At 49.0% G+C, this 70488-nt stretch overlaps 4 protein-coding genes across 4 annotated transcripts in view; 2 read left to right on the top strand and 2 right to left on the bottom strand.

The window, feature by feature from the left end:
- LOC124524488 (cytochrome P450 4F3-like) overlaps window positions 1–12314 on the bottom strand; it is a 19394-nt gene extending 7080 nt beyond the window's left edge. Inside the window, 8 exon segments of the mRNA XM_047096784.1 lie at window positions 1–42; window positions 374–644; window positions 1352–1473; window positions 5557–5684; window positions 5779–5832; window positions 7445–7589; window positions 11800–11992; window positions 12259–12314. The exon segment at window positions 1–42 is cut by the window's left edge and continues 25 nt beyond it. Coding sequence (XP_046952740.1) covers window positions 1–42; window positions 374–644; window positions 1352–1473; window positions 5557–5684; window positions 5779–5832; window positions 7445–7589; window positions 11800–11992; window positions 12259–12314 — 1011 coding nt within the window.
- A 13371-nt stretch (window positions 12315–25685) lies between these two features.
- On the bottom strand, window positions 25686–41993 carry LOC124524487 (cytochrome P450 4F11-like). The gene is made up of 14 exons (XM_047096783.1): window positions 41962–41993; window positions 41403–41595; window positions 39405–39469; window positions 37545–37624; window positions 35881–35934; window positions 35659–35786; window positions 34088–34209; window positions 33110–33380; window positions 32713–32779; window positions 32394–32523; window positions 26759–26892; window positions 26598–26662; window positions 26330–26412; window positions 25686–25939 (listed from the first exon to the last, which is right to left on the bottom strand). The coding sequence occupies exons 2-14, from the start codon at window positions 41592–41594 to the stop codon at window positions 25762–25764; spliced, it is 1569 nt and encodes a 522-aa protein (XP_046952739.1). The 5' UTR covers window position 41595; window positions 41962–41993; the 3' UTR covers window positions 25686–25761.
- Window positions 41994–46537: 4544 nt separating this feature from the next.
- Window positions 46538–55095, top strand: LOC124523898 (cytochrome P450 4F3-like). The gene is given in 7 exon segments (XM_047095832.1): window positions 46538–46653; window positions 47370–47640; window positions 47972–48038; window positions 48228–48357; window positions 53862–54156; window positions 54342–54424; window positions 54820–55095. Coding segments are annotated over 7 exon segments (1101 nt in total). The 5' UTR covers window positions 46538–46576; the 3' UTR covers window positions 54998–55095.
- Window positions 55096–69091: 13996 nt separating this feature from the next.
- LOC124524715 (cytochrome P450 4F3-like) overlaps window positions 69092–70488 on the top strand; it is a 10084-nt gene continuing 8687 nt past the window's right edge. Inside the window, exons 1-2 of the mRNA XM_047097104.1 lie at window positions 69092–69222; window positions 69317–69444. Of these exons, the coding sequence (XP_046953060.1) occupies window positions 69138–69222; window positions 69317–69444 (213 nt within the window). The 5' untranslated portion in view covers window positions 69092–69137. The remainder of the gene's footprint in view (window positions 69223–69316; window positions 69445–70488) is intronic.

Here is a 70488-nt window from a genome sequence, read left to right as displayed (position 1 = left end):
AGCTCGGATATCCTCATGGGACAGTTCCTTCCCATCTTCATCCTGCAGAAAGGGCACGACATCCTGAATCACACCGGCTCGGAGGGCACATGAGTCTTGCCTGAAACAGTCCCTCAGGCTCCATCACCAAAGCAGGATTCGTCCCTCATCATCTCTAGAGCCCTATCCCACAGGTCTCCCTGTCTGCAGCTTTCTTCTCCCAAGCAGCCTTCTACAAAGTCACGTCTAAAACATATCCCTGACCTGTCTCTCCCTTCCTCAAGCACCTTCTGTGGCTCCTCAGTACCAGCTGGGTCAAGTCCAAGTTCTCTCATCTGACTTTTGGAGTCAAGGTCCATTGTAACTCTTGAATTCTGATCCCAGGGAAGCCCACCTTGGCCAACAGGAGCACATCAATGAAGTCCAAAGTCTTGGCCTTAGCTTTGGCCTTGAGGAAGTCATGGGAGCCCTCAGTAAGGAGGGAGCAGCGCCGCTCCTGGATGATGGCATCTGTGAAGTTGTGCACCAGGTCACAAGCCCTGCGGAAGCGCCGCCCATCAGGGGTGAGGTAGTACAGCAAGTCCGGGTGCAGCAAGATCTGCCTCTGCCGTTTCACCACAAGGGCGCTGAGCTCCAAGATGGCAGCAATATATTCACTGGGGCTCCTGAAGGGTCAGTCCATAGAGAACAGCTCCTTAACCCACATGAGGCCCTAGGAGTGCCTTCCAACCAGAACCTCAGAAGCATGTCCCTGCAAAACAGAGTGTCCTCCAGGCATGCTTCTCTCTCCACCTGCCATGTCTGTAAATGGAATCATGGCCCAGACCCTGGGCAGACCTTGGGTATCACACTCATCTCTCTTCTGTCCTACAAAGTATCTGCCCCTGCCCATTCCTCCTTAAATTCCCCCAAATCTGCCCCATTTTTGCCACCACATTCAAGCTGCCTCCTCCTCAAGTTCTGTGTCTATGTGACAGTTTGTCTCTAGAGTCCAATGTTGAAGAACAGCTTTGACCATGGCCTTCAAACACCTTCCACCTTCCATCCCTGGAAACCTCAGGATAAAGCTCAGACCCCTTTTCGTCATTTTCAATATCCTTAAGATTAGCCCCCCTGCCAACTCTCCAATCTCATTACCAAAGTGCCACATGCTTTATTCATCCTAGTCCTGTTGGCCTTTACCAAGCATTTTTGCTTACCTGAAACCTTACCTTTCTCTTTACCTTCCTTGTCCTTCTTTGTCTCACTCTGATCCATCTGATCAGATCAATCTATCAGGAAGTCCCATCGGATCGCCCTGGCCAGCCCTCCCTTCTCCATCTACTCCCATGGGTCTACGGTTCATGTTCCCAGGTCCTGAGCAAGCACTCACTCCTGGCAATTGCTGTCAAAACTGAAGACACATTTCTGCAGACTGTCCAGGGTCATGAGGCTGATGTGCTCAAACATGTCCAATCGGGTGCTGCCCTCTGACACTAGGCGCTTCCACTTGGCCTGGACAGACAAAGGGGCAAATCTGGGGCTGGGACCTACCTCCCCTGAGCTCCCCCTCAGTCCCAATCTCCAGGATGGACTCCCCAAAACCCACACTCCTGGTCCTAGGCCCCAGGCACCCATCTCCAGGGAGGACCAGGCTTGGGTGGGAATAGAAACTCTTACTATTAAGACCCAATGGCTGGGGGTCAGGAGACCTGAGTTCAAATCCTGGCTCTGCTTCCTACACCCCTGTGTGCCCTTGGTCAACTCACTGCTGCCCTCTGGACTCCACCTGTCAAAGCTTCAGTGACAATTAAGATGACTTGCTCTGTTGTCAGACAAACCAGGTTGGAAACCCTACTCCATTTATTAGCTCACATGCTAGCTGTGAAAGGGAGCAGGCTCCCTAAACTCTCTGAGCTTCAGTTTCATTACCTGTAATGAGACAATAATCATCATCTCTACCTTATATCGTTGTGGAAATTAGATAAGACAACGTGTGCAATAGAACTGGTGCATGAGGGGCAGTGGGGAGGCTCAGTCGGTAACGTGTCCAGCTTGGGCTCAGGTCATGATCTCATGGTTCCTGATATACACCAAGAGCTAAGTAATCATTAGCTCTCACCCTCATCTTCGTCATTACCATGGAGGTAGGCCACTGCTGCAAAAATGTCTCCATTTCTTCTACCAGACATTTAAAGCAGAGATAATACCTATCCTTCTCAGGCTATTCCAAGAAACAGAAAGGGAAGGAAAACTTCCAGACTCATTCTATGAAGCCAGTATTACTTTGATTCCTAAACCAGACAGAGACCCAGTAAAAAAAGAGAACTACAGGCCCATATCCCTGATGAATATGGATGCAAAAATTCTCAATAAGATACTAGCAAATCGAATTCAACAGCATACAAAAAGAATTATTCACCATGATCAAGTGGGATTCATTCCTGGGATGCAGGGCTGGTTCAACATTCGCAAATCAATCAACGTGATACATCACATTAGCAAAAAAAAAGAGAAGAACCATATGATCCTGTCAATCGATGCAGAAAAGGCCTTTGACAAAATCCAGCACCCTTTCTTAATAAAAACCCTCGAGAAAGTCGGGATAGAAGGAACATACTTAAAGATCATAAAAGCCATTTATGAAAAGCCCACAGCTAACATCATCCTCAACGGGGAAAAACTGAGAGCTTTTTCCCTGAGATCAGGAACACGACAGGGATGCCCACTCTCACCGCTGTTGTTTAACATAGTGCTGGAAGTTCTAGCATCAGCAATCAGACAACAAAAGGAAATCAAAGGCATCAAAATTGGCAAAGATGAAGTCAAGCTTTCGCTTTTTGCAGATGACATGATATTATACATGGAAAATCCGATAGACTCTACCAAAAGTCTGCTAGAACTGATACATGAATTCAGCAAAGTTGCAGGATACAAAATCAATGTACAGAAATCAGTTGCATTCTTATACACTAACATTGAAGCAACAGAAAGACAAATAAAGAAACTGATCCCATTCACAATTGCACCAAGAAGCATAAAATACCTAGGAATAAATCTAACCAAAGATGTAAAGGATCTGTATGCTGAAAACTATAGAAAGCTTATGAAGGTAATTGAAGAAGATTTAAAGAAATGGAAAGACATTCCCTGCTCATGGATTGGAAAAATAAATATTGTCAAAATGTCAATACTACCCAAAGCTATCTACACATTCAATGCAATCCCAATCAAAATTGCACCAGCATTCTTCTCGAAATTAGAACAAGCAATCCTAAAATTCATATGGAACCACAAAAGGCCCCGAATAGCCAAAGGAATTTTGAAGAAGAAGACCAAAGCAGGAGGCATCACAATCCCAGACTTTAGCCTCTACTACAAAGCTGTCATCATCAAGACAGCATGGTATTGGCACAAAAACAGACACACAGACCAATGGAATAGAATAGAAACCCCAGAACTAGACCCACAAACGTATGGCCAACTCATCTTTGACAAAGCAGGAAAGAACATCCAATGGAAAAAAGACAGCCTCTTTAACAAATGGTGCTGGGAGAACTGGACAGCAACATGCAGAAGGTTGAAACTAGACCACTTTCTCACACCATTTACAAAAATAAACTCAAAATGGATAAAGGACCTAAATGTGAGACAGGAAACCATCAGAACCTTAGAGGAGAAAGCAGGAAAAGACCTCTCTGACCTCAGCAGTAGCAATCTCTTACTCGACACATCCCCAAAGGCAAGGGAATTAAAAGCAAAAGTGAATTACTGGGACCTTATGAAGATAAAAAGCTTCTGCACAGCAAAGGAAACAACCAACAAAACTAAAAGGCAACGAACGGAATGGGAAAAGATATTTGCAAACGACATATCGGACAAAGGGCTAGTATCTAAAATCTATAAAGAGCTCACCAAACTCCACACCCGAAAAACAAATAACCCAGTGAAGAAATGGGCAGAAAACATGAATAGACACTTCTCTAAAGAAGACATCCAGATGGCCAACAGGCACATGAAAAGATGTTCAGCGTCGCTCCTTATCAGGGAAATACAAATCAAAACCACACTCAGGTATCACCTCACGCCAGTCAGAGTGGCCAAAATGAACAAATCAGGAGACTATAGATGCTGGAGAGGATGTGGAGAAACGGGAACCCTCTTGCACTGTTGGTGGGAATGCAAATTGGTGCAGCCGCTCTGGAAAGCAGTGTGGAGGTTCCTCAGAAAATTAAAAATAGACCTACCCTGTGACCCAGCAATAGCACTGCTAGGAATTTATCCAAGGGATACAGGAGTACTGATGCATAGGGGCACTTGTACCCCAATGTTCATAGCAGCACTCTCAACAATAGCCAAATTATGGAAAGAGCCTAAATGTCCATCAACTGATGAATGGATAAAGAAATTGTGGTATATATACACAATGGAATACTATGTGGCAATGAGAAAAAATGAAATATGGCCTTTTGTAGCAACGTGGATGGAACTGGAGAGTGTGATGCTAAGTGAAATAAGCCATACAGAGAAAGACAGATAGCATATGGTTTCACTCTTATGTGGATCCTGAGAAACTTAACAGGAACCCATGGGGGAGGGGAAGGGAAAAAAAAAAAGAGGTTAGAGTGGGAGAGAGCCAAAGCATAAGAGACTGTTAAAAACTGAGAACAAACTGAGGGTTGATGGGGGGTGGGAGGGAGGGGAGGGTGGGTGATGGGTATTGAGGAGGGCACCTTTTGGGATGAGCACTGGGTGTTGTATGGAAACCAATTTGTCAATAAATTTCATATATATAAAAAAAATGTCTCCATTTCTTCCTCCCTCCCTGTACCTTCACCCTTTGCAATGAGGTTTGGCAGATCTTCCATTAGGAGGTAAAACCTCTTTCTCCAGCTCTTGAATTGGAGCTGGATGTGGGACTTGCTTCCGCCAACAGAAGAAGGTGGAGGTCCCGGTTGCCTGTTCTGAAACTAGGCTTCAAGAGGTACTGCATGTTTCTGCTTGTTCTCTTGGAGCCCAGGGTCTACCATGCGATCAAGCATAGGCTAGCCTACTGGAAGATGAGGGACACATGCAGGAGTCTGGTTGTCCCACCAAGGCCATCCTAGACTAACCAACCATTAGCCAAGCCCCAAATGTGTGGCAGAGCTGAGCCTGGGAAAGTAGAGCTGTCTCCCAAACCCAGCCATGGCCACAGACATGTGAGTGATTCCAGGCAAAATAAGAACCATTCTCTGGACTCATCATCTTGCGAGCAATAAAACACAAATCCTTTCAACCTCATGAGTTTCAAGGTGCAGTTCAGTGAACAAAGAGCTACCATATAATCTTCATCATTAGTGTCTCAAGTTTCACAGAGTTTCAGTGAGGCAGATTAGAAGCTAACACCTTCCGAGCACCTACAATGTGCCAGGACCATGATTCCATTACATCATCTTGACCACTATCTAAGAAGGGCTTATAATCCTCATTTGACAGATGGGGAAACTGATGCTTGGAGAAGGAGTAGAATGGCCCGAAAGTCATCTAGCAAGGATAGGACTCCAGGCCACACCCCTTTTCCCAAGGCTCCAGCCGGGTCCCTGGGTTTCAACTCACATGCATGATGTCTGCACTTTTGTTGAAAATCTTCACATAGGATTTCAAGATTTCAAAGTGGAAGGCAGGTGTCAGCAAACGACGGTGGTGGCTCCACTTGTCACCAGCAGTCAGCAGGAGCCCATCCCCTAGTAGAGGCAGCCACGAGGAGTAGGCAAGGGCAGTGCTTTCCCCTGAGACCCCAAGGTTGTCCCCAACCTCCTTCACTTAACAGTTACTCACCCAGCCAGGGCCTCAGGAATCTGTAGAAAAACGTATCCCTGGGCACGATGGTGGATGGCATGAGAGACAGATCATCAGGGGCCATAGAGAAGACGCAGGGATGGGCTTTGTGGTGGGGGGTGGAAGATCGAGCCGGGGATTGCATACCCCCTCCAACCATCATTGTGGGAATTCTATAGAGCACAGTAGGGAGGTGAGGGGGGACAAGACCAGGCTGCAGCACAGAGCAGAGCAAAGGCACAGCCCATGGACCTAGCCCTAGGTACTTAGATGCTCCCGAAAATAGGGCACAACACTCCCAACATGCCTTGACATGGCTCCTTGCCAGTCCAACATGTTCGAAACACCCAAGCACCAATCAGCACTCCACAAAATGCCTTTACAGGGACCTAGGACATCACACCTGTCCCAGAACCGTCTGACATCTCCTGGGACTTCTGACATGGCCCCAACACATGGTAACATGCCCTGACACGAAACAACATGCCTAACACACACTGGCCTCATGCAGCATCCTCTGAATGGACCCAAAGACAATCTGACACGACCTCAGTGTGTCTCATAGACGGACCCTGGCAGGACTTAAATATGGTCCCACTAATGTCCCAGACATGGCCCAGGTGTGACCTAGCCTTTCTCAGGATTCTCCTACATCCCATAGTTATCATTAAGTGCTTAGGCTCAGGGGCTCCTCTGTCCTTAAGAGACCAAACAGTGTTGCCACCCTCAGATGCTGAGCTCCCCCCACCACAAAGAGCTGCCACTGCTCCCTCGTGCCTCTAGACCAGCTCCCCACAACACTCTGTGGATCTTCCCCCACAACACTCTGGCCATCTCCCTACCCCAAATCCCCTTCCAACTAAAGGTCCCTCCTACCAGAGGCAGTTAGGGCAGCCAAGAACACACAGAAGAAGTAAGAGAAAGCCTTCGGCATGCTATGTGACCTTGAGAAGTTTTTAAGCCTCCTGGAGCCTCCGTTTCCTCACCCAGGAAATGCCCCCCTAGCAGAGATGCCAGTGAATGGACATCTGTGGTATCTGCCTGTCCATCCCCTTCTGGAACCAACACCGCGCTCCTCTTTCTCCCTCAGTCCAAGTAGCTAGGGAGGGTGGCCATGCCAGTCCATCCTCCGTTCCAGAGCTGAACATATGACACTAACCCTTAACAATCAAGTTGCCGTGACTAGAGGAAGAATTGGTCCCTGTGACCCAAGCCAGGCCAATTTAAGAGAATCCTGCAACTATTTCTGGGTCTGCAGAGAATGAGCTCACATTTCCATGGGGGTTGAGCTTCTTAGACTCATGTTTGTCAGCATGAGAGTGAAGCTGTCACCGAGGAACACAGAACTACAAGAGAGAGACAGATTCTCAAGGGCACTGTTTGAAGACTGGATCCAACCATGCCTGAAGACAACATTCCGTCAGCTTTTCAGTCAATAGATTCCCTTTCTTCTCTTAGACCAACATTGCTGAATTTCCACCACTCAAAATTGAAAACGACTGGGAACCAGAGAGAGCCAGGACCTGCCCAGAGTCGCCCAGCAGGTTAATGGCAGGACTCCATCAATACTACCTACTTCCCTGCTCAACCTGGTCTGTCCAGAGGTGCGGAGAACTGGGAACAGGGACAAGGGAATGGCTGGGTCGTGTGCTCCTGGGAGAGATACCTGGGGCCTGGAGCAGGGGGGCAACAAACTTGGGGTGGACGAACCGCAGAAGTGGGTAGATGGGCTCCATCCACCAGAGGTGAACATCACGGAAGCTGTGACTCAGACTCTCCATGAACCTCAAGCCTTCTTCATTGCTCTTTACCTGGGGATGGCAGGGTGGAGGAGGAAGGCCAGGTCAGGCAGCAGCCCCAGAAGCTTCCAACTGCCCACTGCATCCCCCCTTCTGCCTGCATTATTAGTCTACACCTCTACATCTCACCAAGTCAGCTTCCCTTTGTTGGTCTGTTTGTCTCTTTTTCTGTGTCTATCTATGTGCCTCTCCCTCTCCCTTCACTCTCACAATCTTCATCTGTTTCTTTAGGTAGGTGATAGACAGCCAGATGATAATAGCTAGATGATGGAGAGCTACATGATGATGATAGATAGATAGATGATAGATAGATAGATAGATAGATAGGGATAGAGAGATATATATAGATAGATAGATGATAGAGAGATAGATGCATAGAGAGAGAGTGAGGGGAAGAGAGAGAAGAGGGATGAAAGATAAATGGGAAGATGGTTGGATTGATGCATGGACAGACAGACAGATAGATGGATGCATGGATGGATGGATGGATGGATGGACAGACGTATGGATGCATGCATGCATGCATGTTTGGGTGGATGGATGAAGAGAGAAAGGAAAGAGATGAGAGATGGATGGGTAGATGATAGATGATATGTGTTTGTGTATGTTTCTTTTACATTCTCTGTATGTCCTCTCTGATTCCCTCACTTTTTCTCTGTACCTCTCTTTCTTCACCTCTATTTCTCTCTCTATCTCTCCCACTCCCCATATCTGTGTCTCCTAACATGCACACCCTCCATGGCTCCCAGAACGCTCAGAATAAACCCCCTGCCCCCACACAGTCCTGCAGCCCCGCTGTCTCTGCTGTCCCCTCCACCTTCTCCCTGCCTCTCACCAGCATTGCTCTTTATGCACTCAACTCATGGTTGCTCAAATCCCTGGTGCTCGCAAGGCAGTGGGGTGGCTCAGTTGGTTAAGCATCTGACTCTTGATTTTGGCATGGGTCATGATCTCACGGTTCATGAGTTCAAGAGCTACACCGACAGTGTGGAGCCTGCTTGGGATTCTCTCTCCCACTCTCTCTCTCTCTGCCCCTCTCCCACTCATGCATATTCTCTCTCTCTCTCTCTCTCTCAAAATAAATAAATAAACTTAAAAAAAACAGGTGTTTGCTCTGTCCCCTCCAGGCCTTTGAGTGGGCTATTCCTCTCCACAGTATATACTTTCTCTTCTTTTCCTAAAAAATTCCTACCCATCAGACCAGACCCCCTTCCAACAACTCCTTCTCTAAGAAGGCTCCCAGCCTACCCAAACAGCAGATGCCTTGCTTCCCCTCTGAGTTCCCCTTACCCCTGTCTCTCCGTCAGACCCACTCTGACCACACAGGATTGAGGGTGTCTCTAGTTTTACATGCCCAAGATTGGGGTTCCCCCAAGACATTACCTGGGACTGAGCCTCCCCAAGGACACTCCTGAAGCAGTGTCCAGAAGAAAGTAATGACCAAGGTCACCCAAGAGCAGAAAGGACCTGGGAATCCACAGGGACCTCACAGAAGCCTCGCAGGGAGGGGTACGTGGCCCTCAGATGCTGTCACAGTGCCCATGGCCACATATTCCAGATGGGTACCTGTGGCATGATGACAGAGCAGGCAATGCCACGGTGGCAAGAAATGATGGGAGCCCAAGCAGATCATAAACCCTGCGAGTAGGCAGCCACCAGCTGAATTAAGACCCTCAAGCCCTGCTCTGTGGGGTGGACCTACAAGCAAGACAGGGGCCATCACCTCCACAGAACGAGCCACGGCAAGTTCCCCTGCAACCTCTGCAGTGGTCAGTGTGTCCAGACTCTGCATAGATGGAGCGGATCTCTGTTTCCTCCTGCTCCTTCCCTTGGGGGCAGAGGGATCCCGGAAGACTCTCCATGTCCCAAGGGTCCCTCCCAGGACACAGGGAGAAGACATGCTCCCTGCCCCCTGAGAGGCCGACCTTGGCGTGAGAAGTCAGATCTTTCTTCTCCTGCGAGTCGTTCCAATCTCAGGGAGGTGCCCACGGGAACAGCAGGGTGGCCTCACGTTTTGTACTGGGGCTCGTTCCCATGTCCTCTAATGTCCTGGCCAGTCCACACAGCCCCCCCCACCGCTCCCCAGAGGGTGAAGGTATGCAGACCTTCCAGCTCTGACAGACCCCAGGACACGGGTGTGAGCTCTGCCCATCAGTCAGGAGGGCAGCTCCCACCTACGACCTCTTCTGCCCACCAGCTTGCATGGTTCATCCCATCTGTCTGTCTGTCTGTCTATCTGTCTATCCACCTCTACCTATGAACTTATGGACTATCTATGAACCTATCCCCTGAACCTATGGACTCCCCCATCAGCCGTGCCTTTTACAAATGAAGAAACCCAGGCTGCATCCTTCAAAAGGAGAAGGAGGGGGGCTTGCCTCCCAGTGAGGCATCCTCTCCAGTCCCACGGGAAGCCCCATCCCAGACTGACAAATACTTCCAGGTGCTCCAGACAGATGAATACAAGTCATTTTCACTCTGTGACTGTTTCCTGCTCCCTAAGAACCCTGAGGCATTTGAGGAGATTGGCCCAGAGAGGGAGAGTGACTCAGCTGAGGTCACACAGTAAATGGGACTGGAGGAGGGAAGAGTGACCAAGACCAGCCTCCATGGCCAAGCCCTCATAGGAGGTGTAGGAACTGTAATTTTATAACATTCCTGCTACCTCCAAACTTGCTGAGAAATTGCCAACACCCAGAATATCAGGTAACATTCAGGACAAGCTTAGGGCATCCTGTTGTGTAATGAGCTGGTTTGTGGGGTGGCCGGGGTGCAGCTGGCCCCTGTCCCTGTGGCATTGGATGACCAAGGGAGGTGATGGTAAGTTCATTGAAACCTAGAACAAGGCCTCCACCATGACATTATCACACAGTTATGAAGTGCCAACTGTATGTCAGCTCCTGAGCCGGGCATTATACATATCAATCTATCCCCAGTGCCACTGTCTAGTGAGAGAGAGAATAAGAGAGATAATAAACAAATAACTGGACAATTAACTGTTTGAGTGTGAGCAGGACCATGTCAGAGGTCTAGGTCTAGGGGGGGGAAGTCAAGGGAGGCTCGTAGAATTTACACCTGAGCTGAAAATGCAACCAGAAAAGGAGGGATCGACCCAGTGGCTGCAGGAAGGGAAGCCCTTCCAGGCAAAGGAGCAGCACAACCAAAGAGCCTGAGGTAGGAAGGGTTTGGCTCGTGGAGGAGAGAAAGCAGGAGCTTGGAGGGTCCAGGGTGTGCACGGGGCCAGGAGGGCAGCAGAGCCTGGCCAGGCAACACGTGGTCTGTCTCTAGAATGATGATCAGTCTTACAGAATGGTTTTCAGCTGAGTAGTGGTGTTAAGAGAAGTGAAATTTCAGGAAAACCTCTCCTGGGATAAAGACAGAAAGGACCACAGGGGAGACTGGGGCTGGAGAGCTGGAAGCTTATAATTCCTTTGTGGTGGGAGTTGATGGCCCCTTGGGAGTCAGAGCCCCCCCAGGTGAGGCAATGGCCTGGGGAGCCAGAGAAGAGGACGAGTGGGTTAGGACCCTGAAGGCTCCCCGCATGGAAAGGTGGGGTGAGGAAGAGCCAAGTGGAGACCAGGGCCGGGTGGTGTGCGAGAACCCAGAAGACAAGGAATTTCTGGGCAGCTGCCATGGTCAGCAGGGCCAGATTGCTTCCGGGGGGTGATGAGGTCATGGTCATGTCTGGAAACATGACAGGGGTGGGAACCAGGCAGGAGTGGGTGAAGACGGGCAGACGAGATGCCGGCACTGAATGAAATAGGTTTGGTCACAAAGGTCAAGGCCAGGGTGATTCCTTCTGAAAGGGGAAGTGGTCAACTTTTATGCCAGTTGGGCAATGGGGCCCGTTGATGTATCTTGGGAGTGAAAGGCAAGATCACAAAAAGGAGGCAGAAGAAAAGGGCGCACAGCCCACCCCTCTTCTCCAGCCCAGCAGCACCCCATGGCAGGAGAGGGGAGCAGAGATCAGAACTGATTCCTGTGGGGAAGCCAAAACCCAGAGAGGAGATGTGTTTGCCTGAGGCCAGCAAACATGGGCCAGGCAGGGAGCGGACCCTGCACGGTGGCCCCTGGCAAGATTGTGGGGACACCGGGGAACTTGGCCCTTTGCAGCCCTTCGCTGCTGTCCCAGACCCCAGCCCCACCCCAGGTCCCCGTTCCCCACCCTTGGGAAAGTGGATCCACCCCGATGCCCCAGGCCCCTGCTGCCACCCACACTCACCGTTCCCATGTGACACCAAAACCAGTGCTCCTTCGGAGGCTGCGGGAAACACCTGAGGCGGCAACAGGTGTCATAGAAGCTGTAGCTCCAGGCCAGGACGCGGGCCAAGAGCCAGGAGACCCCCACCAGCAGCAGGAGCAGCCATGGGGAGGCTGCCACCTTCCCGAGTCCCAGCCAGGACAGGCTCAGCATCCTGGAGGCAGAGGGGACAGATTTTCCTGAGGCCGAGGAAATGGGCCCAAGGGTGAGCTCTCTGGACTCTTCAGGAACAGAGGGAGAGCCCCTCCCCCACACCGGAATGGGAGGGGCAGGGAGAGAGAAGGGTAGGCATGGTGAGTGCTCAGCACTGGGCAAATGGTGATTCAGAGAGGGGAGGAGGACCTAGACAATTCTACAGGGAGAGGCAGAGTGAGTGAGAGGGAGAAAAAGACAGAGAGTGAGAGATAGCTAACCACCCACCAGTAGCCACTCTGCTCCCAGCTGCTATCTGGAGCCACCCCACCCTTGGGCAGCATCCTTCACTTCCCAGGATCAAGACCCCCCAGCCAGGTACCTTCAGACCACAGCAGCTTATCCACACAGCCTCCTCTCCCCTCCTCTTCGAAAGTCTTTGTCCCTGGCGCCTGACCTAGGGGACACTGGCAGTGGCCAGGCTAAACCAGCCAATCCCTGCCTGCCTGCTTACCTCCTCCCCATCTGGCAGTGGCCCAACTAGTAGGTGGGGGAGGGGGACTTCCATGTTATAAAGAGAGTATGGGATTGGATCGTCAGAACTCAGCATCCCCCACATGGGGGTGGGGGATACGATGACAGATGGGCAAAGGTGACTCCTGGCCCCCAAATAACAGCCACCCCTGCCCTTTCAAGGCCAGCAGGACACAGCAGGGAAAAGCTTGAATGTGAGAGTTCAGGTACCATGGGGGCAGGGTCCAGCCAATCCTAGTCCCAAAACATCTCTGGGGCTCCTCTCCACGTACGAGGCAGGTCAGAGGCATGCACCATTTCCCAGCACAGAATCAGGAAGCCTCGGGCCTCCAGGCCCACAGCCTGGCAGGATTTCAAGCCCTGCCTCCAAGCAGCCTAGAGCCTGGGCTGACACAAGACCACTGGGGGCAGGAACAAAAAGCCCTTCTGGCTGGGGGTTACTTGCATCAGACTCAGGGGGTAAAGGGCCCAGTGGGAAGAAGGCACCTGGATGTGAGGGGGTAAGGCTGCAGGACGCCAGGAGAGGGAGGGGGGCCCAGACAGAGCTGGGAGACCCTGCACGCAGTTCAGCCCCCTCCTGGCTGTGACCTTGGGCTGTGCCGGCCCTCTCTAGGCTCAGTCTTGCCATCTGGGAAATGGGATATCAGATGAGGTCCTGAGAGGGGGACAGAAGACGGTTCCACAGGAAAGTAGGAAAGATCAGGGACCCCCAAAAAAGATAAGTTGCCAAGAAAGAGCTCGTGACTAGTGTGTGTGCTGCTCTGTGCCAGCGTTCCATGTAAAGTAAACCTACTGTTTGCAGAAGACTGTCTGTAAAGTGCGCCTACTATGTGCTGGGTACCGCAAAAAGTGTCCCTACCGTGTGTTGGGAACGCTACATGAAGTGTGCCCACCACGAGCCAGGAACGTCAGATAAAGTACACCCACTGTGGGCCCCTTCTGTTTGCCACACATCCTGTCAACCGTATGCCAGGTGTTGACCTAAAGCATGCCTACATGTGCTGGGGACCCTCTACAAGGCATGCCTACTAAGTGCTAGGTGCTCTCCATAAAGCACACCTACTGCGTGTTGGGTGTTCCATGAAAAGTATACCTACTGTGTGCCCGGTGCACTCTTAGAGCTCTCCGACTGTGTGGCAGGTGCCTTACGTAAAATAAGCATACTCTGTGCAAAGTACTTTACATAAAACATGCCTACTGTGTGACATGTACTCTTTGCTGTGAACTCTACATAAGTCTTGACTACTGTGTGGCAGGTGCTCGACATTAAGCATGCCCACTGAGTGCCAGGTACTGTGCATAAAATGCTCCTTCTGTGTGCCAGGTACTCTATGTAAAGTAAACCTATTGTGCACCAGATGTTCTGCCAATGAGATAATGCAACATCTCTGCCCCCTCTCCCCCTGAGCCCTGCCAACTCTCTGGGCCAGTGGCCTGGAATCAGAGAGAGAGAGAGATCCAGGCGATGACATCCATAGGAGGCAAGATGCCTATTGAACAGCAGAGCAAACTGAGGCTCAGAGAAAGCAAGCCTCTGGCTCAAGTTGCAGAGCTGGGAGGATCCCAAGTCAGCCACACTCCCAAGCCCGGGCCACGCTTGGCAAAGATATTCAGCAGGGGACAGGCAAAGAGTCGTCCTGACACGGGCAGAGTGCTGTGAAGACCCCAAACCTCCCTCTCCCTCCAGCCAGGGGGTCCAGGTGGCTGGTCCTGAAGCCCTCCGTGGGGTGGCTTGCACCCTCTTCCCACCCCACCCCCAGATTTTTGCCCCCTCCATGGAGGCAGCCCTCCCCTGCTGGCAGGCCCATCCATATCAGGGCCAGGAGGGAAGGTCAGAGTACAATGATCCAGGCAGAATCCTGGACACACAAGAGAAAGAGCACCCAGTGCCTAGAGTGGCTCAGCTCACTGTGCACCTACTGTGTGCCAGGAATGGGCAGGCAGCTACAGCAGGAATGGCATTTGTCCACATGAGCCACGATCCCGTTTTAAGACCTGTAGATACATTAACCACGTTTTTCTCCCTATTGTACAGCTGTCCCAAGTCACACAGCCGGTGGAGCCAGCCTGGGCACCGGGGCAGCCCCCACTTCCCACTAGGCGCCCTGACCCACTTAGCCATGCTCCTTCCCCTCTGCAGATGGGCATTTCGTTAGCGCCACCTCCTAAGATAGCAGGAATAATTTTAAAAGCCGATGCAAGTAAAACACATAGGACAGAAGAAGGGCGGCCTTAATAAATGCCACTCACTGTTCTCGCTGCTGTTGTTGTGGTGCAATTTTCCAATAGCCCCACAATTCACGAGCCCGTTTTGACAGAGGAGGAAGCAGAGATTGAGACAGGTGAGGGAACTTGCTACAGCCCCACAGCTAATGAGGTGAATATGACAGCACAGACGGCAGCAGAGCCTAGAACATAGTACGTGCTCATTACATATCTGGGGATGAAAGAAAGGTTTGCAGCCATGAGTTCTAAGGATCGGTGACTCAGTGTGGTCCTCAGACCTCCACCGTAGGCATCACGTGAGAGCTTGCGGGACATTCAGAATCTCACACCCGGCCCAGAAATATTGACTCCCAACTGCATCTAAGTAGATCCTCAGGAAAGGTGTACATGCCTTCAAGCTTTAAGAAATGTTGCTTTAAGACCTCTGAGTCCTGAGGCCCCTGGGTGGCTCAGTCGGTTGAGCGTCCGACTTCGCTCAGATCACGATCTCACGGTCCGTGAGTTCGAGCCCCACATCAGGCTCTGTGCTGACAGCTCAGAGCCTGGAGCCTGCTTCAGATTCTGTGTCTCCCTCTCTCTCTGGCCCTTCCCCCGTTCATGCTCTGTCTCTCTTTGTCTCAAAAATAAATAAATGTTAAAAAAACATTAAAAAAAAAGACCTCTGAGTCCAGGTTCTGCAGAGAAAGTGGGGAGGGGAAAGGCTTCACTTCTCTGATTCCCAGTTTTATCTTGTTTTGTTTCAGTCATAACGTAAGCAGAAAAAAATCTAAATCTCCAGGGGTTGTTCACACAACCACGTGTCTACTGACCATCTGTTGTGTGGGGGGCACACAATTTTAGGCATCGGGGATGCAGCAGTGGACACAGACCCCACTGTCAAGGGCCTCGCATCTGGTGGGGAAATGGGCGGTGATCCAGTAAATGATCAAGAATATAACAGACCTTGATAAGGGACATGCCAGGGGGAGGGTCGCACCTTCAGCCTGGCATCAGGGCGAGCAGAGACCTGGAGGAAGAGGGAGAGTCACCAGGGGCAAGCCTGGGGCGGGATACCCATGCTGCACAAAAAGGCAGGTGGCTTATTGTTCTTTTGACACGGGGGCTAAGAGCACACACATGCAAGATCACACAAGTGACCAAGGCCAAGGCAGCTGGCAAAATCCGGCCCCATACAGAAGCTATAAGTAGGTGGTGAACTTTGATGAGCCATACCAAGGACAAAAGCCCACAGGGCCTCTGGGCAATGGCCCCCAGCCAGACACAGAAAGGCAGAGGTTGACTGCCACAGAGGTCAACCCCCATCCCCCAACCCACAACCCCCAGGGATCAAGAAGGCAGAGTCTACTGGCCCGGGGCTCCCCCTGACTCTTGAGGCAGGAAGCCTCAGGTGTGGACATTCTGCTCTGAGCCAGAGAAGGATCAGAGCGTCCCCAGTGGTTTCTCATCCAACAAGGAATGTGTCAGCTGCCAAATGACACAAGCCTGGCTTATGCAATGGCCCCCAGCCACACACAGAAAGGCAAAGGTTGACCGCCCCCCCCAGACGTCAACCCCCATCCACACCCAGAGCCGGGAAGTGGACAAGTGTGTGTCAGACCAGAGGTGGCAGTCACTCTGTGAGTCACCAGCTTTGGGCACAGCCTATCACCCCTCTGAGCCTCAGTCTTCATGTCTGTAAAGTGGGCTTGGTGAAACCTCACAGGGCAATGCAAGCATTCTATCAGACCCCATCAGGGAGAGTAGGGGAAAGGACCTTTCACAATGACATGCGAAGGAAATGTTTCCATTTGTGACAACATGGGAGGACAGATGGACCTTGAGGGCATTATGCTAAGTGAAATAAACCAAACTGAGAAAAACAAGTACCATACGATCTCACTTATATGTATTCTTTAAAAAATGAACACATAGAAATAGAGAACACCCTGCTGGTGGCCAGAAGGGTGTAGGGAATGGGTGCAATGGGTGAAGGAGGTCAAAAGGTACAAATTTCTAGTTATAAAATAAATCAGTCCTAGGGATGCAATGCAAAGCGTGGTGACCATAGTTAATAACACTGTATTGTATATTTGAAAGTTGCAAAGAGAGTAGATCTTAAAAGCTCTCATCACGAGACAAAGAACAGTCTATAGCTACATGTGGAGATGGGTGTTCACTTGACTTATCGCGGTGATCATTTTGCAATATATACACATGTGGAATCATGCTGTGCACCTGAAACTACTATAATGTTATATGCTGATCATACCTCAGTGAAAAATTGGCATATGAGGAATGAGCTCGTCTATGGCTAGAGCTTCTGAATATGTGTGTGGATCTGTGTGTGTGCATGTTTGCGTATGCACTGAGAAAATTCCAGAGGAATCCACACATGACAGTGGAAGTGGGCAAAGTACAAGTGGAGTCTGGATCCTTCTCACGTGCTACTTGTCTCCCGCTTTCTCTCTCCCACACTGTGCTGCTATAATTTTTATCACGAAAACACAAATTTCAGAAGAAACAAGGATTGTCCCAGTGGGGGAAGGGGCCCATGGTTGGTGCACAGAACAGGTGAGCAGGTTTTCTTTTGTGACCCCATGAAGACACCTCTCCCAGGAGTCAGCCTGGGGTCCCTCTACACCAAGCAGGGAGGCTGCTTGGTGGCTGGAGTCTCTCTTTTCCTTTCTCGGCCTTTGGGAAGGAACAGGCTCTGGATTCAGCCCAACAGAGTTCGGATCCCAGCCCTGCACCTCGCTGGCTGTGTGACCTTGCACAAGTCACTTGTCCTCTCCGCGCTTCATGCCCTCCTCACTAAGATGGAAAGGGGGACTTACACCTCCCAGGTAGTTTGTTCTTCAACAACAACAACAGCAACAACAACAAAAACTGTACCAGAGACTCTACGCCAGACATGGTGCTTCAACCCGAGACCCAGGATGAACAAAACAGATAAGGTCTCTGGATGGTGGTGCTCATGTCTGATGGGAGAAGCCGATGGGAAACAAGACCAAGTCAGATGGTGGGGTGGTAGTGAAGGAAATTAACAGAATGGGAACCAGCAAGTGACCAAGGAGGCGATCGGGGAGGGCTGCCCTGTGGAGTTGACCTCTGAGCAGAAACCTGAGTGACATGGAAGAGTGAACAGTGAATAACGATCGCTCTTTGCCCCTAAAGCCACAGCAGGACTGTAAACACCCGGCACAGAGTGAGGTAATCCAATGGCTTGAAAACTCTGTCATTCCTCCTTCCTTCCTCAGACATGCTGAGGTAAACAAAGACAACAGAGGCAATTTCACTCAGTATCTATCAGTGAGGGAAGCAGGAACGAGCCCTGTAGGGAGATCCACGGTGGTGAAATGTGGCCCAACACTCAAGCTGGAAACGGTTGTTCCATTTCAGTCGCCGTAATAAAGATCAGGAAACCCAGCCAGCCCCCAAAGCATGTCAAGGGCCAGACCCATAAGCTGGAGTTTCCAGCTTTTTGGCATAAGGACCAGGAGAGCAAACAAGCTGGCTTTGGAAAAAGAAGTCTGGAGGGAAACTTCAGGAACGTCACGGGGCCCCAAAACAGCTGCATCAACTTCCCCTGCACAGGACTTTTGGGGTGGTGCCAGCTCTGGAAAGTAGTCAGACCACCCCCACCACTCCAGCAGTGGGGGTCGCCATCAACAGAGATCATCCCTGGAGGGTAAAAGGCTATTTCTCATGCAAAAGCCAAGGAGGGGGGCCCCAAGGACGTCACAGAAAAACAAAAACAAAACCAGAAGGGCGTGCAAGGGAACAGGCAGGATTTTGCCCCCCTCCCATTCTGATGTCTGCTTAGCCAACAGACAAGGGAGCAACCCTGGTGCAGAGGAACTGTTGAACCCCCCTCTGCGGAGACATGTGGAGTGGACACCAACCCAGCTCAAGACACTGGGCTACCACAGGAGTCTCTGGCCACCTCCCTACAGCCTCTTGGGGTCAAATGAGAATATGGCGTTGGGTCAGTGGTGGGCACCTGCAGGCAATCCAAGGAGATTAGAGAAATGGCGTCCATTCTCTGCCGAAGGCTACCTCCACTCTCCGTGACAGTGAAGCTCTCTGGATTCCAGAAATAGCTACTCTTTGGCCCCATCAACCTGGCAGTGGTGACGGCTCTCAGCTGATGCTAGCCCCAGGATGCTGCACTAGCCTCCACGGTTTCCCTTGGCCCTGCCCAGAGCTTTGTAAAGGGCTGCGTCTTCCAGTCACCCTTATTTGACCACTTAAGGTCCCTGCCCATTACAGGGTTTAGTGACTTCAAGATACACACTGTCACACCCTTACACACACACACACACACCAATGCATCCACGCGTGCACACACTTGCACGCTTACACACGCACACTCACCGTGCACACACAAACACACATGCACACAGATTTACACACATGCTCCCATCCATGCACCCAATTACGTGGATACACTCACATACACACACCCTCGCACATGCATACACACAGTAGCACGAACGTACACACAGTCACACATACACTTAGACACACACATGCTCACACACATGTTGAATTAATGGGGACCAGAGGCCAGGCCAGAGCCTGTTGTCCCAAAAATTTCCAGCAGAGGGCGCCGCCCACACACCCAAGAAAGGAAAGAGACCCATAGCGGTGAGTGACAGCAGGCTCCTGTCCTTAGGATCAATACACGCAGGTGCAGCAGAGTCCTGGGGATCGAAGGGCTTCATGCCTCTCCTCCTCCCTCTCTCATGAATTCACCATCACAGTCCTTAGCAGAAACTCAAAGCCTGTTTGTAGTGCAAGAGGAGACACTGAACACAAGTAGAGCTCACTCTTTGGACGAGTTAGCTGCATGGTGGAGGGAAGAAATGGTTCGTTAGTGGGAAAGTGGGTCAAGGGAAGGGACTTTTTAAGACTGAGGAAACAACAACATTTTCTGTGTTCCAATGGGAATTACCTGATAGAGTTCAGGATACATGATCAATAGACAAAAATGTATACAGAAGATATTCTACCTAAAATATAGAACATAGAAATTCTATTTCTATATTCCAGGGATTAGAAAACTATGGCCCATGGACCAATCTGGCCTGTGGCCTGTTTTCATATGGTCTATAAGCTAAGAGGTGTTTTTATATTTTAAGAGGACTGTAGAGGGCACCTGGGTTGCTCAGTCGGTTCAACGTCCGACTTTGCTCAGGTCATGATCTCATGGTCTGTGAGTTCAAGCCCTGCATCAGGCTCTGTGCTGACAGCTCAGAGCCTGGAACCTGCTTCAGATTGGGTGTCTCCCTCTCCCTCTCTGCCCCTCCCCCAATCACACTCTGCCTCTGTCTCTGTCTCTGTCTCTCCCTCTCTCAAAAATAAGACGATTGTAAATGGAGAAGAGGGGCAAGAGGAAGAGGAGATCCTGAATGGGATGTGCAAAGCCTAAAATGTTTCCCATATGGTCCTTTGCAGAAAAAGAATGCCAAATCTACTGGATAGAAACAATAAACAAAGGAACAATATTTTCATATACCCATTTTAAAGTATTATGCACCAGAAAAAGTGAAATCCTGAGGTATAAATCTAACAAAATGTGTTCCAGATTTCTATGAAGAAAATTTGAAAACACTTGTGGAAGAAACCCAAGAAGGCCCAAATTCATGGAGAGAGAAGCAATATTCATGGATTGAAACACTCCACCTTGTGAAGATAGTAAGGCTCTGCAAATTGATTTATAGATTTGAAGAAATCACAACCCTAATCCCAGCAGGACTTTTTGTAGAAATAGATAAGCTGATTATAAAATGTACATGAAATTGCAAAAGACTTAGAATAGCCAAAAATTTCTTGACAAGGACAATTTTAATGGAAGCTTTGCATTGGTTTGCATTTCCCTAAGGTCTAATGATGTTGTCCATCTTGTCATGTACTTATTAGACAATGAAAGAGCATTTTTTAAACAGAAGATGACGTGTAAATGTAAATGCACATTTTAGATGTAAATATACTTTTTACTTGCATAACATTACATACAAATACAAGCTGGAAGTATACGTGAGAAAATATGAAGGGATTATGTTGACTTGTTTGAATTATGGATATAAAAGTGATTTTTATTTCTTACTTTTTCTTCTTGGTGTTTTCTTCTAGGAAGATGTATTGTTTTGGGGCACCTGGGTGGCTCAGTCAATTGAGCCTTTGACTCTTTCTTTTTAGAACTAATTATTTTATTTACTTATTTATTTTGAGAGAGACAGAGAGAGAGTGCAAGCAGGGGAAGGGCGGGCGTGGGGAACAAAGGATCTGAGGTGTGGGCTCTGTGCTATTAACACAGAGCCCAATGTGGGGCTTGAACTCATGAACCGTGAGAAGGTGGCCTGAGCTGAAGTCAGATGCTTAACCGACTGAACCACCAGGCGCCCCAGGAGCATCTGACTCTTGATTTCACCTCAGGTCATGGTCCCAGGGTAGTGACATCAAGCTACGTGGGTTCGCTCTCCCCATCCCTCTCCCTCTCACTCCACTGGCGCTTTCTTTAAAAAAAAAACAGATGTATCATTTGGTCATATGAAAAAAAAATTTTGGTTTATTTATTTATTGGGTGTGCAGGGAGGGGGGGCGGGGAGAGGAAGAAGGAGAGAGAATCCCAAGCAGGCTCGGCGCTGTCAGTGCAGAGCTCAACATGGGGCTCGAACCCACGAACCTTGAGATCATCACCTAAGCAGAAACCAAGAGTTGGACGCTTAACCCACTGAGCCACTCAGGCACCCCAATGGGAAAAGTAATTTTAGTTAAGAACTCGGCAAGAAAAACATGTTATTTTCAGCTTAGAATATACTAAATATTTATTCATTTAAGGTTGCAATGTTCCTTTCTTATTTTGCAGTCACCAGGCCTCCTGGGGGGAGGAGGCCCCTGGGGGGCCTCTGGACCCCCATCTGTGGGTCCAGAAAGGTTTTGAGTCCCTGGTCTCAATAGCCCAGGGCAGGTACTCCTGCAGCCTGAGAGGAGGGAGTCCAGGAGCGGCCTCTGTCCCAGATGCTGAAGGAGTCCCTTCCACTCCCACCCCCTTCCCCCCACCTTCTTTTCTCTCTTGGGACCCTCGTGACCTCCACCTCTTGAAACACCTAAGCAAAAATGAAGTCCGGATCATGTCTCTTTAGACGGATTTTTTTTTTTTTTTTTTTTTTTTTTTTTTTTTTTTTTTTTAGTTCCTAGATTCAAGGCCAGCTTGGCATCAAAGTCCCTTGACGTGACTCAGAGGTAACTACAGATATTCAAAACAAAATGGATCTTCTTTTTTTCTTTTTCTTTTGATTTAAACATTCGTTATTTTAATCTTTTATAATTTACGTCCAAATTGGTTCGCATATCGTGCGACAATGATTTGAGGAGTAGATTCCTTAGTGCCTCTTACCCATTTAGCCCATCCCCCCTCCCACAACCCCTCCAGTAACCCTCAGTTTGTTCTCCCTATTTAAGAGTCTCTTCTGTTTTGTCCCCCTCCCTGTTTTTATATTATTTTTGTTTCCCCTCCCTCATGTTCACCTGTTTTGTCTCTTAAAGTCCTCATATGAGTGAAGTCATATGATATTTGTCTTTCTCCGACTGATTAATTTCACTTAGCATAATACCCCCCAGTTCCACCCACGTAGTTGCAAATGGCAAGATTTCATTCTTTTTGATTGCTGAGTAATACTCCATTGTGTATATATATATACCACATCTTCTCTATCCATTCATCCATCAATGGACATGTGGGCTCTTTCCATACTTTGGCTATTGTTGAAAGCGCTGCTCTAAACATTGGGGTGCATGTGCCCCTTTCACACAGCACACCTGCATCCCTTAGATAAATACCCGGTAGTGCAATTGCTGGGTTGTACGGTAGTTCTATTTTTGGTTTTTTGAGGAACCTCCATAATGTTTTCCAGCGTGGCTGCACCAGCTTGCGATCCCAACTAACCAGATCTTCTAATGATAATTTTCTTCACAGAAGATTGTCACATTTCACAATACTTAAATTTAACTTTTGTGACTACAGCCTTTTAAATGTTAGAATGCAATGCAAAAAGAAAAGAGGACTTACCACCTACTGATTGAGTGATGTTGCACATGTTTGCTTATTCAGTCTCTCCATCAGTGTAACAAGGTGGCTATAACTGTATGGTAACAGAACTCAGCCTCAGAGAGACCAACAATTTCCCCCCACCCAAACAGCTAGTGAATAGCAGACTGTGATTGTGACCTTGGCAGTAAAACTCCAAGGTGCCGTGGATCCAGGGTCATCTGAACCTAATTGCATCTAGTTATCTGCCCCACCTTCCTTGAAGAGTAGTCTTACCTCCTTGATCCAAGATGAAGCTGCAGGTCCCCACATCACCCCAAGACGCAGCAAAGAAGAAAGGGGAAACTGGACAGAGGGAGTGTCTACCTCTGCATAAGGAGAGCTTCTAGAATTACCAGGTACTCTTTGATTTTTCCTATGGGACAGGGTATAGTCATTGAGCCGATCTAGTTTCAAGAAAAGCTTTCAAATGCAATCTGTATTTTGGCCTGCCACGCACCTAAACTAAAAACTAAGGGTTATAGGAAGGCAAAAATGAATATGAGGAGACACAGTTAGCAGTCTCCAGCACAGTCCATCCTGTTGACAAAACATCCAATGTGTACCCCGCTCTCTAAACCAGGAACATCCCTGGGGGAGTCAATCTCAAAGGCCACCTGTTACCTCCATGTAGCCCAAATTCCAGGATCTCTGGGGGATGTGCTGTCACCTCCCTTAAACCCTGATGTGAGCTTTTGTGGTCCAGAAATCTATACACTTAAAGGCAATCATCGTCCTGATTACGTTCAACAGTAGAGTGATAACTGGATCATCACCATTTAAAATTCCAACTGAGGGGTGCCTGGGTGGCTCAGTTGGTTAAAGGTCCTACCCTTGATTTTGACTCAAGGCATGATCTCACAGTCGTGAGACTGAGCCCCATGGTGAGCCCTGACCTGGATGTGAAGCCTGCTTAAGATTCTCTCTTTCCCTGGTCCTCTGCCCCTCCCACACTTGCACGGGTTCTCTCTCTCTCTCTCTCTCTCTCTCTCTCTCTCTCTCACACACACACACACACACACACACAAACTAAAATGAAATGGATAAAATTCCAACTTAGACTTCGTGTTCCATTAATGGCAAGCTAGGTTATTGGGATTAACCTTTCAATTTAAAAAAACACAACTCTTGTAGGTGGATACTTTTCCAATTACTTTTTTTTATCATTACTGATTTATTTGAGAGAGACAGAGACAGTGCAAGTGGGGGACTGGCAGAGAGAGAGAGAGAGAGAGAGAGAGAGAGAGAGAGAGAGAGAGAGAATCCCGAGCAGGCTCCACGGTGCCAGCACAGAACCCATGCAGCCCTCAAACCCACGAAACTGTGAGACCACGACCTGAGTAAAACCAAGAGTCGGACGCCTAGCCAACTGAGCCACCCAGGTGCCCCCTTTTCCAATTTCTTAAATGCATAAATGACCTGAAAAGACAGTAAAGAATTACAAAGATGCCAGTCAAAGGGCACCTCGGTGGCTCAGTCAGTTGGGCGTCCGACTTCGGCTCAGGTCATGATCTCCCAGCTCGTGAGTTCAAGCCCTGCATCGGGCGCTGCTGACAGCTCAGAGCCTGGAGCCTGCTTCCGATTCTGTCTCCCTCTTTCTCTGCCCGTCCCCCGCTTGTGCTCTTTCTCTCTCTGTCTCTCAACAATGAATAAATGTGGGGAAAATAGTGTAACAAAGATGTCCCTCAAATGAAAAAAGGAGCCTGGGGGCTCCTGGGTGGCTCAGTCAGTTGAGCATCTGACTTCGGCTCAGGTCATGATCTCCCGGTCCGTGAGTTCGAGCCCCACATCAGGCTCCGTGCTGACAGCTCAGAGCCTGGAGCCTGTTTCAGATTCTGTGTCTCCCCCTCTGACTGACCCTCCCCGGCTCATGCTCTCCTCTCTCTCTCTCTCTGTCTCTCTGTCTCTCTCTCTCTGTCAAAAGTAAATAAATATTTTAAAAAAGAAAAGAAAAAAGAAACCTGGAGTTAAGGAGCATGAATTATACTTTTGCGCTGGAGCGAGTCAGGGAAGTGTGAAACTGTTTTGACGGCCTCGAGGCCAGGGGAGAAAAATCAAAGCCTAGAGTGACATGGGAAAGATAAGTTGTAAGAAGATCCTCCTTACATAGGCGGAAGCCTCCAGGAGCTACACTGCTCAGGGGGAGAAGACACCGGCAGAGGGGACTGCAAGTGTGACCTCTGCTGGAATTTAAACTGTCTTGGTGATCTTGGCACCACAAGCCTTGAACTCCATTGAACATCATCCTTGACCAGCAAGGCTCGAAGAATGCCTCCTAGAGAAAGCTACCTTCTCCAAGTTCTACACATGTTATTTCAAATATGATAACGGATACTCAAGCAAAGATAAACAGGCACACGAGACCACTAACCCTACCAGTGAAAACTAGCAAAACAACAGACCACATAACGGATACAATGATTGCAATGATCAGACACACAGGAGAAAGCATCGATGTTTGTTTCAGTGAACATAATGACCATGGAAACATAGTGAAGGATTCTGGGGTAAGAAAAGTTTGGGTATATTAGATAGGAACGGAGGTCACAGTGGCCAGAGAGTAGTGCCACTATGGGTTCTCCACTGTGACCCAGAACTTCAAACATGCCCCTCAGTCAGTGTTTAACGGTGGTCCCTCTCCTACTCAAACACCTCCCATGGCACCCTATTGCCTACAGGATAAAAGCCCTTATTGGGCTCTAGGAGAACCCGCAATCAGCATGGCGGGGGGGGGCGTGGTCAGCTGGAAAGGCTGCCAGGGTCCTGGGCTCACACACCAGCCTCCCCTCCACCCCACCCCTCGCCCTCGCCCTCCCACTGCGTTCCCGCAGGCCCCGAGCGCCCCCTGCTGGCTGTCAGTGGCGCTCCAGCAGAGGAGACAACACAGGTCTAGTGCTGGGAATCCGGCAGGGGGCGTGTGTAGGGTCGGGGTGGATCCCAAGCCAGGGGGAGCTGGCGGGTCACTGGGGGCCCGCGCTCAGCGGCTCCACCCGCAGCCAAAGTCCGCCCTCGGCGCGCAGGATGATCTCAGGCTTCCTGCGTGGCTCCTCCTTGTCGGGCAGGACCCGAAAGCGCAGCAGCGTGAGAGCCAGGACCACCTTTATCTCGGTCAGGGCGAACGTCTGCCCGATGCAGTTCCTGAGGGCGGCAGTGGGCACTCACTCGCCAGGGATCCCAGCAGGTCCCATCGCGTCCCGAACCAGACCCGGGACCGCCAGCCCCGCCCGCAGGGATACCGGAGGGGACTAACCGTGCCCGGGCCCCCATACGGAGGTCCCAGAGCTTGGCTCAGATCTCAGCCCTGAGCTCCCAGACAGAGGGAAGGGGCTCTGAGCACACCCAGGAGCCCTCCTTGGACCCAGCCACCCCCCACTGCCCAGGCCTTTACCCCCAACCTCTGGAGGAGAGGAGAGAAGGAGAACCATCCTCACCACGCCCTTTCCCGCCCCCACAGCCACGTCTGGGATCTCAGGCCCAGACCCCTGCCCTCACCACCTCATCCCCACCTCAGATGCCCGCTGCGCTCACCTGGGTCCCGCGGAGAAGGGAATAAAAGCCAGGGAAGACCTTTCCTTGATGTTTTGTGGGTCAAAGCGGAAAGGATTGTATACCTGGGGGCGGAGAGAGGCGGGACTGTTGGATGGGGTTTCCCAGGACAGCCGGCTTTGGAGACACAGGTGTGCCTTTCATGGAGGGAGCGATTTGCCAGGTCAGAACGCTAAGCCCTCCCTGAGGCCTCGCTAGGGAAGTGGCCAAGCATGAGGGTGGGTGGAGGGGAGGGAGGGGGAGGCAGCACCTCAGGGTCTGGCCACACGGATGGATTGTGGTGGATCTTGAAAATATTAAGGAGGCAGACAACACCTGTGGGAGGGGAGGGGCCAGTCAGGAAGGGTTTCACCCTGCCTGATGGGCCCCTCTTCCTGCCCGCGAGGCTCCTCCCCCTGGTGTTGTGGGCACCTTTGGGGATGACCCGGCCATCTGGGAGCACGACGTCCTGGGTACAGCAGCGGGAGATGGCTGTGACCGGGGGGTGCAACCGCAGACTCTCCTTGATGCACATGGTCAGGAAAGGCAACAGGGCCAGGTCGTCCCTAAGGAAGCCCCCCAACGATTAGCCAGGGATCGAATCAGACTCCCGCAGACCTCCAGCTGCTCCCCGGATTCTGTGTCTCCCTCTCTCTCTCTGCCCCTCCCTGTTCTCTCTCTCAAAAATAAATATTAAAAAAAATACATTTTTAAGTATTTCTGAACAAAGCCCAACATTCACACGGTACCTTTAAAAGTTAGAAAGTCTAGGGGCGCCTGGGTGGCGCAGTCGGTTAAGTGTCCGACTACAGCCAGGTCACGATCTCGCGGTCCGTGAGTTTGAGCCCCGCGTCGGGCTCTGGGATGATGGCTCAGAGCCTGGAACCTGTTTCTGATTCTGTGTCTCCCTCTCTCTCTGCCCCTCCCCCATTCATGCTCTGTCTCTCTCTGTCCCAAAAATAAATAAACGTTGAAAAAAAAATTAAAAAAAAATAAGAGTAGAAATTCTAAAGGTATACAATTTATTTAAAAAGGAAAAAAAAATCTCTTTGCTGGACTTACCAGGTTATTTAAACAAATAAAAAGCACCCTCCTAGGTGGAATACCAAATATAACGGTGTGGATTCTTTCTAAGTTAATTAATGTATCCAATGCACCCAATTAAAATCTAGTTGGTGTTTTTGGAGCTTAGCAATCTTATTCAGTTTGAAAAACTTAAAGTTCAAAATCGATGTCGATTTAAAAGACCAAAGTAAGAGAATCCATTCACCTGATATTAAGACCCATTACAAACGTATGGTGATAATTAAAATTTAAATTAAATTAAATTAAATTAAATTAAATTAAATTAAAAGGCAGCAAAGCACTGTTGCAAGAACAGGAAAACAGACCCACAGAACAAGATAGAGAGCTCAGAGACAAGTACGTGAATATTTGAAAACATATCATCCGGTAAAGGAGGCCCCGCCACCCCCAGAAAAGGGATGGTTCAGACACAGACACAGACACCCCCACAGTCTCACCAACACACACTCGAAAAGAACTGAAGCATCATGCACTCCACATAAAAGATGGGGTCTTCTCTTACACATGAAAGGTAAAGAAATAAGGGTAAAAGAAGATGTAATATAGAAGACACCTCTGTTACCTATGAGTAGGAAAGAATTCTTAAAGCCCCAAAACATAAACCAGAAGACAAAAAAAAGAAAAGGAAAAGAAAGGAAAGAAAGAAAGAAAGAAAAGAAAGAAAAGAAAAAAACAAAAGAGAAAAGAAAACAGAAAAGAAAAAACATGCACAGAATTAAGAATTTCTGTTTAACAAAGCACTCCATTCTATGGAACAATTAACATTCAGATGAGAGATTCACAAAAGATAGTTTCAATAAATATATTGATCTAGAAGAATATCTGGAATAGACAAGGAATTCCTACCAATCAACAAGAGAGATGGCAGGCGACTCAAAAGAGTAGACAAAGGACATGGTCTAGAAATTCATGGGAGCTCAAACTCAGAGATTTAAAACATGAAGAGGTGGAGCGCCTGGGTGGCTTGAGCATATGACTTCGGTTTCAGCATATGACTTCGGTTTACATCATGATCTCGAGGTCCATGAGTTCGAGCCCCGTGTCGGGCCCTGTACTGAGAGCTCGGAGCCTGGAGCCTGCTTTGGATTCTGTGTCTCCCTCTCTCTCTGCCCCTCCCCCACTTGTGCTCTCTCTCAAAACTAAATAAATTACCATTGAAAAGAAATAACTAAATAAAACGTGAAGAGATGCTCCAAGTCGCCGATTACCAGAGAAATGGAAATTATATAGCAATGGGATGTTACCTCATATGTATTGGAGGTGAGAATTAACAAGGTGGGTGATGGTAAAGCCCGGCTAGGCACCGGGGTGGGGGGACTCCACTCACTGACAGTAAAGGTATGGACAGGAGCCACCACTCTGCAAGGCATTGGCATGGTCAAGGAAAGGCGATGTGTGTTTCATGACCCAGCAAGTTGGCTCTCAGCCTAGGACCTGGAGAGATTCTCAGACAGGTAGATAAAGACATGAACACCAAGAGGTTCATTGCAGTCATGAGATGGAAACCTCCTGGATATTTAGGTCCAAGGGACTAGAGAGGAACTTTCCATTTGACAGTCCAAAGCAACAATCTAAATGTACATAGAACCACAGATGTCTGACAAAGTCATAGTGCTATGTTTCTGAGAAAGATAAGAACCAGCAGCAGATCTGTGATAAAACACATATCTGTGAATTTTTAAATTTGTTTGAATGTTTATTTATTTTTTAAGCGAGAGAGACAGCATGAGAAGGGAAGGGGCAGAGAGGGAGAGGGAGACAGAGAATCCGAAGCAGGCTCTAGGCTCTGAGCTGTCAGCACAGAGTCCAAGGTGGGGCTCAAATTCATGAATCACGAGATCATGACCTGAGCCAAAATCAAGAGTCAGACGTCCAACCAACTGAGCCACCCAGGTGTCCCATAAACAAAATATTTTTAATAAATAAATCCATTACAAGAAAACAGACAAGTGTTACAGTTTAGCATTAGAATGGGAAGGGCCTTTCTAAGCATTAAAAAAACAACAGAAGCTATAAAAAAAAAGTTAATAAACGTGACTCCAAATAAATGAACAAAAACTAAAATAAAGTCAAAAGTCAATCCAGGAAAGAATTTTTGCATACAGAAAACGAACTAAGTTTCTTTACATGTAAAGAGTCCTCACAAATCCATTTTAAAATGAAAAACAGAAAAAACTCAAAGTAAAAAGGGCAAATTATGGAAATTGAAGCTTCACAGAAAAAGAAATATGCATGGTTCATAAACATGTGAAAATCGTGCTCAGTTTTACCCATTCTTAAAGTGATATTCATTAGGACAATGAAGTATTATATTCACCTACCAGATTGGCAAGAGTTTCAGAATTTCATTATGCACACTGTCAGCAAAGATGCGAGAAAATTGTCACTCTCAAAATCTGTCTAGAGGAGTGGATTTGTCAAGAGCGATTACATTGTGAAAACTCAAATGGTCTTTGATTCAGCAATTCCACACCCAGAAATTTGTTCTGGAGAGACATCCTCACATGGGAGCAAAAATCTGTGTACATGGATGTCTGGTACATCATGTTTATTACAGCATAAGGCTCCAAACTATACAAATGCCCTCGGCAGGGGAATGTTTACATAATTATGGTATATCCATCTGATGGAATACTACACAGTTATCAAAAGGAGGAAATACAGATCACTGGTCCTATCAAACACTGCGGGGTAAATCGGTACAGAGGTGCTGAAAGGCAATTCAGCAATATCTGTCATCACTGCAAATCATCACATAAACGTCCCCAACAGAGGGGTGAGCTGAATAAAGTATGCGATTTATAATTAGAGAGGAGTCGAAAACAACTGTTGAGAGAAAAGAGAAAAGAACAAGTAACCAAATGTGTGTGTGTGTTTCTATTAAAACCATTATAACTATAGAAATACATAGCTACAAGACCTTCTGAAAAGTCTGAAAGGACATATGACAAATTGATGTCCCTGGAGACCGCTCAGGAGACAGGGGATTGATTAGGCTTGGGGGGACAGCAACAAAGGAGGACCTAACCTTCTCCGTAGTGTTGCATTTTGTGCAAGGAAAAGAAAAGAAAGGACTTCTTCCCATTATGGATTTTGTAATTCTAAATTAATTTCCCAAAACGTACATCTGGAGGGGAAAGGAAAAGATCTTGAAGTTATATTGTCAGTGTGCATGCCTGAATGCTCTGTGTTTTCTCTCAGCTGTGGAGAGAAAAGACTATGCGCAAAATGAGAGAGACTGTGGGCACATAGGTGTGGGCAGAGATGATCATTGGAAGCACACCAGAGATCATCAAAGGTGGGGATGGGATTGGGGTGCTGGATAAGGCAGAGGCTTGTGTGAGGTAAGGAAAGTATTTACCCCTGTGCTCATTTTGCAATATATACGTATATCAAACCCTCGTGGTGTATACCTTGTGTTGTATGCACAGTATTTTATGTCAACTATATCTCAATAGAAGCGAGATTGAAAAAAGACAAAGACTTATTATATCCATTGAAGAGCATTTCGCACGATTTGAATTGTTACCAAATGCACTAAGTGTTTGAAGTTGAGAGACACGCACAAACACTTCTCCACTTCACACAACTGCTGTACTGAGCCCAGCCTTGAAGTTGAAGGCACTACCTCCAAAGTGTTCAGTCCAACATCTCCTCCCCATTCTTCAGCCCTTGGCCCCAAATCTCCCTGGACCCCCAGGGTCCACCTCATCCCCTCCAGTTTGCAGATATGTCGAATATCTGACTTGTCTCTCCCCTGCTCAAACATCTCCCATGGCTCCCCACTGCCTTCCTATATTAGTCACGAATCTCCCTTCAAGAAAGAACTTGATGTCCAGCTCCAAGGAGTGCAGTCGGCTGACAGCCTCCAGTTAGAGGGTCTCTGGGCTCTACAGCAGCATAAAAGCCAAGGCCACACTCTCTTGGGCAGGTCCCAGCCTCTGAGAGAGCATGGTGGGCCCCTACTTTCTGATCACTTCTGCCCAATGTGAGACTCCCTCCCTGAGAGCAGTATCCCTGCACACTTTTATCTTTTATCCAATATTGGCTTCCCAGAGGACTTGAACCGACACCTTTGGAAAATGTTCACGTGGTTTCCAAAGCAGACCAAGAAGGGCTTCCATTACAAACTACCAGCTCCAGCCTCACTGGGAGCCTCTCAGATGCTTCACACTGTAAATTTCACAAGGATCCAGCCACGTTTACTTCCTCCCAAACACGCCAGGCCCACCGCTGCATAATTCCATCAGGGCCTTTGCACAAGCTGTCCGCAATGCCTGGAGCACTACCCACTACCCAGTCCCAGAGGGCTGAATTCATATTTGCTTCTTTGCTACCCAGCCTCACCCCCTTCTTTCCTCCACGATCCAGCCTTGACCAAGTAGGACTTGAATGGCAATGGACATGGAGTTGAGAAGGGCCGGCAGTGCAGACGTGTTTACTGAACCAAGCAATGAGTAACGTTTTTACACTCAAGGACCACTTGTGAATCCCTGGAATAGATAGTAGGTGGGAATTAGATATAAGAGCAAAAATTAAGAGCAGGGGTCTTTAGGGGAAATGTGCAACTTCAGGCAGAAAAGCAAGGGAGAGAAGTTCATTTACTCAACACACGCTGGATGGCATCTGTTCTACACACATTGTCACGGTTCTCCAAGCAGCCCTTGGAGGAGACATTCCCTGACGTGTCCCGCCCCCATTTCCAGAGGAGAAAAGTGGTACTCAGAAAAGGGAATTGGTTTTATTCAAGTCACATAGCAAGCAAGCAGGACAATAAATGTGGACACTCCAACCTTCCTGTTGCATAAGCCTGCTTTCCCCTGCTCTCAAGAATGGGTACCATACCCTTGCCTCTGGGTGCTGCTCCTAGTCTCTCTAAGCAACAATGACACAATCAACAAAAAGTTCTTTCCCCTTCCCCAGCAGGGGAGCAGAGCCAATGAGAAAGGTTCCAGAACAGGACATGAGGATCTGCACTCACCATTCAATCTCTTTAGGCTCACGGTCCCTCAGGAGCTCTTGCACCTCCTGCCGACAGCGCTCCTGATACTCTGGGTGCTTCGCGAGGTTGTACAGGACCCAGGAGAGACCACTGGCCGTGGTGTCATGGCCTGAGAGGCAGCCAGACAGGCTTGGGTCTCTGGGCTTGTTCAGCACCAGAGGGCGGACAGCGCCCTTCGTTAGGGCCCTCAGGGAGGATGGGGAAGATGGGGTGGGATGGGGTGGTCCAGGGCCCACCTGCCAAGTCCCTGCGATTGGACAGACTCCTACCCCCTGCACTCCCACACTGGGATGCTTACCCCCAAACATGAAGGTGTCAGCTTCAGCTCGGATATCCTCATGGGACAGTTCCTTCCCATCTTCATCCTGCAGAAAGGGCACGACCTCCTGAATCACACCGGCTCGGAGGGCACCTGAGTCTTGCCTGAAACAGTCCCTCAGGCTCCATCACCAAAGCAGGATTCGTCCCTCATCATCTCTAGAGCCCTATCCCACAGGTCTCCCTGTCTCAAGCTTTCTTCTCCCAAGCAGCCTTCTACAAAGTCATGTCTAAAACATATCCCTGACCTGTCTCTCCCTTCCTCAAGCACCTTCTGTGGCTCCTCAGTACACGCTGGGTCAAGTCCAAGTTCTCCCATCTGACTTTTGAAGTCAAGGTCAATTGTAACTCTTAATTCTGATCCCAGGGAAGCCCACCTTGGCCAACAGGAGCACATCAATGAAGTCCAAAGTCTTGGCCTTAGCTTTGGCCTTGAGGAAGTCATGGGAGCCCTCAGTAAGGAGGGAGCAGCGCCGCTCCTGGATGATGGCATCTGTGAAGTTGTGCACCAGGTCACAAGCCCTGCGGAAGCGCCGCCCATCAGGGGTGAGGTAGTACAGCAAGTCCGGGTGCAGCAAGATCTGCCTCTGCCGTTTCACCACAAGGGCACTGAGCTCCAAGATGGCAGCAATATATTCACTGGGGCTCCTGAAGGGTCAGGCCATAGAGAACAGCTCCTTAACCCACATGAGGCCCTAGGAGTGCCTTCCAATCAGAACCTCAGAAGCATGTCCCTGTAAGTCAGAGTGTCCTCCAGACATGCTTCTCTCTCCACCTGCCATGTCTGTAAATGGAATCATGGCCCAGACCCTGGGCAGACCTTGGGTATCACACTCATCTCTCTTCTGTCCTACAAAGTATCTGCCCCTGCCCATTCCTCCTTACTTTCCTCCAAATCTGCCCCATTTTCGCCACCACATTCAAGCTGCCTCCTCCTCACATTCTGTGTCTATGTGACAGTTGGTCCTCTCTAGAGTCCAAAGTCGAAGAATAGCTTTGACCATTGCCTTCATCTGCTCAAACACCTTCCACCTTCCATCCCTGGAAACCTCAGGATAAAGCTCAGACCCCTTTGCTTCACTTTTCAATATCCTTAAGATTAGCCCCCCTGCCAACCCTTCAATATCATTCCCAAGGTGGCACATGCTTTATTCATCCTCGTCCTGTTGGCCTTTATCAAGCATTTTTGCTTACCTGAAACCTTACCTTTCTCTTTCCCTTCCTTGTCCTTCTTTGTCTCACTCTGATCCATCTCCTCCAGGAAGTCCCATCTGATCGCCCTGGGCAGCCCTCCCTTCTCCATCTACTCCCTTGGGTTTACAGTGCATGTTCCCAGGTCCTGAGCAAGCACTCACTCCTGGCAATTGCTGTCAAAACTGAAGACACATTTCTGCAGACTGTCCAGGGTCATGAGGCTGATGTGCTCAAACATGTCCAATCGGGTGTTGCCCTCTGAGACTAGGCGCTTCCATTTGGCCTGGACAGAGAAAGGGGCAAATCTGGGGCAGGGACCTACCTCCCCTGAGCTCCCCCTCAGTCCCAATCACCAGGATGGACTCCCCAAAACCCAGGCTCCTGGTCCTCCACCCCAGGCACCCATCTCCAGGTAGGATCAGGCTTGGGTGGGAATAGAAACCCTTACTATTAAGACCCAATGGCTGGGGGTCAGGAGACCTGAGTTCAAATCCTGGCTCTGCTTCCTACACCCCTGTGTGCCCTTGGTCCACTCACTGCTGCCCTCTGGACTCCACCTGTCAAAGCTTCAGTAACAGTTAAGATGACTTGCTCTGTGGTCAGACAAACCATGTTGGAAACCCAACTCCATTTATTAGCTCACTTGCTAGGTGTGTGAACGGGAGCATGCTCCCTAACCTCTCTGAGCCTCAGTTTCATCACCTGTAATGAGACAATAATCATCATCTCTACCTTATATGGTTGTGGAAATTAAATAAGACAACGTGTGCAATAGAACTGGTGCATGAGGGGCAGTGGGGAGGCTCAGTCGGTTACGTGTCCAACTTGGGCTCAGGTCATGATCTCATGGTTCCTACTATACACCAAGAGCTACGTAACCATTAGCTATCACCCTCATCTTCATCATTATCATAGAGGTAGGCGACTGCTGCAAAAATGTCTCCATTTCTTCATCCCTCCCTGTACCTTCACCCTTTGCAATGAGGTTTGGCAGATCTTCCATTAGGAGGTAACACCTCCTTCTCCAGCTCTTGAATTGGAGCTGGATGTGGGACTTGCTTCCGCCAACAGAAGAAGGTGGAGGTCCTGGTTCCCTGTTCTGAAACTAGGCTTCAAGAGGTACTGCATGTTTCTGCTTGTTCTCTTGGAGCCCAGGGTCTACCATATGATCAAGCGTAGGCTAGCTTACTGGAAGATGAGGGACAAATGCAGGAGTCTGGTTGTCCCACCATGGCCATCCTAGACTAGCCAACCATTAGCCAAGCCCCAAATGTGTGACACAGCTGAGCCTGGGAAAGCAGAGCTGTCTCCCAAACCCAGCCACGGCCACAGACACGTGAGTGATTCCAGCCAAAATAAGAACTATTCTCCAGACTCATCATCTTGTGAGCCATAAAACACAAATTCTTTCAACCTCCTGAGTTTGAAGGTGCAGTTCAGTGAACAAAGAGCTACCATACAATCTTCATCATTAGTGTCTCAAGTTTCACAGAGTTTCAGTGAGGCAGATTAGAAGCTAACACCTTCTGAGCACCTACAATGTGCCAGGACCATGATTCCATTACATCATCTGGACCACCCTTTAAGAAGGGCTTATAATCCTCATTTGACAGATGGGGAAACTGATGCTTGGAGAAGAAATAGAATGGCCCAAAAGTCATCTAGCAAGGCGAGGACTCTAGGCCACTCCCCTTTTCCCAAGGCTCCAGCCGGGTCCCTGGGTTCAACTCACATGCATGATGTCTGCACTTTTGTTGAAAATCTTCACATAGGATTTCAAGATTTCAAAGTGGAAGGCAGGTGTCAGCAAACGACGGTGGTGGCTCCACTTGTCACCAGCAGTCAGCAGGAGCCCATCCCCTAGTAGAGGCAACCACAAGGCGTAGGCAAGGGCAGTGCTTTCCCCTGAGACCCCAAAGTTGTCCCCAACCTCCTTCACTTAACAGTTACTCACCCAGCCAGGGCCTCAGGAATCTGTAGAAAAACTCATCCTTGGGCACGATGGTGGCTGGCATGAGAGACAGATCATCAGGGGCCATAGAGAAGACGCAGGGATGGGCTTTGGGTTGGGGGGTGGAGGATCCAAGACAGGGGAATGCATACCCCCTCCAACCTCCATACTGGGAATTGTATAGGGCAGAGTGTGGAGGTGAGGGGGGACAAGACCAGGCTGCAGCACAGAACAGAAAAAGGCAGAGCCCATGGACCTACCCCTAGGTACTTAGATGCTCCCGAAAATAGGGCACAACACACCCAACATGCCTCATATGGCTCCTTGCCGGTCCAACATGTTTGAAACACCCAAGCACCAATCAGCACTCCACAAAATGCCTTTACAGGGACCTAGGACATCGCACCTGTCCCAGAACCCTCTGACATCTCCTGGGACTTCTGACATGGCCCCAACACATGGTAACGTGCCCTGACACGAAACAACATGCTAACACACACTGGCCTCAAGCAGCATCCTCTGAATGGACCTAAAGACAATCTGACACGACCTCAGTGTGTCTCATGGACGGTCCCTGGCAGGACTTAAATATGGTCCCATTAATGTCCCAGACATGGCCCAGGTGTGACCTAGCCTTTCTCAGGATTCTCTTCCATCCCATAGTTATCATTAAGTGCTTAGGCTCAGGGGCTCCTCTGTCCTTAAGAGACCAAACAGTGTTGCCACCTCAGATGCTGAGCTCCCCCCACCACAAAGAGCTGCCACTGCTCCCTCGTGCCTCTAGACCAGCTCCCCACAACACTCTGTGGATCTTCCCCCACAACACTCTGGCCATCTCCCTACCCAAATCCCTTTCCAACTAAAGATCCCTCCTACCAGAGGCAGTTAGGACAGCCAAGAACACACAGAAGTAACAGAAAGGCTTCGGCATGCTATGTGACCTTGAGAAGTTAGTTATTAAGCCTCCTTGAGCCTCCGTTTCCTCACCCAGGAAATGCCCCCCTAGCAGAGATGCCAGGGAATGGACATCTGTGGTATCTGCCTGTCCATCCCCTTCTGGAACCAACACCTCGCTCCTCTTCCTCCCTCAGTCCAAGTAGCTAGGGAGGGTGGCCATGCCACTCCATCCTCCATTCCAGAGCTGAACATATGACGCTAACCCTTAACAATCAAGTTGCCGTGACTAGAGGAAGAATTGGTCCCTGTGACCCAAGCCAGGCCAATTTAAGAGAATCCTGCAACTCTTTCTGGGTCTGCAGAGAATGAGCTCACATTTCCATGGGGGTTGAGCTTCTTAGACTCATGTTTGTCAGCAGGAGAGTGAAGCTGTCACCGAGGAACACAGAACTACAAGAGAAAGACAGATTCCCAATGGCACTGTTTGAAGACTGGATAAAACCATGCCTGAAGACAACATTCCTTCAGCTTTTCAGTCAATAGATTCCCTTTCTTCTCTTAGACCAACATTGCTGAATTTCCACCACTCAAAATTGAAAACGACTGGGAACCAGAGAGAGCCAGGACCTGCCCAGAGTCGCCCAGCAGGTTAATGGCAGGTCTCCATCAATACTACCTACTTCCCTGCTCAACCTGGTCTGTCCAGAGGTGCGAAGAACTGGGAACAGGGACAAGGGAATGGCTGGGTCAGGTGCTCCTGGGAGAGATACCTGGGGCCTGGAGCAGTGGGGCAACGAACTTAGGGTGGAAGAACTGCAGAAGTGGGTAGATGGGCCCCATCCACCAGAGGTGAACATCACGGAAGCTGTGACTCAGACTCTCCAGGAACCTCAAGCCTTCTTCATTGTTCTTTAGCTAGGGATGGCAGGGTGGTGGAGGAAGGCCAGGTCAGGCAGCAGCCCCAGAAGCTTCCACCTTCCCACTGCATCCCCCCTTCTGCCTGCATTATTAGTCTACACCTCTACATCTCACCAAGTCAGCTTCCCTTTGTTGGTCTGTTTGTCTCTTTTTCTGTGTCTATCTATGTGCCTCTCCCTCTCCCTTCACTTTCACAATCTTCATCTGTTTTCTTAGGTAAGTGATAGACAGCCAGATGATAATAGCTAGATGATGGAGAGCGACATGATGATGAGAGATAGATAAATAGATAGATAGATGGATGATAGATAGATAGAGATTGAGAGATAGAAATAGATAGATAAATGATAGAGAGATAGATAGATAGAGAGAGAGAGAGTGAGGGGGAGAGAGATAGAAGATAGATGACAGATAATTGGAAGATGGTTGGATGCATGGACAGACGGATGCATGGATGGATGGATAGATGGATGCATGCATGCATGGATGGACAGATGGTTGGATGGATGAATACTTGGATGCATAGATGCATGGATGGAAGGATGCTCGGATGGACGGGTGGATGGATGGACAGACGTATGGATGCATGCATGCATGCATGTTTGGATGGATGGATGAAGAGGGAAGGAAAGAGATGAGAGATGGATGGGTAGATGATAGATGATATGTGTTTGTGTATGTTCCTTTTACATTCTCTGTATGTCCTCTCTGACTCCCTCACTTTTCTCTGTATCTCTCTCTTTCTTCACCTCTTTTTCTCTCTTCATCTCTCCCACTCCCCTTGTCTGTGTCTCCAAACCTGCACACCCTCCATGGCTCCCCAGATCCCTCAGAATAAACCCCCTGCCCCCACACAGTCCTGAAGCCCCGCTGGCTCTGCTGTCCCCTTCACCTTCTCCCTGCCTCTCACCAGCATTGCTCTTTATGCACTCAACTCATGGTTGCTCAAAACCACGGTGCTCACAGGGCAGTGGGGTGGCTCATTTGGTTAAGCATCTGACTCTACATCTTGGCACAGGTCATAATCTCACGGATCGTGATTTCAAGAGCTTTACTGACAGTGTGGAGTCAGCTTGGGATTCTCTCTCCCACTCTCTCCCTCTGCCCCTCCCCCACTCATGCATGTTTTCTCTCTCTCTCTCTCTCTGTCTCTCAAAATACAAAATAAACTTTAAAAAAAAACAGGTGTTTGCTCTGTCGCCTCCAGGCCTTTGAGTGGGCTATTCCTCTCCACAGTATGTACTTTCTCTTCTTTTCTTAAAAAATTCCTACCCATCAGTCCAGACCCCCTTCCAACAACTCCTTCTCTAAGAAGCCTCCCAGCCTACCCAAACAGCAGATGCCTTGCTTCCCCTCTGAGTTCCCCTTACCCCTGTCTCTCCGTCAGACCCACTCTGACCACACAGGATTGAGGGTGTCTCTAGTTCTACATGCCCAAGATTTGGGTTTCTCCAAGACAATTCCTGGGACTCTGCCTCCCCAAGGACACTCCTGAAGCAGTGTCTAGAAGAAAGCAATGACCAAGGTCGCCCAAGAGCAGAAAGGACCTTGGAATCCACAGGGACCTCACAGAAGCCTGGCAGGGAGGGGTACGTGGCCCTCAGATGCTGCCACAGTCCCTATGGCCACATATTCCAGATGGGTACCTGTGGCATGATGACAGAGCAGGCAATGCCACGGTGGCAAGAAATGATGGGGCCCAAGCAGATCATAAACCCTGCGAATAGGCAGCCACCAGCTGAATTAAGACCCTCAAGCCCTGCTCTGTGGGGTGGACCTACAAGCAAGACAGGGGCCATCACCTCCGCACAAGGAGCCACGGCAAGTTCCCCTGCAACCTCTGCAGTGGTCAGTGTGTCCAGATTCTGCATAGATGGAGGGGATCTCTGTTTCTTCCTGCTCCTTCCCTTGGGGGCAGAGGGATCCCGGAAGACTCTCCATATCCCAAGGGTCCCTCCCAGGACACAGGGAGACCCCATGCTCCCTGCCCCCAGAGAGGCCGACCTTGGCTTGAGAAGTCAGATCTTTCTTCTCCTGGGAGTCGTTCCAATCTCAGGGAGGTGCCCACAGGAACAGCAGGGTGGCCTCACGTTTTATACTGGGGCTCGTTCCCCTGTCCTGTCATGTCCTGGCTAGTCCACACACCCCCCCCCCCGCTCCCCAGAGGGTGAAGGTATGCAGACCTTCCAGCTCTGACAGACCCCAGGACACAGGTGTGAGCTCTGTCATCAGTCAGGAAGGCAGCTCCCACCTACGTCCTCTTCTGCCCGCCAGCTTTCATGGTGTATCCTGTCTGTCTGTCTGTCTACCTGTCTATCTACCTCTACCTATGAACTTATGGACTATCTATGAACCTATCCCCTGAACCTATGGACTCCCCCATCAGCCATGCCTTTTACAAAGGAAGAAATCCAGGCCACATCCCCCAAAAGGAGAAGGAGGGGGCCTTGCCTCCCAGTGAGGCATCCTCTCCAATCCCACGGGAAGCCCCATCCTGGCCTGACAAATACTTCCAGGTGCTCCAGACAGGTGAATACAAGTCATTTTCACTTTTGTGACTGTTCTCTGCTCCCTAAGAACCCTGAGGCATTTGAAGAGATTGGCCCAAGGAGGGAGAGTGACTCAGCTGAGGTCACACAGCAAGAGGGACTGGAGGAGAGAAGAGTGAACAAGACCAGCCTGCATGGCCAAGCCCAGGAACAGGGAGTGGAAACGGTAACTTTATAACATTCCTGCTGCCCCCAGGGTTTGTCAAGAACATTCCCAGACCTAGCATCTAAGGAAAACTTCACAATGAGCTTGGAATGCCCTCGTTCCAAATTTGGCCATAATGATCAGTAAGATAGCATGAAGTGCCTCCCCCAGCTGTGATCCTCATGCTGGGCAGTTAAGGAGAGCTGTGCTCCTCCCTCAGCCTGTCTGGGGATGGGAAGGGCTAGCCGCTCACGATTTGACCTTGAACATGGCAGGTAATGGCAAGCTCACCACCTATGTGTCAAAACTTACCTGAGTGCCTACTGTATGCCAGCTCCTGGGCTGGACAATGTAGTATCTGATCCCCAGAGCAACTATCCAGAGAAAGAGGTGGAAAATAAGTAACTGGACAATTAATTCTTTACATATGAGTAGACCCAAGTCAAAGGTCCGTGCAGGTGGGGAGTCAAAGAAAGCTTCTGTAAGGGAAAGTGAGTGGTTAAACTTTATTCAGGTTGGGCAATGGGTCCATTGGGACATCTCAGCAGGGAAGTGTCCACTGAGAGGAAGCTTTCTTGGGGAGGGGTGTGGGTGCAGAGCCAGACACCTGTGAGTCGAGGTGGGGAGGTCATAGGTAATTCCTGTAGGTAAGTGAGCAGACACAAAGGAATGGGCCAGGTAGGGAACAGACCCTGGACAGTGCCCCTGAGAAGATCTCTGGGGTAGCCATGGACACTGGGAATGCCAGGGGACCCTGCTCTGTGCAGACCGCCCTGGGAGCCCTTCAGAGGGACATTAATGTGGGGAAGGGAGGCAGGAAATGGATCCCAAACAGGGTAGGGGTGCGAAGATGAAGATGTGGAAATGGCCTGGGATGAATGAGTGATTCCAGAACGGCTCCCTAGCCTTCCTCATTCTCTGCTGTCCCAGATCCCAGCCCCACCCAAGTCCCCATTACCCACCCCTGGGACTGCCTCCACCTGATGCCCCAGGCCCACCCTGACACCCACACTCACCAGTCCCATGTGACACCAAAACCAGTGCTCCTTCGGAGGCTGCGGGAAACACCTGAGGCGGCAACAGGTGTCATAGAAGCTGTAGCTCCCGGCCAGGACGCGGGCCAAGAGCCAGGAGACCCCCACCAGCAGCAGGAGCAGCCATGGGGAGGCTGCCACCTGCCCGAGTCCCAGCCAGGACAGGCTCAGCATCCTGGAGGCAGAGGGGACAGATTTTCCTGAGGCCGAGGAAATGGGCCCAAGGGTGAGCTCTCTGGACTCTTCAGGAACAGAGGGAGAGCCCCTTCCCCACACCGGAATGGGAGGGGCAGGGAGAGAGAAGGGTAGGCATGGTGAGTGCTCAGCACTGGGCAAATGGTGATTCAGAGAGGGGAGGAGGACCTAGACAATTCCAGAGGGAATGGCAGAGTGAGTGAGAGGGAGAAAAAGAAAGACAGAGACACAGAGAGATAGCTAACCACCCACCAGTAGCCACTCTGCTCCCAGCGGCTCTCTGGAGCCACCCCACCCTTGGGCAGCATCCTTTGCTACCCAGGATCAAGACCCCCCAGCCAGGTACCTTCAGACCACGGCAGCTTATCCACACAGCCTTCTCTCCCCTCCTCTTGGAAAGTCTTTGTCCCTGGCTCCTGACCTAGGGGACACTGGCAGTGGCCAGGCTAAACCAGCCAATCCCTGCTGCCTGCTTACCTCCTCCCCACCTGGCAGTGGCCCAACTAGGAGGTGGCGGAGGGGGACTTCCGTGTTGTAGAGTATGGGATTGGATCCTCAGAACTCAGCACCTCCCATGTGGGGGTGGGGGATCCGTTGAGGGATGGGCAAAGTGACTCCTGGGCGCCAAGCTAACAGCCACCACTGCCCTTTCAAGGCCAGCAGGGCACAGCAGGGAAATGCTTGAACGTGAGAGATAGGTGCCATTGGGGGCAGGGTCCAGCCAATCCTAGTCCCAAAACATCTCTGGGGTTCCTCTCCACATACGAGGCAGGTCAGAGTCATGCACCATTTCCCAGAGCAGAATCAGGAAGCTTGGGGCCTCCTGGCTGCACAGCCTGGCAGGAGTTCAAGCACTGCCTCCAAGCGGCCTAGGGCCTGGGCTGACACAAGACCGCAGAGGGCAGGAACAAAAACCCTTCTGGCTGGGGGTTACTTGCATCAGACTCAGGGGGTAAAGGGCCCAGAGGAAAGAAGGCACCTGGAGGTGAGGGGGTAAGGCTGCAGGAGGCCAGGAGAGGGAGGGGGGCCCAGACAGAGCTGGGAGACCCTGCACGCAGTTCAGGCCCCTCCTGGCTGTGACCTTGGGCTGTGCCGGCCCCCTCTAGGCTCAGTCTTGCAATCTGGGAAATGGGATGTCAGATGAGGGCCTGAGAGGGGGACAGAAGATGGTTCCACAGGAAGGTAGGAAAGATCAGGGACCCCCAAAAAGATAAGTGGCCAAGAAAGCGCTCGTGACTAGTGTGTGCGCTGCTCTGTGCCAGCGTTCCACGTAAAGTAAACCTACTGTTTGCAGAAGACTGTCTGTAAAGTGCGCCAACTACGTGCTGGGTACCACAAAAAGTGTGCCTACAGTGTGTTGGGAACGCTACATGAAGTGTGCCTACCACGAGCCAGGTACGTCGTATAAAGTACACCCACTGTGCGCCCCGTCTGTTTCACACAAATCCTGTCACCTGTATGCCAGGTGTTGACCTAAAGCATGCCTACATGCGCTGGGGACCCTCTACAAGGCATGCCTACTAAGTGCTAGGTGCTCTACACAAAGCACACCTACTGTGTGTTCGGTGTTCCATGAAAAGTATACCTACTGTGTGCCCGGTGCCCCCTTAGAGCTCTCCTACTGTGTTGCAGGTTCTTTTTTTTTTTTTTTTTATATATATGAAATTTATTGACAAATTGGTTTCCATACAACACCCAGTGCTCATCCCAAAAGGTGCCCTCCTCAATACCCATCACCCACCCTCCCCTCAACCCTCAGTTTGTTCTCAGTTTTTAACAGTCTCTTATGCTTTGGCTCTCTCCCACTCTAACCTCTTTTTTTTTTCCTTCCCCTCCCCCATGGGTTCCTGTTAAGTTTCTCAGGATCCACATAAGAGTGAAACCATATGCTATCTGTCTTTCTCTGTAGGGCTTATTTCACTTAGCATCACACTCTCCAGTTCCATCCACGTTGCTACAAAAGGCCATATTTCATTTTTTCTCATTGCCACATAGTATTCCATTGTGTATATATACCACAATTTCTTTATCCATTCATCAGTTGATGGACATTTAGGCTCTTTCCATAATTTGGCTATTGTTGAGAGTGCTGCTATGAACATTGGGGTACAAGTGCCCCTATGCATCAGTACTCCTGTATCCCTTGGATAAATTCCTAGCAGTGCTATTGCTGGGTCATAGGGTAGGTCTATTTTTAATTTTCTGAGGAACCTCCACACTGCTTTCCAGAGCGGCTGCACCAATTTACATTCCCACCAACAGTGCAAGAGGGTTCCCGTTTCTCCACATCCTCTCCAGCGTCTATAGTCTCCTGATTTGTTCATTTTGGCCACTCTGACTGGCGTGAGGTGATACCTGAGTGTGGTTTTGATTTGTATTTCCCTGATAAGGAGCGACGCTGAACATCTTTTCATGTGCCTGTTGGCCATCTGGATGTCTTCTTTAGAGAAGTGTCTATTCATGTTTTCTGCCCATTTCTTCACTGGGTTATTTGTTTTTCGGGTGTGGAGTTTGGTGAGCTCTTTATAGATTTTAGATACTGGCCCTTTGTCCTATATGTCATTTGCAAATATCTTTTCCCATTCCGTTGGTTGCCTTTTAGTTTTGTTGGTTGTTTCCTTTGCTGTGCAGAAGCTTTTTATCTTCATAAGGTCCCAGTAATTCGCTTTTGCTTTTAATTCCCTTGCCTTTGGGGATGTGTCGAGTAAGAGATTGCTACTGCTGAGGTCAGAGAGGTCTTTTCCTGCTTTCTCCTCTAAGGTTCTGATGGTTTCCTGTCTCACATTTAGGTCCTTTATCCATTTTGAGTTTATTTTTGTAAATGGTGTGAGAAAGTGGTCTAGTTTCAACCTTCTGCATGTTGCTGTCCAGTTCTCCCAGCACCATTTGTTAAAGAGGCTGTCTTTTTTCCATTGGATGTTCTTTCCTGCTTTGTCAAAGATGAGTTGGCCATACGTTTGTGGGTCTAGTTCTGGGGTTTCTATTCTATTCCATTGGTCTGTGTGTCTGTTTTTGTGCCAATACCATGCTGTCTTGATGATGACAGCTTTGTAGTAGAGGCTAAAGTCTGGGATTGTGATGCCTCCTGCTTTGGTCTTCTTCTTCAAAATTCCTTTGGCTATTCGGGGCCTTTTGTGGTTCCATATGAATTTTAGGATTGCTTGTTCTAATTTCGAGAAGAATGCTGGTGCAATTTTGATTGGGATTGCATTGAATGTGTAGATAGCTTTGGGTAGTATTGACATTTTGACAATATTTATTTTTCCAATCCATGAGCAGGGAATGTCTTTCCATTTCTTTAAATCTTCTTCAATTACCTTCATAAGCTTTCTATAGTTTTCAGCATACAGATCCTTTACATCTTTGGTTAGATTTATTCCTAGGTATTTTATGCTTCTTGGTGCAATTGTGAATGGGATCAGTTTCTTTCTTTGTCTTTCTGTGGCTTCATTGTTAGTGTATAAGAATGCAACTGATTTCTGTACATTGATTTTGTATCCTGCAACTTTGCTGAATTCATGTATCAGTTCTAGCAGACTTTTGGTGGAGTCTATCGGATTTTCCAGGTATAATATCATGTCATCTGCAAAAAGCGAAAGCTTGACTTCATCTTTGCCAATTTTGATGCCTTTGATTTCCTTTTGTTGTCCGATTGCTGATGCTAGAACTTCCAGCACTATGTTAAACAACAGCGGTGAGAGTGGGCATCCCTGTCGTGTTCCTGATCTCAGGGAAAAAGCTCTCAGTTTTTCCCCGTTGAGGATGATGTTAGCTGTGGGCTTTTCATAAATGGCTTTTATGATCTTTAAGTATGTTCCTTCTATCCCGACTTTCTCAAGGGTTTTTATTAAGAAAGGGTGCTGGATTTTGTCAAAGGCCTTTTCTGCATCGATTGACAGGATCATATGGTTCTTCTCTTTTTTTTTGCTAATGTGATGTATCACGTTGATTGATTTGCGAATGTTGAACCAGCCCTGCATCCCAGGAATGAATCCCACTTGATCATGGTGAATAATTCTTTTTGTATGCTGTTGAATTCGATTTGCTAGTATCTTATTGAGAATTTTTGCATCCATATTCATCAGGGATATGGGCCTGTAGTTCTCTTTTTTTACTGGGTCTCTGTCTGGTTTAGGAATCAAAGTAATACTGGCTTCATAGAATGAGTCTGGAAGTTTTCCTTCCCTTTCTGTTTCTTGGAATAGCCTGAGAAGGATAAGTATTATCTCTGCTTTAAATGTCTGGTAGAAGAAATGGAGACATTTTTGCAGCAGTGGCCTACCTCCATGGTAATGACGAAGATGAGGGTGAGAGCTAATGATTACTTAGTTCTTGGTGTATATCAGGAACCATGAGATCATGACCTGAGCCCAAGCTGGACACGTTACCGACTGAGCCTCCCCACTGCCCCTCATGCACCAGTTCTATTGCACACGTTGTCTTATCTAATTTCCACAACGATATAAGGTAGAGATGATGATTATTGTCTCATTACAGGTAATGAAACTGAAGCTCAGAGAGTTTAGGGAGCCTGCTCCCGTTCACACAGCTAGCATGTGAGCTAATAAATGGAGTAGGGTTTCCAACCTGGTTTGTCTGACAACAGAGCAAGTCATCTTAACTGTTACTGAAGCTTTGACAGGTGGAGTCCAGAGGGCAGCAGTGAGTTGACCAAGGGCACACAGGGGTGTAGGAAGCAGAGCCAGGATTTGACCTCAGGTCGCCTGACCCCCAGCCATTGGGTCTTAATAGTAAGAGTTTCTATTCCCACCCAAGCCTGGTCCTCCCTGGAGATGGGTGCCTGGGGTGGAGGACCAGGAGCCTGGGTTTTGGGGAGTCCATCCTGGTGATTGGGACTGAGGGGGAGCTCAGGGGAGGTAGGTCCCTGCCCCAGATTTGCCCCTTTGTCTGTCCAGGCCAAGTGGAAGCGCCTAGTGTCAGAGGGCAGCACCCGATTGGACATGATTGACCACATCAGCCTCATGACCCTGGACAGTCTGCAGAAATGTGTCTTCAGTTTTGACAGCAATTGCCAGGAGTGAGTGCTTGCTCAGGACCTGGGAACATGAACCGTAGACCCATGGGAGTAGATGGAGAAGGGAGGGCTGGCCAGGGCGATCCGATGGGACTTCCTGATAGATGGATCTGATCAGATGGATCAGAGTGAGACAAAGAAGGACAAGGAAGGGAAAGAGAAAGGTAAGGTTTCAGGTAAGCAAAAATGCTTGATAAAGCCAACAGGACTAGGATGAATAAAGCATGTGCCACTTTTGGAATGAGATTGGAGAGTTGGCAGGGGGGCAAATCTTAAGGATATTGAAAGTGAAGCAAAGGGTTCTGAGCTTTATCCCGAGGTTTCCAGGGATGGAATGTGGAAGGTGTTTGAGCAGATGAAGGCCATGGTCAAAGCTATTCTTCGACTTTGGACTCTAGAGAGGACCAACTGTCACATAGACACAGAATGTGAGGAGGAGGCAGCTTGAATGTGGTGGCGAAAATGGGGCAGATTTGGGGGAATTTAAGGAGGAATGGGCAGGGGCAGATACTTTGTAGGACAGAAGAGAGATGAGTGTGATACCCAAGGTCTGCCCAGGGTCTGGGCCATGATTCCATTTACAGACATGGCAGGTGGAGAGAGAAGCATGCCTGGAGGACACTCTGTTTTGCAGGGACATGCTTCTGAGGTTTGGTTGGAAGGCACTCCTAGGGCCTCATGTGGGTTAAGGAGCTGTTCTCTATGGACTGACCCTTCAGGAGCCCCAGTGAATATATTGCTGCCATCTTGGAGCTCAGTGCCCTTGTGGTGAAACGGCAGAGGCAGATCTTCCTGCACCCGAAAGTGCTGTACTACCTCACCCCTGATGGGCGGCGCTTCCGCAGGGCTTGTGACCTGGTGCACAACTTCACAGATGCCATCATCCAGGAGCGGCGCTGCTCCCTCCTTACTGAGGGCTCCCATGACTTCCTCAAGGCCAAGGCTAAGGCCAAGACTTTGGACTTCATTGATGTGCTCCTGCTGGCCAAGGTGGGATTCCCTGGGATCAGAATTCAAGAGTTACAATGGACCTTGACTCCAAAAGTCAGATGAGAGAACTTGGACTTGACCCAGCTGGTACTGAGGAGCCACAGAAGGTGCTTGAGGAAGGGAGAGACAGGTCAGGGATATGTTTTAGACGTGACTTTGTAGAAGGCTGCTTGGGAGAAGAAAGCTGCAGACAGGGAGACCTGTGGGATAGGGCTCTAGAGATGATGAGGGACGAATCCTGCTTTGGTGATGGAGCCTGAGGGACTGTTTCAGGCAAGACTCATGTGCCCTCCGAGCCGGTGTGATTCAGGATGTCGTGCCCTTTCTGCAGGATGAAGATGGGAAGGAACTGTCCCATGAGGATATCCGAGCTGAAGCTGACACCTTCATGTTTGGGGGTAAGCATCCCAGTGTGGGAGTGCAGGGGGTAGGAGTCTGTCCAATCGCAGGGACTTGGCAGGTGGGCCCTGGACCACCCCATCCCACCCCATCTTCCCCATCCTCCCTGAGGGCCCTAATGAAGGGCGCTGTCCGCCCTCTGGTGCTGAACAAGCCCAGAGACCCAAGCCTGTCTGGCTGCCTCTCAGGCCATGACTCCAAGGCCAGTGGTCTCTCCTGGGTCCTGTACAACCTCGCGAAGCACCCATAGTATCAGGAGCGCTGTCGGCAGGAGGTGCAAGAGCTCCTGAGGGACCATGAGCCTAAAGAGATTGAATGGTGAGTGCGGGTCCTCATGTCCTGTTCTGGAACCCTTCTCATTGGCTCTGCTCCCCTGCTGGGGAAGGGGAAAGAACTTTTTGTTGATTGTGTCATTGTTGCTTAGAGAGACTAGGAGCAGAACCCAGAGGCAAGGGTATGGTACCCAGCCTGGAGAGCGGGGGAAAGCAAGCTTATGCAACAGAAAGATTGGAGTGTCCACATTTATTGTCCTGCTTGCTTGCTATGTGACTTGAATAAAACCAATCCCCTTTTCTGAGTACCACTTTTCTCCTCTGGAAATGGGGGCGGGACAGGTCAGGGAATGTCTCCTCCAAGGGCTGCTTGGAGAACTGTGACAATGTGTGTAGAACAGATGCCATCCAGCGTGTGTTCAGTAAATGAACTTCTCTCCCTTGCTCTTCTGCCTGAAGTTGCACATTTCCCCTAAAGACCCCTGCTCTTAATTTTTGCTCCTATATCTAATTCCCACCTACTATCTATTCCAGGGATTTACAAGTGGTCTTTGAGGGTAAAATAGTTACCCATTGCTTGGTTCACTAAACATGTCTACCCTCCCTGCCCTTCTCAACTCCATGTCCAGTCCCATTCAGGTCCTACTTGGTAAAGGCTGGATCTTGGAGGAAAGAAGGGTGTGAGGCTGGGTAGCAAAGAACAAATATGAATTCAGCCCTCTGGGAATGGGTAGTGGACAGTGCTCCAGGCATTGCGGACAGCTTGTGCAAAGGCCCTGATGGAGGCATGCAGCGGTGGGCCTGGCATGTTTGGGAGGAAGTAAACATGGCTGGATCCTTGTGAAATTTACAGTGTGAAGCATCTGAGAGGCTCCCAGTGAGGCTGGAGCTGGTAGTTGGTAATGGAAGCCCTTCTTGGTCTGCTTTGGAAACCACGTGAACATTTTCCAAAGGTGTCGGTTCAAGTCTTCTGGGAAGCCAGTACTGGATAAAAGATAAAAGTGTGCAGGGATACTGCTCTCAGGGAAGGAGTCTCACACTGGGCAGAAGTGATCAGAAAGTAGGGGCCCACCATGCTCTGTCAGTGGCTGGGACCTGCCCAAGAGAGTGTGGTCTTGGCTTGAATGCTGCTGCAGAGCCCAGAGACCCTCTAACTGGAGGCTGTCAGCCGACTGCACTCCTTGGAGCTGGACATCACGTTCTTTCTTGAAGGGAGATACGTGACTAATATAGGAAGGCAGTGGGGAGCCATGGGAGATGTTTGAGCAGGGGAGAGACAAGTCAGATATTCAATTTAAACATATCTGCAAACTGGAGGAGATGAGGTGGAGCCTGGGGGTCCCAGGGAGATTGGGGGCCAAGGGATGAAGAATGGGGAGGAGATGTTGGACTGAACACTTCAGTCCTTCAACTTCAAGGACTTCAATGTAGTGCCTTCAACTTCAAGGCTGGGCTCAGTACAGCAGTTGTGTGAAGTGGAGAAGTGTTTGTGTGTGTCTCTCAACTTCAAACAGTGCACTTGGTAACACTTCAAATGGTGCGAAATGCTTTACAATGGATATAATAAGCCTTTGTCTTTTTTCAATCTCGGTTCTATTGAGATATAGTTGACATAAAATACTGTGCATACAACACAAGGTATACACCACGAGGGTTTGATATACGTATATATTGCAAAATGAGCACAGGGGTAAATACTTTCCTTACCTCACACAAGCCTCTGCCTTATCCAGCACCCCAATCCCATCCCCACCTTTGATGATCTCTGGTGTGCTTCCAATGATCATCTCTGCCCACACCTATGTGCCCACAGTCTCTCTCATTTTGCGCATAGTCTTTTCTCTCCACAGCTGAGAGAAAACACAGAGCATTCAGGCATGCACACTGACAATATAACTTCAAGATCTTTTCCTTTCCCCTCCAGACGTACGTTTTGGGAAATTAATTTAGAATTACAAAATCCATAAGGGGAAGAAGTCCTTTCTTTTCTTTTCCTTGCACAAAATGCAACACTACGGAGAAGGTTAGGTCCACCTTTGTTGCTGTCCCCCCAAGCCTAATCAATCCCCTGTCTCCTGAGCGGTCTCCAGGGACATCAATTTGTCATATGTCCTTTCAGACTTTTCAGAAGGCCTTGTAGCTATGTATTTCTATAGTTATAATGGTTTTAATAGAAACACACACACACATTTGGTTACTTGTTCTTTTCTCTTTTCTCTCAACAGTTGTTTTCGACTCCTCTCTAATTGTAAATCGCACACTTTATTCAGCTCACCCCTCTGTTGGGGACGTTTATGTGATGATTTGCAGTGATGACAGATATTGCTGAATTGCCTTTCAGCACCTCTGTACCGATTTACCCCGCAGTGTTTGATAGGACCAGTGATCTGTATTTCCTCCTTTTGATAACTGTGTAGTATTCCATCAGATGGATATACCATAATTATGTAAACATTCCCCTGCCGAGGGTCATTTCTATAGTTTGGAGCCTTATGCTGTAATAAACATGATGTACCAAACATCCATGTACACACTGATTTTTGCTCCCATGTGAGGATGTCTCTCCAGAACAAATTTCTGGGTGTGGAATTGCTGAATCAAAGACCATTTGAGTTTTCACAATGTAATCGCTCTTGACAAATCCACTCCTCTAGACAGATTTTGAGAGTGACAATTTTCTCGCATCTTTGCTGACAGTGTGCATAATGAAATTCTGAAACTCTTGCCAATCTGGTAGGTGAATATAATACTTCATTGTCCTAATGAATATCACTTTAAGAATGGGTAAAACTGAGCACGATTTTCACATGTTTATGAACCATGCATATTTCTTTTTCTGTGAAGCTTCATTTTGCATAATTTGCCCTTTTTACTTTGAGTTTTTTCTGTTTTTCTTTTTTTTTAATTTTTTTCAACGTTTATTTATTTTTGGGACAGAGAGAGACAGAGCATGAACGGGGGAGGGGCAGAGAGAGAGGGAGACACAGAATCGGAAACAGGCTCCAGGCTCTGAGCCATCAGCCCAGAGCCCGACGCGGGGCCCGAACTCACGGACCGCGAGATCGTGACCTGGATGAAGTCGGTTGCTTAACCGACTGCGCCACCCAGGCGCCCCTTTGTTTTTCATTTTAAAATTGATTTCTTTACATATAAAGAAAATTAGTTCCTTTTCTGTTATGCAAAAATTCTTTCCTGGATTGACTTTTGACTTTATTTTAGTTTTTGTTCATTTATTTGGAGTCACGTTTATTAACTTTTTTTTATAGCTTCTGGTTTGTTTTTTTTTTTAATGCTTGGAAAAGCCCTTCCCATTCTAATGCTAAACTGTAAAACTTGTTTGTTTTCTTGTAATGGATTTATTTATTAAATTATTTTGTTTATGGGACACCTGGGTGGCTCATTTGGTTGGATGTCCGACTCTTGATTTTGACTCAGGTCATGATCTCGTGATTCATGAATTTGAGCCCCACCTTGGGCTCTGTGCTGACAACTCAGAGCCTAGAGCCTGCTTCGGATTCTCTGTCTCCCTCTCCCTCTCTGCCCCTTCCCTTCTCATGCTGTCTCTCTCGCTTAAAAAATAAATAAACATTCAAACAAATTTAAAAATTCACAGATATGTGTTATATCACAGATCTGCTGCTGGTTCTTATCTTTCTCAGAAACATAGCACTATGACTTTGTCAGACATCCGTGGTTCCATGTACATTTAGATTGTTGCTTTGGACCGTCATATGGAAAGTTCCTCTCTAGTCCCTTGGACCTAAATATCCAGGAGGTTTCCATCTCATGACCGCAATGAACTCCTTGGTGTTCATGTCTTTATCTACCTGTCTGAGAATCTCTCCAGGTTCTATGCTGAGAGCCAACATGCTGGGTCATGAAACACACATCGCCTTTCCTTGACCATGCCAATGCCTTGCAGAGTGGTGGCTCCTGTCCATACCTTTACTGTCAGTGCGTGGGGTCCCCCCACCCAGTGCCTCAGCTGGGCTTTACCATCACCCACCTTGTTAATTCTCACCTCCAATGCATATGAGGTAACATCCCATTGCTATATAATTTCCATTTCTCTGGTAATCGGCGACTTGGAGCATCTCTTCACGTTTTATTTAGTTATTTCTTTTCAATGGTTATTTATTTAGTTTTGAGAGAGAGCACAAGCGGGGGAGGGGCAGAGAGAGAGGGAGACACAGAATCCAAAGCAGGCTCCAGGCTCCGAGCTCTCAGCACAGAGCCCGACGCGGGGCTCGAACTCATGGACCTCGAGATCATGATGTAAACCGAAGTCATATGCTCAACCGACTGAGCCACCCAGGCGCCCCATCGCTTCGTGTTTTAAATCTCTGAGTTTGAGCTCCCATGAATTTCTAGACCATGTCCTTTGTCTACTCTTTTGAGTCGTCTGCCATCTCTCTTGTTGATTGGTAGGAATTCCTTGTCTATTCAAGATATTCTTCTAGATCAATATATTTACTGCAACCATCTTCTGTGAATCTCTCATCTGAATGTTAATTTGGTCCATTGAATGGAGTGTTTTGTTAAACAGAAATCCTTAATTCTGTGCATATTTTTTCTTTTCTGTTTTCTTTTCTTTTTTCTTCTCTTTTTTCTTTTTTCTTTCTTTCTTTCTTTCTTTCTTTCTTTCTTTCTTTCTTTCCTTTTCCTTTTCTTTTTTTGTCTTCTGGTTGATGTTTGGGGGTTTTAAGAATTCTTTCCTACTCATAGGTAACAGAGGTGTCTTCTATATTACATCTTCTTTTACCCTTATTTCTTTACCTTTCACGTGTAAGAGAAGACCCCATCTTATATGTGGAGTGCATGATGCTTCAGTTCTTTTGGAGGGTGTGTTGGTGAGACCGTGGGGGTGTCTGTGTCTGTGTCTGAACCATCCCTTGTCTGGGGGTGGCGGGGCCTCCTTTACCGGATGCTACGTTTTCACCTATTCACGTACTTGTCTCTGAGCTCTCTATCTTGTTCTGTGGGTCTGTTTTCCTGTTCTTGCAACAGTGCTTTGCTGCCATTTAATTTAATTTAATTTAATTTTTTAATTATCACCATACGTTTGTAATGGGTCTTAATATGAGATGAATGGATTCTCTTTCTTTGGTCTTTTAAATCGACATAGATTTTGAACTTTAAGTTTTTCAAACTGAATAAGATTGCTAAGCTCCAAAAACACCAACTAGATTTTAATTGGGTGCATTGGATACATTAATTAACTTAGAAACAATCCACACCGTTATATTAGGTATTCCACCTAGGAGGGTGCCTTTTGTTTGTTCAAATAACCTGATAAGTCCAGCAAAGAGATTTTTTTTTCTATTTTAAATAAACTGTATAACTTTAGACTTTGTAACTTTTAAAGGTACTGTGTGAATGTTGGGCTTTGTTCAGAAATACTTAAAAAATTTTTTTTCAATATTTATTTTTGAGACAGAGAGAGAGAACAGGGAGGGGCAGAGAGAGAGGGAGACACATAATCCGGGGAGCAGCTGGAGGTCTGTGGGAGTCTGATTCGATCCCTGGCTAATTGTTAGGGGGCTTCCTTAGGGACGACCTGGCCCTGTTGCCTTTCCTGACCATGTGCATCAAGGAGAGTCTGCGGTTGCACCCCCCGGTCACAGCCATCTCCCGCTGCTGTACCCAGGACGTCGTGCTCCCAGATGGCCGGGTCATCCCCAAAGGTGCCCACAACACCAGGGGGAGGAGCCTCGTGGGCAGGAAGAGGGGCCCATCAGGCAGGGTGAAACCCTTCCTGACTGGCCCCTCCCCTCCCACAGGTGTTGTCTGCCTCGTTAGCATTTTCGGGATCCACCACAATCCATCCGTGTGGCCAGACCCTGAGGTGCTGCCTCCCCCTCCCTCCCCTCCACCCACCCTCATGCTTGGCCACTTCCCTAGCGGGGCCTAAGGGAGGGTTCAGGGTTCTGACCTGGCAAATCGCTCCCTCCATGAAAGGCACACCTGTGTCTCCAAAGCCGTCTGTCCTGGAAAACCCCATCCAACAGTCCCGCCTCTCTCCGCCCCCAGGTATACAATCCTTTCTGCTTTGACCCACAAAACATCAAGGAAAGGTCTTCCCTGGCTTTTATTCCCTTCTCCGCGGGACCCAGGTGAGCGCAGCGGGCATCTGAGGTGGGGATGAGGTGGTGAGGGCAGGGGTCTGGGCCTGAGATCCCAGACGTGGCTGTGGGGGCGGGAAAGGGCGTGGTGAGGATGGTTCTCTTTCTGTCCCCTCCTCCAGGGGTTGGGGGTAAAGGCCTGGGTAGTGGGGGTTGGCTGGGTCCAAGGAGGGCTCCTGGGTGTGCTCAGAGCCCCTTCCCTCTGTCTGGGAGCTCAGGGCTGAGATCTGAGCCAAGCTCAGGGACCCCTGTATGGGGGTCCCGGGCACGGTCAGTTAGTCCCCTCCGGTATCCTTGCGGGCGGGGCTGGAGGTCCCCGGCCAGGGTCGGGGCGCGACAGGACCTGCTGGGGTCCCTGGCGAGTGAGCGCCCACTGCCGCCCTCAGGAACTGCATCGGGCAGACGTTCGCCCTGACCGAGATAAAGGTGGTCCTGGCGCTCACGCTGCTGTGCTTTCGGGTCCTGCCCGACAAGGAGGAGCCACGCAGGAAGCCTGAGATCATCCTGCGCGCCGAGGGCGGACTTTGGCTGCGGGTGGAGCCGGTGAGCCCGGGCCCCCAGTGACCCGCCAGCTCCCCCTGGCTTGGGATCCATCCCGACCCTACACACGCCCCCTGCCGGATTCCCAGGACTAGACCTGTGTGGTCTCCTCTGCCCGAGCGCCACTGATAGCCAGCAGGGGGCGCTTGGGACCTGCGGGAATGCAGTGGGAGGGCGAGGGCGAGGGGTGGGGTGGAGGGGAGGCTGGTGTGTGAGCCCAGGACCCTGGCAGCCTTTCCAGCTGACCACGCCCCCCCCATGCTGATTACGTGCTCTCCCAGAGCCCAAAAAGGGCTTTTATCCTGTAGGCAATAGGGTACCAAGGAAGGGGTTTGTGTAGGAGAGCGACCACCGTTAGACACTGACTGAGGGGCATGTTTGAAGCTCAGGGTCACAGTGGAGAACCCATAGTGCCACTACTCTCTGGCCACTCTGACCTCTGTTCCTATCTAATATACCCAAACTTTTCTTACCCCAGAATCCGTCACCATGTTTCCATGGTCACTATTTTCACTGAAACAAACATAGATGCTTTCTCCTGTGTGTCTGATCATTGCAATCATTGTATCCGTTATGTGGTCTGTTGTTTTTGCTAATTTTCACGGGTAGGGTTAGTGGTCTCGTGTGCCTGTTTATCTTTGCTTGAGTGTCCGTTATCATATTTGAAATAACATGTGTAGAACTTGGAGAAGGTAGCTTTCTCTAGGAAGCATTCTTCGAGCCTTGCTGGTCAAGGATGATGTTCAATGGAGTTCAAGGCTTGTGGTGCCAAGATCACCAAGACAGTTTAAATTCCAGCAGAGGTCACACTTGCAGTCCCCTCTGCCGGTGTCTTCTCCCCCTGAGCAGTGTAGCTCCTGGAGGCTTCCACCTATGTAAGGAGGATCTTCTTACAACTTTTCTTTCCCATGTCACTCTAGGCTTTGATTTTTCTCCCCTGGCCGTGAGGCCGTCAAAACAGTTTCACATTTCCCTGACTCGCTCCAGCGCAAAAGTATAATTCATGCTCCTTAACTCCAGGTTTCTTTTTTCTTTTCTTTTTTAAAATATTTATTTACTTTTGACAGAGAGAGAGAGACAGAGAGAGAGACAGAGAGAGAGAGCATGAGCGGGGGAGGGTCAGTCAGAGGGGGAGACACAGAATCTGAAACAGGCTGCAGTCTCTGAGCTGTCTGCACGGAGCCTGAGGCAGGGCTCGAACTCACGGACCGGGAGATCATGACCTGAGCCAAAGTCAGATGGTCAACTGACTGAGCCACCCAGGAGCCCCCAGGCTTCTTTTTTCATTTGAGTGGCATCTTTGTTACACTATTTTCCCCACATTTATTCATTGTTGAGAGACAGAGAGAGACAGAGCACAAGCGGGGGACGGGCAGAGAATGAGAGAGTCAGAATCGGAAGCAGGCTCCAGGCTCTGAGCTGTCAGCAGAGCCTGATGCAGGACTTGAACTCACGAGCTGTGAGATCATGACCTGAGCCGATGTCGGACGCCCAACTGACTGAGCCACCGAGGTGCCACTTGAGTGGCATCTTTGTAATTCTTTACTGTCTTTTCAGGTCATGTATGCATTTAAGAAATTGGAAAAGGGGGCACCTGGGTGGCTCAGTTGGTTAGGCGTCCGACTCTTGGTTTTGGCTCAGGTCGTGGTCTCACAGTTTCGTGGGTTTGAGGGCTGCATGGGGCTCTGTGCTGGCAGCGTGGAGCCTGCTTGGGATTCTCTCTTCTCCCTCTCTCTCTCTCTCTCTCTGCCCGTCCCCCACTTGCACTGTCTCTGTCTCTCTCAAATAAATCAGTAAACTTAAAAAAAAGTAACTGGAAAAGGATCCAGCTATGAGAATTGTGTTTTTTTAAATTCAAAGGTTAATCCCAAGAACCTAGCTTGCCATTAATGGAACACGAAGTCTCAGTTGGAATTTTATCCATTTCATTTTAGTTTGTGTGTGTGTGTGTGTGTGTGTGTGTGTGTGTGAGAGAGAGAGAGAGAGAGAGAGAACCAGTGCAAGTGTGGGAGGGGCAGAGGACCGGGGAAAGAGAGACTCTTAAGCAGGCTTCACATCCAGGTCAGGGCTCAACATGGGGCTCAGTCTCACGACTGTGAGATCATGCCTTGGATCAAAATCAAGGGTAGGACCTTTAACCAACTGAGCCACCCAGGCACCCCTCAGTTGGAATTTTAAATGGTGATGATCCAGTTATCACTCTACTGTTGAACGTATTCAGGGCGATGATTGCCTTATGTGTATAGATTTCTGGACCAAAAAAGCTCACATCAGGCTTCAAGGGAGGTGACACCACATCCCCAGAGATCCTGGAATTTGGGCTACATGGAGGGAGCAGGTGGCCTTTGACACTGACTACCCCGGGGATATTCCTGGTTAGAGAGAGGGGTACACTTTGGATGTTTTGTCAACAGGATGGACTGTGCTGGAGACTGCTAACTGTGTATCCTCATATTCATTTTTGCCTTCCTATAACCCTTAGTTTTTAGTTTAGGTGCATGGCAGGCCAAAATACAGATTGCATTTGAAAGCTTTTCTTGAAACTAGGTTGCCTAAATGACTGTACCCTGTCCCATAGGAAAAGTCAAAGAGTACCTGGTAATTCTAGAAGCTCTCCTTATGGAGAGGTAGACACTCTCTCTGTCCAGTTTCCCCTTTCTTCTTTGCTGCGTCTTGGGGTGATATGGGGACCTGCAGCTTCATCCTGGATCAAGGAGGTAAGACTACTCTTCAAAGAAGGTGGGGCAGATAACTAGATGCAATTAGGTTCAGATGACCCTGGATCCACGGCACCTTGGAGTTTCACTGCCAATGTCACAATCAGTCTGCTATTCACTAGCTGTTTGGGTGGGGGGAAATTGTCGGTCTCTCTGAGGCTGAGTTCTGTTACCATACAGTTATAGCCACCTTGTTACACTGATGGAGAGACTGAATAAGCAAACATGTGCAACATCACTCAATCAGTAGGTGGTAAGTACTCTCTTGTTTTTGTATCATATTCCCAAAATGATACATCTGGTTTTTTTTCTTCAAAGAAAGCGCCAGTGGAGTGTGAGGCAGAGGGATTGGGAGAGCGAACCCATGAGGCAGAGGGATGGGGAGAGCGAACCCACGTAGCTTGATGTCACTACCCTGGGACCAGGACCTGAGGTGAAATCAAGAGTCAGATGCTCCTGCGTCACCTGGGTGGTTCAGTCGGTTAAGCATCTGACTTCAGCTCAGGTCACCTTCTCATGGTTCATGAGTTTAAGGCCCATATTGGGCTCTGTGTTAATAGCACAGAGCCCGCACTTCAGATCCTTTGTCCCCCACCCCCGCCCTTCCCCTGCTTGTACTCTCTCTCTGTCTCTCTCAAAATAAATAAGTAAACTTAAAATAATTAATCCTAAAAAGAAAGAGTCAAAGGCTCAATTGACTGAGCCACCCAGGTGTCCCAAAATAATACGTCTTCCTAGAAGAAAACACCAAGAAGAAAAAGTGAGAAATAAAAATCACTTTTATATCCATAATTCCAACTAGTCAAAATAATCCCTTCATATTTTCTCACGTATACTTCCAGCTTGTATTCGTATGTAATGTTATGCAAGTAAAAAGTATATTTACATCTAAAATGTGCATTTACATTTACACGTCATCTTCTGTTTAAAAAATGCTCTTTCAGGTTAGAGTGGGAGAGAGCCAAAGCATAAGAGACTGTTAAAAACTGAGAACAAACAGGGTTGATGGGGGTGGGAGGGAGGGGAGGGTGGGTGATGGGTATTGAGGAGGGCACCTTTTGGGATGAGCACTGGGTGTTGTATGGAAACCAATTTGTCAATAAATTTCATATACATAAAAAAAAGAAAAAAAAGGAAGAAAACAAAAAAAAATAAAAAAAAAATAAAAAATGCTCTTTCATTGTCCAATAAGTGCATGACAAGATGGACAACAGCATTAGACCTTAGGGAAATGCAAACCAATGCAAAGCTTCCATTAAAATTGTCCTTGTCAAGAAATTTTTGGCTATTCTAAGTCTTTTGCAATTTCATGTACATGTTATAATCAGCTTATCTATTTCTACAAAAAGTCCTGCTGGGATTAGGGTTGTGATTTCTTCAAATCTATAAATCAATTTGCAGAGCCTGAGTATCTTCACAAGGTGGAGTGTTTCAATCCATGAAGATTGCTTCTCTCTCCATGAATTTGCGCCTTTTGAGTTTCTTCCCCAAATGTTTTAAAATTTTCTTCATAGAAATCTGGAACACATTTTGTCAGATTTATACCTCAGGATTTCTCTTTTTCTTGTGCATAATACTTTAAAATGGGTATATGAAAATATTGTTCCGATTGTTTATTGCTTCTATCCAGCAGATTTGGCATTCTTTTTCTGCAAAGGACCATATGGGAAACATTTTAGGCTTTGCACATCCCATTCAGGATCTCCTCTTACCCTTGCCCCTCTTTTCCTTTTACAATCGTCTTATGTTTGAGAGAGGGAGAGACAGAGACAGAGACAGAGGCAGAGTGTGATTGCGGGAGGGGCAGAGAGGGAGAGGGAGACACGCAATCTGAAGCAGGTTCCAGGCTCTGAGCTGTCAGCACAGAGCCTGATGCAGGGCTTGAACTCACAGACCGTGAGATCACGACCTGAGCAAAGTCGGACGTTGAACAAACTGAGCCACCCAGGTGCCCCCTACAGTCTTCTTAAAATATAAAAACACCTCTTAGCTTATAGACCATACGAAAACAGGCCACAGGCCAGATTGGTCCATGGGCCATAGTTTTCTAATCCCTGAAATATAGAAATAGAATTTCTATGTTTTATATTCTAGGTAGAATGTCTTCTGTATACATTCTTGTATATTGATCATGTATCCTGAACTCCATTAGGTAATTCCCATTGGAACACAGAAAATGTTGTTGTTTCCTCAGTCTTAAAAAGTCCCTTCCCTTGACCCACTTTCCCACTAATGAACCATTTCTTCCCTCCACCATGCAGCTAACTCCTCCAAAGGGTGAGCTCTACTGTGTTCAGTGTCTCCTCTTGCACTACAAACAGGCTTTGAGTTTCTGCTAAGGACTGTGATGGTGAATTCATGAGAGAGGGAGGAGGAGAGGCAAGAAGCCCATCGATCTCCAGGACTCTGCTGCACCTGCGTGTATTGATTCTGAAGGACACGAGCCTGCTGTCACTCACTGCTGTGGGTCTCTTTCCTTTCTCGGGTGTGTGGGTGGAGCCCTCTGCCGGAAATTTTTGGGACAACAGGCTCTGGCCTGGCCTCTGGTCTCCATTAATTCAACATGTGTGTGAGCGTGTCTGGGTTTAACTGTTGTGTGACTGTGTCTGCGTTCGTGCTACTGTGTGTATGCATGTGCGAGGGTGTGTGTATGTGAGTGTATCCACGTAATTGGGTGCATGGATGGGAACATGTGTGTAAATCTGTGTGCATGTCTGTTTGTGTGTGTACAGTGAGTGTGCGTGTGTAAGCGTGCAAGTGTGTGCACGTGTGGATGCATTGGTGTGTGTGTGTGTGTGTGTGTGTGTGTGTGTGTGTGTGTAAGGGTGTGACTGTGTGTATCTTGAAGTCGCTAAAGCCTGTAATGGGCAGGGAACTTAAGTAGTTAAATAAGGGTGACTGGAAGACGCAGCCCTTTACAAAGCTCTGGGCAGGGCCAAGGGAAACCGTTGAGGCTAGTGCAGCGTCCTGGGGCTAGCATAAGCTGAGAGCCGTCACCACTGCCAGGTTGATGGGGCCAAAGAGTAGCTATTTCTGGAATCCAGAGAGCTTCACTGTCACGGAGAGTGGAGGTAGCCTTCGGCAGAGAATGGACCCCATTTCTCTAATCTCCTTGGATTGCCTGCAGGTGCCCACTACTGACCCAACGCCATATTCTCATTTGACCCCAAGAGGCTGTAGGGAGGTGGCCAGAGACTCCTGTGGTAGCCCAGTGTCTTGAGCTGGGTTGGTGTCCACTCCACACGTCTCTGCAGAGGGGGGTTCAACAGTTCCTCTGCACCAGGGTGGCTCCCTTGTCTGCTGGCTAAGCAGACATCAGAATGGGAGGGGACAAAATCCTGCCTGTTCCCTTGCACGCCCTTCTGGTTTTGTTTTTGTTTTTCTGTGACGTCCTTGGGGCCCCCCTCCTTGGCTTTTGCATGAGAAATAGCCTTTTACCCTCCAGGGATGATCTCTGTTGATGGCGACCCCCACTGCTGGAGTGGTGGGGGTGGTCTGACTACCTTCCAGAGCTGGCATCACCCCAAAAGTCCTGTGCAGGGGAAGTGGATGCAGCTGTTTTGGGGCCCCGGGACTTTCCTGAAGTTTTCCTTCAGTCTTCTTTTTCCAAAGCCAGCTTGTTTGCTCTCCTAGTCCTTATGCCAAGAAGCTGGAAACTCCAGCTTATGGGTCTGGCCCTTGACATGCTTTGGGGGCTGGCTGGGTTTCCTGATCTTTATTACGGCAACTGAAATGGAACAACCGTTTCCAGCTTGAGTGTTGGGCCACATTTCACCACCTTGGATATCCCTACAGGGCTGGTTCCTGCTTCCCTCACAGATGGATACTGAGTGAAATTGCCTCTATTGTCTTTGTTTACCTCAGCATGTCTGAGGAAGGAAGGAGGAATGACAGAGTTTTCAAGCCATTTGATTACCTCACTGTGTGCCGGGTGTTTACAGTCCTGCTGTGGCTTTAGGGGCAAAGAGCGATCGTTATTCACTGTTCACTCTTCCATGTCACTCAGGTTTCTGCTCAGAGGTCAACTCCACAGGGCAGCCCTCCCCGATCGCCTCCTTGGTCACTTGCTTGTTCCCATTCTGTTAAGTTCCTTCACTACCACCCCACCATCTGACTTGGTCTTGTTTCCCATCGGCTTCTCCCATCAGACATGAGCACCACCATCCAGAGACCTTATGTGTTTTGTTCATCCTGGGTCTCGGGTTGAAGCACCATGTCTGGCATAGAGTCTCTGGTACAGTTTTTGTTGTTGTTGCTGTTGTTGTTGTTGAAGAACAAACTACCTGGGAGGTGTAAGTCCCCCTTTCCATCTTACTGAGGAGGGCATGAAGCGCGGAGAGGACAAGTGACTTGTCCAAGGTCACACAGCCCGCGAGGAGCAGGGCTGGGATCCGAACTCTGTTGGGCTGAAACCGGAGCCTGTTCCTTCCCAAAGGCCGAGGAAAGGAAAAGAGAGACTCCAGCCACCAGGCAGCCTCCCTGCTTGGTGTAGAGTGACCCAGGCTGACTCCTGGGAGAGGTGTCTTCATGGTGTCACAAAAGAAAAACTGCTCACCTGTTCTGTGCACCAACCATGGGCCCCTTCCCCCACTGTGACAATCCTTGTTTCCTCTGAAATTTGTGTTTTCCTGATAAAAATTATAGCAGCACACTGTGGGAGAGAGAAAGCGTGAGACAAGTAGCACGTGAGAAGGACCCAGACTCCACTTGTACTCTCTCCACTTCCACTGTCATGTGTGGATTCTTCTGGAATTTTCTCAGGGCATATGCAAACATGCACACACACAGATCCACACACATATTCAGAAGCTCTAGCCGTAGACGAGCTTCATTACTCATATGTCAATTTTTCATTGAGGTATGATCGGCATATAACATTATAGTAGTTTCAGGTGCACAGCATGACTCCACATGTGCATATATTGCAAAACGATCACCGCGAAAAGTCTAGTGAACACCCATCTCCACAGGTACCTATAGACTGTTCTTTGTCTCGTGATAAGAGCTTTTAAGATCTACTCTCTTTGCAATTTCAAATATACAATACAGTGCTATTAAATATGGTCACCAAGCTTTGCATTGCATCCCTAGGACTGATTTATTTTATAACCAGAAATTTGTACCTTTAACCTCCTTCACGCATGTCACCCATTCCCTATACCATTCTGGCCACCAGCAGGGTGTTCTCTATTTCTATGAGTTCATTTTCTTAAAGAATACATATAAGTGAGATCATATGGTACTTGTTTTTCTCTGTTTGGTTTATTTCACTTAGGATAATGTCCTCAAGGTCCATCCGTCCTCCCATGTTGTCACAAATGGAAACATTTCCTTCGCATGTCACTTTGAAAGGTCCTTTCCCCTACTCTCCCTGATGGGGTCTGATAGAATGCTTGCATTGCCCTGTGAGGTTTTACCAAGCCCACTTTACAGACATGAAGACTGAGGCTCAGAGGGGTGATAGGCTGTGCCCAAAGCTGGTGACTCACAGAGTGACTGCCACCTCTGGTCTGACACACACTTGTCCACTTCCCAGCTCTGGGTGTGGATGGGGGTTGACGTCTGGGGGGTGGGTCAACCTTTGCCTTTCTGTGTGTGGCTGGGGGCCATTGCATAAGCCAGGCTTGTGTCATTTGGCCGCTGAGACATTCCTTGTTGGATGAGAAACCACTGGGGACGCTCTGATCCTTCTCTGGCTCAGAGCAGAATGTCCACACCTGAGGCTTCCTGCCTCAAGAGTCAGGGGGAGCCCCGGGCCAGTAGACTCTGCCTTCTTGATCCCTGGGGGTTGTGGGTTGGGGGATGGGGGTTGACCTCTGGGGGGAATCAACCTCTGCCTATCTGTGTCTGGCTGGGGGCCATTGCCCAGAGGCCCTGTGTGGTTTTAGTCCTAATTATGGCTCATCAAAGTTCACCACCTACTTATAGCTTCCGTATGGGGCCGGATTTTGCCAGCTGCCTTGGCCTTGGTCACTTGTGTGATCTTGCATGTGTGTGCTCTTAGCCCCCGTGTCAAAAGAACAACAAGCCACCTGCCTTTTTGTGCAGCATGGGTATCCCGCCCCACGCTTGCCCCTGGTGACGCTCCCTCTTCCTCCAGGTCTCTGCTCGCCCTGATGCCAGGCTGAAGGTGCGACCCTCCCCTCGGCACGACCCTTATCACGGTCTGTTATGTTCTTGATCATTTACTGCATCACCGCCCGTCTCCCCACCAGATTCGAGGCCCTTGACAGTGGAGTCTGTGTTCACTGCTGCATCCCCGGTGCCTAAAATTGTGTGCCCCCCACACAACGGATGGTCAGTAGACACGTGGTTGTGTGAACAACCCCTGGAGATTTAGATTTCTTTTCTCCTTACGTTATGACTGAAACAAAACAAGATAAAACTGGGAACCCGAGAAGTGAAGCCTTTCCCCTCCCCACTTTCTCTGCAGAACCTGGACTCAGAGGTCTTAAAGCAACATTTCTTAAAGCTTGAAGGCATGTACACTTTTCCTGAGGATCTACTTAGACGCAGTTGGGAGTCAATATTTCTGGCCCTCCCACAAACCAGCTCATTACACAACAGGATGCCCTAAGCTTGTCCTGAATGTTACCTGACATTCTGGGTGTTGGCAATTTCTCAGCAAGTTATGGAGGTAGCAGGAATGTTATAAAATTACAATTCCTACACCTCCTATGAGGGCTTGGCCATGGAAGCTGGTCTTGGTCACTCTTCCCTCCTCCAGTCCCACTTGCTGTGTGACCTCAGCTGAGTCACTCTCCCTCTCTGGGCCAATCTCCTCAAATGCCTCAGGGTTCTTAGGGAGCAGGGAACAGTCCCAAAAGTGAAAATGACTTGTATTCACCTGTCTGGAGCATCTGGAGTATTTGTCAGGCCAGGATGGGGCTTCCCGTGGGATCGGAGAGGATGCCTCACTGGGAGGCAAGCCCCCCTCCTTCTCCTTTTGGGGGACGCGGCCTGGGTTTCTTCCTTTGTAAAAGGCACGGCTGATGGGGGAGTCCATAGGTTCAGGGGATAGGTTCATAGATAGTCCATAGGTTCATAGGTAGAGGTGGATAGACAGATAGACTGACAGACAGACAGACAGATGGGATGAACCATGCAAGCTGGCGGGCAGAAGAGGTCGTAGGTGGGAGCTGCCCTCCTGACTGATGGGCAGAGCTCACACCTGTGTCCTGGGGTCTGTCAGAGCTGGAAGGTCTGCACACTTTCACCATCTGGGGAGCGGGGGGGCTGTGTGGACTGGCCAGGACATGACAGGACATGGGAGGGAGCCCCAGTATAAAACGTGGTACTGCTGTTCCCGTGGGCACCTCCCTGAGATTGGAACGACTCCCAGGAGAAGAAAGATCTGACTTCTCAAGCCAAGGTCGGCCTCTCTGGGGGCAGAGAGCATGTCTTCTCCCTGTGTCCTGGGAGGGACCCTTGGGACATGGAGAGTCTTCCGGGATCCCTCTGCCCCCAAGGGAAGGAGCAGGAGGAAACAGAGATCCGCTCCATCTATGCAGAGTCTGGACACACTGACCACTGCAGAGGTTGCAGGGGAACTTGCCGTGGCTCCTTGTGCGGAGGTGATGGCCCCTGTCTTGCTTGTAGGTCCACCCCACAGAGCAGGGCTTGAGGGTCTTAATTCAGCTGGTGGCTGCCTACTCGCAGGGTTTATGATCTGCTCGGGCTCCCATCATTTCTGTCACCATGGCATTGCCTGCTCTGTCATCATGCCACAGGTACCCATCTGGAATATGTGGCCATGGGCACTGTGGCAGCATCTGAGGGCCACGTACCCCTCCCTGCCAGGCTTCTGTGAGGTCCCTGTGGATTCCAAGATCCTTTCTGCTCTTGGGCGACCTTGGTCATTGCTTTCTTCTGGACACTGCTTCAGGAGTGTCCTTGGGGAGGCTCAGTCCCAGGTATTGCCTTGGAGAAACCCAAATCTTGGGCATGTAGAATTAGAGACACCCTCAATCCTGTGTGGTCAGAGTGGGTCTGACGGAGAGAGAGCGGTAAGGGGAACTCAGAGGGGAAGCAACGCATCTGCTGTTTGGGTAGGCTGGGAGGCTTCTTAGAGAAGGAGTTGTTGGAAGGGGGTGTGGACTGATGGGTAGGAATTTTTTTTTTTATTTTATATATATGAAATTTATTGACAAATAGGTTTCCATACAACACCCAGTGCTCATCCCAAAAGGTGCCCTCCTCAATACCCATCACCCACCCACCCCTCCCTCCCACCCCCCATCAATCCTCAGTTTGTTCTCAGTTTTTAACAGTCTCTTATGCTTTGGCTCTCTCCCACTCTAACCTCTTTTTTTTTTTCCTTCCCCTCCCCCATGGGTTCCTGTTAAGTTTCTCAGGATCCACATAAGAGTGAAACCATATGGTATCTGTCTTTCTCTGTATGGCTTATTTCACTTAGCATTACACTCTCGAGTTCCATCCACGTTGCTACAAAAGGCCATATTTCATTTTTTCTCATTGCCACATAGTATTCCATTGTATATATATACAATGGGTAGGAATTTTTTAAGAAAAGAAGAGAAAGTACATACTATGGAGAGGAATAGCCCACTCAAAGGCCTGGAGGCGACAGAGCAACACCTGTTTTTTTTTAAAGTTTATTTTGTATTTTGAGAGACAGAGAGAGAGAGAGAGCGAGAACATGCATGAGTGGGGGAGGGGCCGAGGGAGAGAGTGGGAGAGAGAATCCCAAGCAGGCTCCACACTGTCAGTAAAGCTCTTGAAATCACGAACCGTGAGATTATGACCTGTGCCAAGATGTAGATTCAGATGCTTAACCAACTGAGCCACCCCACTGCCCTGTGAGCACCGGGGTTTTGAGCAACCATGAGTTGAGTGCATAAAGAGCAATGCTGGTGAGAGGCAGGGAGAAGGTGAAGGGGACAGCAGAGCCAGCAGGGTTGCAGGACTGTGTGGGGGCAGGGGGTTTATTCTGAGGGTTCTGGGGAGCCATGGAGGATGTGCATGTTAGGAGACACAGACATGGGGAGTGGGAGAGATAGAGAGAGAAATAGAGGTGAAGAAAGAGAGGTACAGAGAAAAAGTGAGGGAGTCAGAGAGGACATACAGAGAATGTAAAAGAAACATACACAAACACATATCATCTATCATCTACCAATCCATCTCTCATGTCTTTCCTTTCTCTCTTCATCCATCCACCCAAGCATGAATGCATGCATGCATCCATACGTCTGTCCATCCATCCACCCATCCATCCATCCATCCATCTGTCTGTCTGTCCATCTGTCTGTCTGTCTGTCCATGCATCCATCCAACCATCTTCCCATTTATCTGTCATCCCTCTTCTCTCTTTCCCCCTCACTCTCTCTCTCTCCCTATGTATCTATCTCTCTATCATCTATCTATCTCTATCTATCTCTCTATCTCTATCTATCTATCTATCTATCTATCTATCATCTATCTATCATCATCATGTAGCTCTCCATCATCTAGCAATTATCATCTGGCTGTCTCTCACCTACCTAAGGAAACAGATGAAGATTGTGAGAGTGAAGGGAGGGGGAGAGGCACATAGATAGACACACAAAAAGAGACAAACAGACCAACAAAGGGAAGCTGACTTGGTGAGATGTAGAGGTGTAGACTAATAATGCAGGCAGAAGGGGGGATGCAGTGGGCAGTTGGAAGCTTCTGGGGCTGCTGCCTGACCTGGCCTCACCCTCTCCACCCTGCTGTCCCCAGGTAAAGAGCAATGAAGAAGGCTTGAGGTTCAGGGAGAGTCCGAGCCACAGCTTCCATGATGTTCACCTGTGGTGGATGGGGCCCATCTACCCAATTCTGCGGTTCTTCCACCCTAAGTTTGTTGCTCCCCTGCTCCAGGCCCCAGGTATCTCTCCCAGGAGCACCCGACCTAGGCATTCCCTTGTCCCTGTTCCCAGTTCTTCGCACCTCTGGACAGACCAGGTTGAGCAGGGAAGTGGGTAGTATTGATGGAGACCTGCCATTAACCTGCTGGTTGACTCTGGGCAGGTCCTGGATCTCTCTGGTTCCCAGTCGTTTTCAATTTTGAGTGGTGGAAATTCAGCAATGTTGGTCTAAGAGAAGAAAGGGAATCTATTGACTGAAAAGCTGACGGAATGTTGTCTTCAGGCATGGTTGGATCCAGTCTTCAAACAGTGCCCTTGGGAATCTGTCTTTCTCTTGTAGTTCTGTGTTCCTTGGTGACAGCTTCACTCTCATGCTGACAAAGATGAGTCTAAGAAGCTCAACACCCATGGAAATGTGAGCTCATTCTCTGCAGACCCAGAAAGAGTTGCAGGATTCTCTTAAATTGGCCTGGCTTGGGTCACAGGGACCAATTCTTCCTCTGGTCACGGCAACTTGATTGTTAAGGGTTAGGGTCCTATGTTCAGCTCTGGAACGGAGGATGGAGTGGCATGGCCACCCTCCCTAGATACTTGGTCTGAGGGAGGAAGAGGAGCGAGGTGTTGGTTCCAGAAGGGGATGGACAGGCAGATACCACAGATGTCCATTCCCTGGCATCTCTGCTAGGGGGGCATTTCCTGGGTGAGGAAACGGAGGCTCCAGGAGGCTTAAAAACTTCTCAAGGTCATATAGCATGCCGAAGGCTTTCTCTTACTTCTTCTGTGTGTTCTTGGCTACCCTAACTGCCTCTGGTAGGAGGGACCTTTAGTTGGAAGGGGATTTGGGGTAGGGAGATGGCCAGAGTGTTGTGGGGGAAGATCCACAGAGTGTTGTGGGGAGCTGGTCTAGAGGCACGAGGGAGCAGTGGCAGCTCTTTGTGGTGGGGGGAGCTCAGCATCTGAGGTGGCAACATTGTTTGGTCTCTTAAGGACAGAGGGGCCCCTGAGCCTAAGCACTTGATGATAACTATGGGATGGAAGAGAATCCTGAGAAAGGCTAGGTCACACCTGGGCCATGTCTGGGACATTAATGGGACCATATTTAAGTCCTGCCAGGGACCATCTATGAGACACACTGAGGTCGTGTCAGATTGTCTTTGGGTCCATTCAGAGGATGCTGCTTGAGGCCAGTGTGTGTTAGGCATGTTGTTTCGTGTCAGGGCACGTTACCATGTGTTGGGGCCATGTCAGAAGTCCCAGGAGATGTCAGAGGGTTCTGGGACAGGTGTGAAGTCCTAGGTCCCTGTAAAGGCATTTTGTGGAGTGCTGATTTGTGCTTGGGTGTTTCGAACATGTCGGACCGGCAAGGAGTCATGTCAAGGCATGTTGGGTGTGTTGTGCCCTATTTTCGGGAGCATCTAAGTACCTAGGCGTAGGTCCATGGGCTCTGCCTTTGCTCTGCTCTGTGCTGCAGCCTGGTCTTGTCCCCCCTCACCTCCCCACTCTGCACTATACAATTCCCACTATGCAGGTTGGAGGGGGTATGCATTCCCCTGGCTTGGATCCTCCACCCCCCAACCCAAAGCCCATCCCTGCCTCTTCTCTATGGCCCCTGATGATCTGTCTCTCCTGCCAGCCACCATCGTGCCCAGGGACAAGTTTTTCTACAGCTTTCTGAGGCCCTGGCTGGGTGAGTAACTGTTAAGTGAAGGAGGTCGGGGACAACTTTGGGGTCTCAGGGGAAAGCACTGCCCTTGCCGACTCCTCGTGGCTGCCTCCACTAGGGGATGGGCTCCTGCTGACTGCTGGTGACAAGTGGAGCCACCACCGTCGTTTGCTGACACCTGCCTTCCACTTTGAAATCTTGAAATCCTATGTGAAGATTTTCAACAAAAGTGCAGACATCATGCATGTGAGTTGAAACACAGGGACCTGGCTGGAGCCTTGGGAAAAGGGGAGTGGCCTGGAGTCCTGGCTTTGCTAGATGACTTCCAGGCCATTCTATTTCTTCTCCAAGCATCAGTTTCCCCATCTGTCAAATGAGGATTATAAGCCCTTCTTAAAGGGTGGTCCAGATGATGTAATGGAATCATGGTCCTGGCACATGGTAGGTGCTCGGAAGGTGTTAGACTCTAATCTGCCTCACTGAAACTCTGTGAAACTTGAGACACTAATGATGAAGATTGTATGGTAGCTCTTTGTTCACTGAACTGCACCTTAAAACTCATGAGGTTGAAGGAATTTGTGTTTTATTGCTCGCAAGATGATGAGTCCGGAGAATAGTTCTTATTTTGGCTGGAATCACTCACGTGTCTGTGGCCGTGGCTGGGTTTGGGAGACAGCTCTGCTTTTCCAGGCTCAGCTCTGCCACACATTTGGGGCTTGGCTAATGGTTGGCTAGTCTAGGTTGGCCTTGGTGGGACAACCAGACTCCTGCATTTGTCCCTCATCTTTCAGTAAGCTAGCCTAGGCTTGATCGCATGGTAGACCCTGGGCTCCAAGAGAACAAGCAGAAACATGCAGTACCTCTTGAAGCCTAGTTTCAGAACAGGCAACCAGGACCTCCACCTTCTTCTGTTGGCGGAAGCAAGTCCCACATCCAGCTCCAATTCAAGAGCTGGAGAAGGAGGTGTTACCTCCTAATGGAAGATCTGCCAAACCTCATTGCAAAGGGTGAAGGTACAGGGAGGGATGAAGAAATGGAGACACTTTTGCAGCAGTCGCCTACCTCTATGGTAATGATGAAGATGAGGGTGAGAGCTAACGGTTACTCAGCTCTTGGTGTATATCAGGAACCATGAGATCATGATCTGAGCCCAAGCTGGACACGTTACCGACTGAGCCTCCCCACTGCCCCTCATGCAGCAGTTCTATTGCACACGTTGTCTTATTTAATTTCCACAACCATATAAGGTAGAGATGATGATTATTGTCTCATTACAGGTGATGAAAGTGA

Source organism: Lynx rufus, unplaced genomic scaffold (assembly GCF_022079265.1).
Source record: "Lynx rufus isolate CCGP_SWC_20201006 ecotype Redwood Valley unplaced genomic scaffold, mLynRuf1.p SCAF_4, whole genome shotgun sequence".
NCBI classification, from domain to species: Eukaryota; Metazoa; Chordata; class Mammalia; order Carnivora; family Felidae; genus Lynx; species Lynx rufus.
This window is presented reverse-complemented; position numbering and strand designations above follow the sequence as displayed.

Bases quoted from the DNA above. Each gene is read 5' to 3' on its own strand.
- LOC124524487 (XM_047096783.1), bottom strand. From the start codon at position 41,594: ATGCTGAGCCTGTCCTGGCTGGGACTCGGGCAGGTGGCAGCCTCCCCA. The intron at 35,935-37,544 runs GTATCTCTCCCA...CTCTCATGCCAG, and splicing joins CCCACTGCTCCAGGCCCCAG to CCACCATCGTGCCCAAGGAT. The intron at 35,787-35,880 runs GTGAGTAACTGT...TGCCTCTACTAG, and splicing joins ATTCCTGAGGCCCTGGCTGG to GGGATGGGCTCCTGCTGACT.